Source organism: Malus domestica, chromosome 12 (genome assembly GCF_042453785.1).
Source record: "Malus domestica chromosome 12, GDT2T_hap1".
Taxonomy (NCBI): Eukaryota; Viridiplantae; Streptophyta; class Magnoliopsida; order Rosales; family Rosaceae; genus Malus; species Malus domestica.
In genome coordinates this window covers 22,245,280-22,317,368 of record NC_091672.1, presented here as the reverse complement: position 1 = coordinate 22,317,368, position 72,089 = coordinate 22,245,280, and the positions used below count along the sequence as shown (strand labels likewise).

General features: G+C 37.5%; 3 protein-coding genes and 1 non-coding gene across 4 annotated transcripts; 2 read left to right on the top strand and 2 right to left on the bottom strand.

Moving 5' to 3' along the window:
* Window positions 1-752: 752 nt before the first annotated feature.
* Window positions 753-4,033, top strand: LOC114820015 (receptor-like protein 33). Its single transcript, XM_070809131.1, has 5 exons — window positions 753-780; window positions 1,210-1,519; window positions 1,850-2,089; window positions 2,256-2,271; window positions 3,446-4,033. Exons 1-5 carry the CDS (start codon window positions 753-755, stop codon window positions 4,031-4,033), a joined length of 1,182 nt encoding a protein of 393 aa, XP_070665232.1.
* A 25,124-nt stretch (window positions 4,034-29,157) lies between these two features.
* On the top strand, window positions 29,158-29,252 carry MIR2111A (microRNA MIR2111a). The gene has a single exon (NR_120969.1). It is a non-coding gene; the product is annotated as a microRNA MIR2111a (primary transcript).
* Window positions 29,253-41,525: 12,273 nt separating this feature from the next.
* Window positions 41,526-42,341, bottom strand: LOC103413837 (protein MIZU-KUSSEI 1-like). Its single transcript, XM_008352278.4, has one exon. It carries the CDS (start codon window positions 42,294-42,296, stop codon window positions 41,526-41,528), a length of 771 nt encoding a protein of 256 aa, XP_008350500.1. The 5' UTR covers window positions 42,297-42,341.
* Window positions 42,342-61,202: 18,861 nt separating this feature from the next.
* On the bottom strand, window positions 61,203-70,353 carry LOC139189877 (protein NRT1/ PTR FAMILY 2.8-like). The gene is made up of 4 exons (XM_070809128.1): window positions 70,254-70,353; window positions 69,949-70,166; window positions 69,631-69,860; window positions 61,203-61,356 (listed from the first exon to the last, which is right to left on the bottom strand). The coding sequence occupies exons 1-4, from the start codon at window positions 70,351-70,353 to the stop codon at window positions 61,203-61,205; spliced, it is 702 nt and encodes a 233-aa protein (XP_070665229.1).
* Window positions 70,354-72,089: the final 1,736 nt, after the last annotated feature.

The following is a 72,089-nucleotide window of genomic DNA, read 5'->3' as shown; positions in this document are numbered from 1 at the left end:
ATTGCAATAAAATAGTTTGAGTTTGCTAGTAAATCAGTTGTGGTTTCACTAAGTATACTTTGGAACTGTTTAGTGTACTGTTCTGTTTTGAATGGTTCTTGTCATTAAGGCTGAGATTGAGACTATGATTGAGTTGAAATTGGCTTAAATGAGTGGGAGTAATGAGTATTGGCATTACTGTAATTGTTTTCGTATAATTGCAAAATGCAGATTTGGATATGTGGTGATTCTTGGATAAGGTCTGAGATTGTGCAGATAGAGTCCGAGAGTTCCATATTTTGATATGCATGGGCAAGTTTGAATGCGAAGATGAAAGCTTTATTCTGGACTTGGTGATCACTTCCATGATTCATTTGTTAATCATTGTGTCTTCATACTCAAGTGGGAGAATGTTAGATTGTGAGTATGAAGCATGTTAGAGGATTAGCTATTGGATGAATTCTTGAATGGAAAAGTCTTGATAAGGTGTTCGTATGAATCCTATTTCTTGTAGGATTATGAGTGCTTTTAGTGTTCCTTTATGAAAAGGTTTTGGATCCTACACTAATTGATCTTGTACACTCATTGTGTGAAAAGGTTTTGTTATAGAGTTCAACACTAATTCTAATAGGAGAATGAGTTGGATTAATGTTGTATATAACCTCAATCACTGCTCTTGCAAAGTCACGACTCATCTTGTATTGAATACCTATTATTCAGAGAGCTCTCTAGTTTTGCTAAAGAGGAGAAGATTGTTTGGTTGTGAAGCTGCTATGGCTTCTTCGAGTTCAAGTTCTGCAGGTATGTTTTTCATTGGTTTTATATTCGAGTTTATAGTTTTGTCATTCAGTTCGATTGTTGGAGTATTGGTAACTTATTGGCATATCTATGATCTGTGATATAGTTCTTACACAAACAACTTCAGTGGATCCTTTCCACTTAATGAACTTCAACAACTAAAAAATCTTTGGAGTCTTGATCTGTCATACAACAGCTTGTTGATTACTTATGCCGATACTAATTCCTCTCATTCTTCCTTTCCTCAACTTACGACATTGAAATTGTCTTTTGGAAAGTTGAGAACATTTCCAGATTTCTTGAGAAGTCAATCAAAATTAAGCACTTTGGACCTTTCCTCAAACCAGATTCATGGTGAAATACCCAACTGGATTTGGAAGTTGAGTAGTCTTAGTCAACTTAATCTTTCTTGCAACTCTCTGGTAACTCTAGAAGGTCCTTTCCTCAATATCACTTCTAATTTGTCTGCGTTTGACCTTCATTCCAACCAGCTTAAGGGACCAATTCCAATGTTTCCACGATTGGCCACTTATCTGGATTACTCAAGAAATAATTTCAGCTCTAGCATTCCGGCTGACATTGGTGATTTCCTTATGTACACTGTGTTCTTCTCTCTTGAAAGCAATCACTTCCACGGGATCATTCCAGCATCAGTATGTCGTGCAACATATCTTCAAGTTCTTGATTTGTCCAATAATTTGTTAAGTGGCATGATTCCCCAGTGCTTCACTACAAGGAACAGGTATCTTGCAGTACTTAGAGGTGGTTTGGGAGTGAGGTGCTTAAAAAAAAAGCACCAATGAAAAAAAGCTGTGAGGGGTTTAGGTGTTTGGTAAACTGAAAAAAAATGGCTTATTTTGGAAGCTGCTGTGAGAATAAGCTGAAATCAAAGGAAAAACCTGAAGCTGCTATTTGTAGCTTTGGAAAACTGGCTTTTTTTCAAAGCACACGGAGTTACAGTGCTCATTTAATGAAAAGACCCACTAACAGACTTTTTTTTTTCAAAAACACTTTTACAAAAAAGTTTACCAAACACTCTGCTGATTTTTTTCACAGCCGCTTATTCTCACAGCACAGCTGCTTATTCTCATAGCAGCTTTTTTTCAAAGCACATCAATACCAAACCAGCCCTTAATTTAAGGGGAAACAAACTTTCTGGCACTCTTCCTGATAATTTTCCTGAGCGATGTAGTCTACGAAGTCTAGACCTCAATGGCAATGTGATCGGTGGTCAGTTCCCAAAGTCTCTAGTCAATTGCAGAATGTTAGAGGTGTTAAACTTGGGAAACAATCAGATAACAGATGTCTTTCCGTGCTTATTGAAAAGCATATCCAGCTTGCGTGTGCTTATCTTGCAACAACAACAACAACAACAACAACAAAGCCTTTTCCCACTAAGTGGGGTCGGCTATATGAATCCTAGAACGCCATTGCGCTTGGTTTTGTGTCACGTCCTCCGTTAGATCCAAGTACTCAAGTCTTTTCTTAGGGTCTCTTCCAAAGTTTTCCTAGGTCTTCCTCTACCCCTTCGGCCCTGAACCTCTGTCCCGTAGTCACATTTTCGAACCGGAGCGTCAGTAGGCCTTTTTTGCACATGTCCAAACCACCGGAACCGATTTTCTCTCATATTTCCTTCAATTTTGGCTACTCCTACTTTACCTCGGATAACCTCATTCCCAATCTTATCCTTTCTCGTGTGCCCATACATCCCACGAAGCATCCTCATCTCCGCTACACCCATTTTGTGTACGTTGATGCTTCACTGCCCAACATTCTGTGCCATACAACATCGCTGGCCTTATTGCCGTCCTATAAAATTTTCCCTTGAGCTTCAGTGGCCTACGACGGTCACACAACACGCCGGATGCACTCTTACACTTCATCCATCCAGCTTGTATTCTATGGTTGAGATCTCCATCTAATTCTCCGTTCTCTTGCAAGATAGATCCTAGGTCGCGAAAACGGTCACTTTTTGTGATCTTCGCTAGATTGCTCCGGTCATTAGTGTGGATAAGTATATAAATGGATAGAGATAGGAAAGCAAACACAAGATGTACGTGGTTCACCCAGATTGGCTACGTCCACGGAATAGAGGAGTTCTCATTAATTGTGAAGGGTTTACACAAAAGCAAACACAAGATGTACGTGGTTCACCCAGATTGGCTACGTCCACGGAATAGAGGAGTTCTCATTAATTGTGAAGGGTTTACACAAGTACATAGGTTCAAGCTTTCCTTTAGTGAGTACAAGTGAATGATTTAGTACAAATGACATTAGGAAATATTGTGGGAGAATGATCTCGTAGCCACGAAACTTCTAAGTACCGGAGTGTGGTATCGTCTTGACTTGCCTTATCTGTCTCATAGGTAGATGTGGCATCTTCTCTGGAAGTACTCTTCCTCCATCCAGGGGTGGTATCTGTAACTGGCCAAAGCTTATCTTGCGTTCCAACAAATTTTATGGTGGTGTTGATTGCAACAGCTTCAAGCCCAATGCTTCCTGGCCAAAGCTTCCAATTTTTGACGTAGCTGACAACAATTTCACTGGCAAATTACCATCATTTGGTTTGAAAACCATGAAAGCACTGATGGATGAAGAAGATGATGCCGTGTCAAAGATGACTCACCTTTGATTTCAAGTTCAAAAGTTAGATCAGGTATATTATCAGGATTCTATAATGATTATCAATAAAGGTCTGGAAATGGAATTGGTAAAGATTCTAACTGTTTACAGCTGCTACCTTGACATCTCATGCAACAAGTTTAGTGGATCAATACCTGAGGAATTGGTAGTGCTGAAATCACTCTTTAGCCTCAACTTTTCCAACAATGCTTTCACAGGCGCAATCCCATCATGCGTAGGCAACCTACGACATCTTGAGTCCTTAGACCTTTCGAACAACAGATTGAGCGGAACAATTCCATCAGAGTTATCCAAACTTAATTTCCTCTCATTCCTGAATCTCTCTAACAATCGACTAGTCGGGAAGATTCCAACCGGCACTCAGATTCAATCTTTTTCAGCAGATTCTTTCGCAGGCAATGAAGGATTATATGGGCCACCATTATCGCTAGGTAACATAGATGACGGATCAGCAAGGTTGTCACCAACATTAGAAGGAAAACATTCAAATTCTGCACACGGAATTGATTGGGATCTGATTAGTGCTGAAGTTGGATTTGTTGGCTTTGGAACTGCTACTGGATCACTTGTGTTGTGCAAGAGATGGAGTAAATGGTATTACAAAACTATGTAGAAAATCCTTGTTAAGATATTCCCTCAGCTGGAGGAAAGATTTGGTCCTCATCGAAGACATGTTCACATACACCAAAGGTGAACGCATTGAAATGATTTCGAAGAATAATACACCGTGCTCAGCAGTCACATTTTCTCTTTGAAATGTTTTGTATTATGAGGGTGTGAAGTTCCAGCAGATGGGATAGAACCTTCATAAGCCTCCTCTGCTAGAGCCTACTTGTCGTTTCTTCCTTACTTGGCTACTTGTTGACAGTATATTTCGTCTGTGTTTATTAAGTGTTTGTGCTATTTTACCAAAGAAATATCTCAAAAACTTAGCTCTCATACCTTCAACCATATTATATAATAATGATCTATAATTTCAACCTTTTTACTTAGTATTATTTAATAATTTAATTACGATGTTCTTTCGTATGTTTAATCTTTACTGTTGCCTTGTTGGTAAAGAAATCAACATTCTTAATGTGAGATTTATATCTTATGTACAATTAATTTAAAAACAGAACGGTCCTGGGTTTGAGAGTTTTGATGAGAACAAGAAAATTTGCCCACGCTTTGCTGTGGGTTTTGAAACCATTACCCACAATTGACTTGTGAAACAAACAACGTGGTGGCTTAGGTGCATGGAAGCCTTATAAAAGCGGGAGACTGACATGAAACATAAACACTAAGGAATCACGCGTTGCCTCATGTGTTACCTTTTACCACATGGCATTGCATGATAAGTTTCGAATCGCGCCACCTTAATGTTTCAGTTTCATGTGAGTCGGCCAGTCGGGTTTGGGGTTTTTCTGGAATTGCTGACCGTGCTTATCTAAGTTCACTTCAGTAAATAAAGGTGGATGTTCGGTAACATTTTCATGGTCCTAGCAAAATGCTGAATATATGCATATAAAACTCCCTACATATCATCACCAAAGAGTTTGAAGGAAGCTCCTATCATAAGTTGCGGTTTCAGATTCTTGTACAAAAAGGTGACCAATTTAGCACCTTCTGTCAACTTTCAGGAGGGACCTTGACCGTGACTTGCTAACAATTTTAGCCTTACTTTTGGCCTAAGGTATGGTCCATCCATTTCCAGTCAGGCAATTTGCAGGCAACTGAGCCAGATAAAAACTAATATTACTAACGTTTGTATTTAATCCAGCTATGACAGCAGATATGAAATTGATAATTATTCATACAAAACGTACATACGTGTTAATGAAGTTTTAAACAGTATCAATACATAAAAGGACAAATATCCCGCACAGTGAAAGTAGTGTTGATTATTGACTCAAACAAAGTAGTCTAAAACCAACAATTGATTTCGGCTACTTTTGTGGTCAAAATTGTTGGTTGGCATGCTACATGTGGGAAACAAAAATTACATGCAATTGTGCCTAACTCTTTTGACTTGATGGTAGGCCTTTGGCCATTGATGTCTTTGAGAAGCTTTTCTTTGGCTATAAAAGGGGAGCAAGGTGCAGCCCATAAGCATTGTAGAGGAGAACAAGGAAGAGAGAAAAATAGCAAGAAGCTATTCGGCATAGAGAAGAATTTTCTCAAATTGTCTTGCTTTGTATTTTTGGTTTTCTCTTCCTATTGTAAGTGTGAGAGCTTGGGTTATTCGGGTCTTTGGGAAATTGAGTGATAAACACTATTGTATGTTCTCATTGATTATAGTGGAATACTCCGTCGTCTCCAAACTGGATGTAGGCATTGCCGAACCAGTATAAATCTTGGTGTTCTTGTTGATAGTGGTTTTATTCTGTTCTGTTTAACTATTCACTTACAGTTGAATGCCGTTTCCGCACAATAAGTGGTATTAGAGCCCAGTTCCGTGAATAGTGTTGGCGCTACAGTTCCGTGAACAGTGAACTGCTACAGTATCTGTGAACAGTATTGTACCTGTGAACAGTGCCGTATTTGTGAATAGTGCCGAGTAGATGGCTGGAGATAAAGATGAATCTGTAAAGAAGGGGTCAGCATCGTCTTCGTCCAATAGACATCCAACCACTACTACAAGGTTAGAGGTTGATAAATTCAATGGCTCTAATAATTTTGGTATGTGGCAATGTGAAGTTATGGATGTGTTGTATCAACAAGAGTTGGATATGGTTCTGGAAGATAAACCAGAAGATATTGATGACAAGCAGTGGACGCGAATTAATCTTCATGCTTGTGCTGCTATTCGATCGTTCCTTGATAAGGAGTTGAAATACCCGTATATGAAGGAAACTTCTGCTAAGGAGTTATGGACGAAATTGGAGGAGAAGTATATGACCAAGAGCGCAGAAAATCGCCTCTTCTTGAAGAAGCGACTCTTCCGATTTCAGTATCGTCCAGGTATCTCTATGCACGAACACCTCAATGATTATAATAAAATACTTGCTGATTTAGCAAACCTTGATGTGAAAATTCCTGACGAGGACAAGGCACTATGTTTGTTAAATTCATTGCCTGATGATTATGATCATTTGACAACTACTCTGTTGTATGGAAAATCCGAGGTGAAACTTGATGAGGTGTCTGCGGCATTGGTGAATCATGAGTGTCGTAAGAAGGAACTGAAGACTCACAATTCACAAACCGAGGCATTTGTTGCAAGGGGTCGAACAGAGGAAAGAAAATCTGGGAAGCGGGGAAAATCTCATTCAAAGTCACGAGGGAAGTTTCCTGCTAAAGATGAATGTGCTTTTTGTCGCCAAAAGGGTCATTGGAAGAAAGACTGCCCCAAATTGAAGAACAAAGAGAATGAGAAAGCAGGTTATGAAGCAAATATTGCAAAATCTGGAGATGATGATTTTGAGTTTGCTTTGGCTAGTTCATATGCTGATGGTCACTCAAATGAGTGGATTTTGGATTCAGGTTGCACCTATCATATGTGTCCCATTCGGGAATGGTTTTCTAATTTCGAGGAGCTGGATGGTGGAGTTGTTTTGATGGGTAATAATAATGCCTGCAAAACACAAGGGATAGGCAAAATCTGTTTGAAGATGCATGATGGAACAGTCAGAGAATTAAGTGATGTTCGGTATGTACCGGATATGAAGAAAAATCTCATCTCACTGGGTGCATTGGAATCCAAGGGTCTCAAGATCACCATGGAGGGTGGAGTTCTTAAAGCTGTGTACGGGGCACTGGTGGTGATGAAAGGTATAAGACGAAATAACTTGTATTTCTTGCAGGGGAGTACAATTATTGGTGGAGCAGCTGTCACCGAAGCTGCTGACGCAGATAGCACAGACACCACGAGGTTATGGCATATGCGTCTTGGGCATGCTGGTGAAAAAGCGTTGCAAGGATTGGTGAAGCAAGGCTTATTGAAAGGTGCAAAGGCATGCAAATTGGAATTCTGTGAGCATTGTGTGTTGGGTAAGCAAACTAGAGTAAAATTTGGCACTGCTATTCACCACACTAAAGGCATTCTTGATTATGTTCACACTGATGTTTGGGGACCTTCCAAGAATGCATCTTGGGGAGGTAGCCATTATTTTGTCTCCTTTGTTGATGACTTCTCTAGAAGAATATGGGTGTACACCATGAAGCGTAAAGATGAAGTCTTGAAGATATTCCTGAAGTGGAAAAAGATGATTGAAACGCAAAGCGGTCGAAAGATCAAGACTCTCAGATCAGACAATGGGGGTGAATATAAGTCTGATCCTTTCTTGAAAGTTTGTCAAGATGAGGGTATTGTGAGGCACTTCACGGTTAGGGAGACACCGCAACAGAATGGGGTGGCGGAGCGCATGAACCGTACTTTACTTGAGAAAGTTCGGTGTATGTTGTCTAATGCTGGATTAGGCAAGGCATTTTGGGCTGAGGCAATTACTTATGCAAGCCATCTCATTAATCGATTGCCAGCTGTTGCGAACGAGGGCAAAACGCCCATGGAGGTATGGTCTGGTAAACCTTGTACTGATTACAAGTTTTTACACATATTTGGTTGTCCTGCTTACTATCATGTCAGAGAAGGCAAGTTGGATCCAAGAGCAAAGAAAGCTCTATTTATGGGCTTTAGCACTGGCGTGAAGGGATACCGACTTTGGTGTCCAGATGAGAAGAAATTTGTTGTAAGCAGAGATGTGACTTTTGATGAGGCTGCTATGGTTAATAAGAACAAGCATGAAGGCGAAACTGAAGCGACCAAAACCATGAGGAGCTCAAAGCAGGTGGAGTTACTGAAGACTCCAGTTGTTCCAGTAAGGTCTGATGTTTCAAACACTACTCCTACAGTTAATTCTGATGATGAGGACGAGGATGATGAAGAGGAGGCACCTACCCAAGAGCCTCCACAGCAACAAGACTATATTGCAACCAGAAGATCGAGAAGGGAAATCCGAAAGCCTGCTCGATTTACTGATATTGTGGCATATGCACTTCCCGTTATTGAAGATGATATTCCATCCGCCTACAAAGAAGCTGTCGTGAGTTCAGAGTGCGAGTTGTGGAAGAAATCTATGGATGAGGAGATGAAATCTCTTCATAAAAATAAGACTTGGAAGCTGGTTCAGTTACCAAAGGGGAAGAAAGCAATTGGTTGTAAATGGGTGTATGCCAAAAAGATGGAATCTTTGGGAAAAGACAATGTAAGATTCAAAGCCAGATTGGTAGCTAAAGGCTACGCTCAGAAGGAAGGCATTGACTACAATGAGGTATTTTCTCCTGTAGTAAAACATTCTTCTATTCGTATTTTGTTGGCTTTGGTTGTGCAGTTTGACCTTGAGTTGGCCCAACTTGATGTCAAGACTGCGTTCTTACATGGTGATTTGGAGGAAGAGATTTATATGTCTCAACCAGAAGGTTTTAAGGTTGCTGGAAAGGAAAATTGGGTTTGCAAATTGGAAAAATCATTGTATGGCTTGAAGCAGTCTCCAAGACAATGGTACAAGCGATTTGATCGATTTATGATCGGGCAGGAGTACACAAGAAGTCACTATGACCATTGTGTATACTTTCGCAAACTACAAGATGGAACCTTCATTTATCTGCTTTTATATGTTGATGATATGCTTATAGCATGTAAGAGCAAAGTGGAGATTACAAGGTTGAAGACTCAACTAAGTAATGAATTTGAGATGAAGGACTTGGGAGAAGCTCGGAAGATACTAGGTATGGAAATTGAAAGAGATAGAGCGAAGGGCAAGATTAGTCTGTGTCAGAAGCAGTATTTGAAGAAGGTACTACAACGTTTCAGGATGAATGAAAATTTAAAACCGGTTAGTACACCTCTTGCCTCTCATTTCAAACTTAGCGCTTCTATGTCTCCTAAAACTGTTGAAGAGAGTCAGTACATGGCTCAAATTCCTTATGCAAATGTTGTTGGTAGTTTGATGTATGCTATGGTGTGTACTAGGCCTGATATTTCACAAGATGTTAGTATTGTCAGTAGATATATGCATAATCCAGGAAAAGGGCATTGGCAAGCTGTGAAATGGATTCTACAGTATATTCTGGGTACTGTGGATGTTGGTTTATTATTCCAGCAGGATAAAGTTACTGGTAAATGTGTTGTTGGATATGTGGATTCTGATTACGCAGGTGATTTGGACAAGCGTAGGTCCACTACTGGTTTTGTATTCACTATTGCTGGAGGTCCAGTAAGTTGGAGGTCGATTCTGCAATCTACAGTTGCTTTGTCGACTACTGAGGCAGAATACATGGCTGTAACAGAAGCTATAAAGGAAGCCATCTGGCTTCAAGGGTTGCTTGATGACTTAGGGGTTCAACAAGACCATGTGGATGTTCATTGCGACAGTCAGAGTGCTATTCATTTAGCAAAGAATCAAGTTCATCATGCACGTACGAAACACATTGACGTGAGGTTCCATTTTGTTCGTGAGATTATTGACAAGGGAGATATTCTTCTTCAGAAGATTGGGACCGCTGACAATCCTGCGGATATGTTAACAAAGCCAGTTTCATTGCACAAGTTTAAGCACTGCTTAGACTTGATTGGCATTTGTAAAATTTGTTGATTGCCCCATGGGGGATTGGGAGACGACTATTAGGAGTTCTACTTAGAGGGTTTGAGCCAAGGTGGAGATTGTTGATTATTGACTCAAACAAAGTAGTCTAAAACCAACAATTGATTTCGGCTACTTTTGTGGTCAAAATTGTTGGTTGGCATGCTACATGTGGGAAACAAAAATTACATGCAATTGTGCCTAACTCTTTTGACTTGATGGTAGGCCTTTGGCCATTGATGTCTTTGAGAAGCTTTTCTTTGGCTATAAAAGGGGAGCAAGGTGCAGCCCATAAGCATTGTAGAGGAGAACAAGGAAGAGAGAAAAATAGCAAGAAGCCATTCGGCATAGAGAAGAATTTTCTCAAATTGTCTTGCTTTGTAAGTGTGAGAGCTTGGGTTATTCGGGTCTTTGGGAAATTGAGTGATAAACACTATTGTATGTTCTCATTGATTATAGTGGAATACTCCGTCGTCTCCAAACTGGATGTAGGCATTGCCGAACCAGTATAAATCTTGGTGTTCTTGTTGATAGTGGTTTTATTCTGTTCTGTTTAACTATTCACTTACAGTTGAATGCCGCTTCCGCACAACAAGTAGGCCATACTTAGTAATCTAGCCAAGATTTAAAAGATAAAGGGCACATTTAATATTTGCTGGGGGATAATAAGGCACATTTCAGTAGCTAAAGGAATAATATTTGCTGCTGCCAAAAGCTGATTGAGACCTTGAAATCTGCTGCAACATGTATGTAAATGTGGCACTGCTTTTCTTTTCGTTTCATCGGCCTTGAAGGAGAGGGCTAGCTAAGGAATACTCATGATGAGTTGGTGTAAAGTGTAAGCGAAAAGTTTTTGGAAATTAGAACCATAAGATGCATGCCTTGGCGTAGCAAGTTGGGTCGAGCAGTATGCTTCACTATCTGCACCTAAGTTCGAATTCCCCTCCCTGTAGTTTAGATTAGACTAGAATATCACTCGAATACTGTAATACTGTAATACTTCACCACTTTTGGGTTTCTATTCCCTAAGTTGATAAAAATCTGAAAAAAGAAAAAAATGTTGAGAATCTTTTATAAAGACCCTCTAATCCTCCTGAAAAAGCAGTCAAGGAAGAAACATCATTTTCTTTGAAAGGTTATAATTTCTTATAGAAGATCATCTTTTTATAAGGTCCTATCATGGAGCTCCATTGCCTATTTTAACCTATAAATATACTTGCAGAATATATATCTGCTCACTTTAAGAACCATTATAAATACAGAACTCCATCATGCAGAGTAGCCTCACACCTCCTTGCTACCAACCAGCTTCTCCTTTGAACTACATTTACTTTCTTCTCCGTGTTCTTCCCTAGAGTCAATACTCGATATCGGGTTAGGATTGGGTAATCTGCATCCTGAGGTTTAGATCAGCAAACATATATTTGTTGTATCTAGTCCTTGGGATGCAGAAGACCTTGTCCTCGCCGGCAATGCAAGAAGACTTGTTAAGCTCATGAGTCGTGAGGCTACTACTTAATGCATATTTTGATTCTTTTGAGTTCTTGGTCTTTTTGTCTATTTTCAGGTCATATTCCTTACAATATTGCTCAGATGATTCTTTTATGTTCTCTGGAATTGGACTGAGCTGGAACTCCAAAACATCTATCATTTGCCCCGCCGAGGTGCTTCTAGCTTACCGCAGAGGACAGATTGCTGTGTTGATCAACTTTTCTGTTTGCGGCAAGTATCAAATGATGAGATTTTTGTGGAATCGGGTAACTTGACCAACAGTAATTATCTAATAAGAATAATAAGAACATGAACATTCTCTTATGCTTTTTAGAGAATTACTCCTTGGACCAAACAATTTTTTAGCTATTTGCAAACAATTTCAGTGACTTATAGATCTTGAAATTGTATGATATAACCATTTTCAAGTGATGGAGCATCCTTGAAGACTATGGTTCAAACTATATACTATTGCCAGACGAAGAACTTTTCTGTATACTTTGTTGACAGGCAGCTTTCGAATTCTATCAGGAGCTTTTTAGGCTGCTGGTTTGCAAAAGCCTGGTTTGGTTCTTTCTGGTTTGCAATCGGACTGGAGATACAAGGATATGGACCGAACTGTCTCACAACGTTCTGAACCCAGCTCACGTGAGTTAGTGAAAGCGTGGCAAGAGAGCGGGTTCGAAGTTTGACAATAATCTCTTTTATCGAGTTGTAAATCTATATCGTTACGGGAAGAACTGGTTTTCCCTTGTTGAAGCTGCTTGGAGTGGTATCAAGAAACATGAGCAGAATCTCCCAGTGTGAAGTGCATACTTGACATTTATGACATCAAAATATGCTTGAAATATTGGTAATATCTACGGTCTCTAGACGAAAAGGAATCGCGGTCATAACAATTTTTCAATCAAATTTCTGTTAAGGTAACATAACGGAATTATTTTCCTGATTCTTATCTTAAGAGGGAATGCTCACAAATTGTACAATTTTTTGTACCTTAGTTTGGACTTTGCATTTAAGTTCAATTTAACAGGATGTTTTGGCTAAATAAAGTTTCTGAATCCATAAATTGAAAATAAATAAATAAATAGAATGGCAAACGGCAAGGCATGAAACTGACTATTGTTGATTTGTGTTGGAATATAAGTGCTTGTGCTATTAGCATAACCTTTAGTATTTCAGATTTAAATGTGAGCCATTGGATTATATTCCAATTGAACAACTAAGATGTAATCTAAGTAATAGTAGTGTGTGTTGCCACTTATAGCTATCTTATAGGGTAGATTACATGAATGGTGGAGATTGAACTTTGTAAGAGAGAATCTCTCTCTCTCCTCCCAACGGTTTTATTCTCGCACATGCCTTGTGTGCTGAGTGTGACTGAATGAAGCAATTTTTTGTTCTGTGTGAATATCCTCTCTGCAACTCTCTGAGATTTTCCAGAAACCTTTCATCTCCATTTTCGCTTCATTCCTTACAATAGAGATCATAGTCTCTATATAGATTCTAACATGGCCTTAGAGCCTGGTTTGGTCGCTTAACACTGGGCGATTGAATCTGTGAAGGAAACGAGTTGAAATTTGAAGAAATTGCTTGTGAGATCTTTGTCTAACATGGCAGGGTCTGGAGGTGGTGAGATAAGAGCGCCGATCTTCAACGGTTTTATGAATTCTGGAGCATAAGGATGAAGACTATATTCAAATCTTATGGGTTATGGGAGTTTGTTGAAAAAGGAGTAGAGTGCTCAAATTCGAAGGGAGCTGATGAATCTAATGAAAAGAAGAAGGAGAATGAGGGGTCAAGTGATGCTGCATCTCTCTCGGATAAGCTCATGAAAGATGCCAAGGTGTTGGGGCTGATTCAAGGAGCAGTTTCTGATGAGATTTTCCCTCGGATCTCTCACGAAGAAACCTCTAAGGGAGCTTGGGATATCTTGATGCAAGAATTTCATGGTGACAAACAGGTTAGAAGTGTCAAATTACAAAGTCTTCGTAGAGAATTTGAATATACCAGAATGAGAGATGATGAGTCTTTGCCTGCTTATCTTGCAAAATTGTTTGATCTGATAAATCAAATGAGAAGTTATGGAGAGGAATTGTCTAGAGAGAGAATTGTGCAGAAAATGTTGATTAGTTTACCTTCCGTGTATGATCCTATATGTTCTGTAATTGAACACTCAAAGGATATAGATGTGATTGAGGTCCAAGAGGTAGTTGCCTCGTTGAAAAGTTTTGCACAGAGATTGGAAGACATAATGAGAATAAGACTGAGAGAGCATTTGCAAGTCTTAGTGTGAACCCCAAACCTGTCAATGCTTATGGGAATCTAGGGAATCGATACCAGAAGAATTGGAAACCAAAATTTAAAAAGTGGGATCAAAAGCCTATCTACCAATCTGGGAAGCAAATTGCAGCTGCAGAAGGTGGTAGAAACCCTTACAGGCACTGTGATAAGTATCATTATGGATAATATTTTCTTAAAGGTAAACCTAAGTGTCACTGTTGGGGAAAAATAGGGCATATTGCAAGGGACTGCAACAACAAGAAAAATGTTCAGCAGCTGAATTATGCAACTTAGGTTCTTCCTACACCAACCATGTTCTATGTTAATAATGCAGTTGATAAGAAGTCCATGGAAGATGTATGGTATGTGGACAGTGGCTGTAGTAAACATATGACTGGCAGAGAAGATGTGATAGTTGATATTGATAGAAGCATAACTGCAAAAGTAGAAATGGGGACAAGACAATTGGTTGATGTTATTGGAAAATGAAGTTTGGTGGTTGACACTAAGATGAGAACGAGGTATATTAAAGAAGTAATGCTAGTCTCTGGTCTTAAGGAGAATTTACTTAGTGTGGGACAGATGATGGAACATGGATACTTTCTGATTTTTGGAGATAATAAGGCTGAGATTTATGATGACTGCTATCTCTCTAATCTGGTTGCTAAGGTGCCAATGAGAGGAAACATAAGTTTTCCTTTGAAACTTCAAACAAATTTTCATTTTGCATTAAGAACAAGTGTGAGTAAGTCAACTTTGATTTGGCATAGAAGAATGGGGCATCTGAATGTCAATAGTTTGAGGCTACTACAGGAGAAAGAAATGGTGCTTGGATTGCCAGAAATCAAGAACACCAATGAAGTGTGTGAGGGGTGTACTCTTGGGAAACATTGCAGAGATTCTTTTCCAAGAGAGACAACAAGTCGAGCCACTATTCCACTGGAATTGGTACACACTAATGTTTGTGGACCAATGCAAACTGTTACAAAGGCTGGAAATAGGTACTTCCTCACTTTTATAGATGATTGTACTCGGATGCGTTAGGTTTACTTTCTAGATACAAATCTGAAGTGTTCAATGTCTTTAAGAAGTTTAAGGGTACTGTTGAATTGCAAAATGGTTATCAGTTGAAGAAATTGAGAAGTGACAGAGGAGGAGAGCATACATCCATTGAGTTCAATAGGTTCTGTGAAGAAATGGGAATGGAAAGGAAACCCACTGTGGCATACTCACCACAGCAGAATAGAGTGGCTGAAAGGAAGAACAAGACCATTGTGGAGATGGTTAAGTGTATGATGTTTGAGAAGAAGATACCACTGGAGTTTTGGGCCGAGGTAGTTAACACTGCAGTGTATGTCCTAAATAGGTGCCCAACTAAGGCTTTGGACAAGAAAACTCCATTCGAAGCCTATAGTGGAAGAAAGCCAGGAATTAAGCATTTATGGGTGTTTGGTTCTCTGTGCTATGCACATGTTCCAGAACAACAAAGACAGAAGCTTGATTTGGCCGCACAGAAAGGGTGGAGACTATTTCAATTAGATGTGAAGTCAGCATTTTTTAATGGAGTATTACATGAAGAGGTATATGTTGATCACCCCCCCTGGATTTGTGATTAAGAACAAGGAAGATGAAGTTTACAGACTTAAGAAGGCATTATATGGTCTTAAGCAAGCACCAAGAGCTTGGTATGAAGAAATCAACTCCTATTTCACTAAGGCTGGTTTTCAAAGAAGTCCCAGTAAAGCAACATTATATGTGAAGACTGCTGAAAGTGGAATACTCATTGTTTCTCTATATGTGGATGATATCATCTACACCGGTGATAGGAGCATATTTATGCGACTTAGTTAACATATTTTCTTGCATTTACTTAGCTAGTTATTGCTTATAAGAGTGTTTTAAGCTATTTTCGTGTGTTTGTAGGTCCTAATAACAAAGTTGGCAAGAAAGTGCATTTTGGAGCAATTTTGGACTAAAATGGATTGCATGCATATGGAGCAAGTTGGATGGACGTTTTTGGGGTTTTAAAAAGGGTTTCAACACATGCAAAAATTTGAATAATGAAGTTGAAGTGTGGAAGTGTGCAGATACATACACTTAAGGAACAATTTGAAAGGAAAAGAAGTGAAAGATGTCATTTGTTGGATTGCTATACAAGTTGTAACATAATTGCAAGCTGAAATGATGCATATCATGTGTGTAGAGGTGTAAAGTGGCCAAAAGTTGATGTTGCAAGATAAAATGATGCAAAACATGTGTGTGAAAGTTGTCTAACATATAGTACATGTGGAAAGGGGATGGAATACAAGGCAAATGCATCAGAAATTGAAGAATGAAGGCACATGGACAGCTACAAAGGAGTTGAATTGGCAAGAGAGGAATGATTGCCTTTTGTTAAAGGCAAGACATAATGATAAAAGAGCATGTAAACTTGCCGTTTTTGCATCATTTTGGTCTTTGTTTGTATTGTTTATTGAAGCCACTTGAGTGATTCTTTGCTTTGGAGCTTCTATAAATAGGGAGTGAAGGGAAGAACACTACACACTACACTACATCACAAACACATTTTCAACCATCTTTCTCCCTTTTGCCGTGACCTCCATCCAACCTAAATACATTCATGACCCTTCCATATATCCATACACATCATTAGACACTTGTGCCACAACAAGGTGGTGAAGAAGAAGGTCATTGGCGTTTCAAGCTTGAAGATTGGAGCGTTTTAGGTGTACTTCATTCTTGCTTTCAATGTTTACTTTGTTATTTTCTGATTTTGTTGCAACTATGAGTGGCTAAACCCCTAGATTTGATAAGTTGTGATTGCAATTCAATTATCTATTTTCTTCATAACTAACTCTTGTATGTTTATTAAGGATGCATACTTAGTTTTCATGCATGAATTAGATGCTAGAATATAAATGAGTTTCACCTAATCGTTACAAGTTTATATTCATGAGTAGTGAAGGTGTCTTGTCACAATCGCGTTAATTAAATTCTTGGCAAAGGTATCATGCATTCATAGTTACAATTGCCTCGTCAACACTTATGATTTTCATGGAACGTAATGATCTTTGATTGTATCTCTATTATGCATTCATATAGGGGACTTTTAGAGAATGATTTGGGTTGTCGTATGCATTCATCAAATTCAATGAGTAAAGGAAAATCTAAGGGTTAATTTGTGCATCACGGTTAATCTGGGGTGTTGAGCATCATAGTTTATTGAAAAGCAATTGGAAATCGATTCATGTACAAGTGTGTCATGTGTGAAGAACGGACCTCTAACTAATACATCCATCATTTTATTTCTCAAATTCGTTTTATAATCCGCCTAGTTTTATAACCTGCTTGTTTGTTTCAAATTCATCCAAAACAAAACCCCCCCTTTTACTTTCTTATTTCAAAGTGTTCCAAATCAGCCCAATTTGTGTTTTTGGGCAGTTTTGAGTGTTTTTAAGTTGTTTTGAGTCTTTTGAACTTGTTTTGAGTTCCTTGAGTCTTTTCAAACGTTTTTACCTTTGATTTTATGTTTTTGAAGTCAGTTTAGAGGTTTTAGCAAGCCCTCCTAATCCCCGGTTTAGAACGATCCCTACTTATACAAATACTACAATTGTCAAAAGAGGGTTTAATTTGAGTACTTAACTTTCATCGCATCAACTGGAAGTTCAAACAAATTGATGATGGAGTTCAAAACTGAGATGATTAGGCAGTATGAAATGACTGATCTTGGGTTGTTGCATCACTTCTTGGGTTTAGGTGTGATAAAAACTGATTCTTACATCTTCTTGCACCATAAGAAGTATGCAAAGGCATTGCTGGATAAGTTTGGTTTCAAAGATTGTAAATCAATTGCTACCCCTCTTGCAGTGAATGAAAAACTATCTAAGATGGATGGAAGTGAACAAGCTGATGAAAGTCTATATAGATAGATAGTTGGGAGTTTGCTATATTTGACTGCAACAAGGCCAGACATCATGTTTGCAGCAAGTCTGTTAGCTAGATTTATGCATGGTCATACCAGAAAACATATGGGAACTGCCAAGAAAGTACTTAGGTACATTCAAGGCACTCTTGATTATGGTATAACATATGAGAAGGGGAAGGAAGCAATGCTTATTGGCTACTGTGATAGTGATTGGTCAGGGAGTGATGATGATATGAAAAGCACATCTGGATAAGCATTTAACCTTGGTTCAGGTGTATTTTCGTGGGCATCAATCAAGCAAAGCAGTGTTGCACTATCCACTGCAGAGGCTAAATATGTCAGTGCAGCAGAAGCCACTGCACAAGCAATCTGGTTGAGATTTGTTCTCTCAGATTTTGGTGAAGAACAGGTTGAGCCTACAACAATTCTATGTGATAATACATCTGTTATAGCCATAACCAAGAATCCTGTGCGTCATCATAAGACAAGGCACATAAACAGACGATTTCACTTCATTCGAGATGCATTACAAGATGGGGAGATTGATTTACTGTACTGCAAGACTGAGGAGCAAGTTGCAGATATCCTTACCAAGGCATTGACCAGAGATCAGTTCGAATACCTGAGAAAGAAGCTTGGAGTAATCTCAGCACAACACTTAGAAGGGAGTGTTGGAAAATAAGTGTTTGTGCTAGAGAAATATTAGCATAACCTTTAGTATTTCAGATTTAAATGTGAGCAATTGGATTATATTCCAATTGGACAACTGAGATGTAATCTTAGTAATAGTAGTGTGTGTTGCCACTTTGTAGCTATCTTGTAGGATAGATTACATGAATGGTGGAGATTGAACTTTGTAAGAGAGAATCTCTCTCTCCTCCCAACGGTTTTATTCTTGCACATGCCTTGTATGAGTGTGAATGAATGAAGCAATTTTTTGCTCTGTGTGAATATCCTCTCTGAGATTTTCCAGAAACTTTTCATCTCCATTTTCGCTTCATTCCTTACAATAGAGATCATAGTCTCTATAGATTCTAACAATTTGGACTTGTGTGAAGTTACCCTAGTTCGATAAGATTTGATTTCGTTCTTGAATCGAAAAACAACTAGCATTTGCGGAGTTCCTGGTACCAGTTGATTTTACGCATCAGTTTCTGGGCTTTCAATATGCAATCCTTGAATACGAGGAAATTCCTCGTCTCCACATGGAAGAAAATAAAACTTCCACTCAAATGTGTGACGCAGGACCCAAAATTTTTGTCCACCACACAGTGCCAGGCAGTGCCATATGCTTCATCAAATTTCTGTTTAGCAAAACCAAGTGTTATAAGCTAGAATTTACAAATAATGTAGCAGATAAGATAAAAACCCAGTTCCCTTAGTAGAGTGAACATTTTATATCCAACGGTGAAAGTGAATGTTAATGCAGTTAACTTTGGGTTTGCCACTTCAACTTACGAGGAAAACTTCGGTAGGCTGCCTGATTATGACAACTCTCACACCAAGTGTGACCATTGTATGTGGGCTGAAGGGATTAAAATGTCAAAGACCACATGTTTTTGTAAAAGCCACCAACAAGTAACGTGGTCGGAGTTCCTTGATACATCCTAACCGCATAATTGGGGAAGTGTAACAAAGTAGAAGGGGGAATATATGCTTTAGTATTCACAAGTGAGATTTAGTCTAAAGCTAAACCTTATACCCTATACAAAGCAGAAAACAAATAGAAAAATAATAGCACACCAAACCTATAGTCTCCCAAAACCTTTTTAATATTTTTTTTGAACAAACGCTATTATAAGGAAGGGTGTGGGTTAAGCCTCACAATGGGCTAGCAATAATTTGGTTTAAATTCGTTTTTGCGAGAATTGAACCAAAGACCTCTAACTTAAAAGTGAACAAAAATACTACTAGACCGTAGTACTAAGTGGCTTAATTAATTAACTTAACTAAAAACATCAAGCTTTTTCTCCAAACAGAAAGAAAGTTATACCCCCTTAAGATGCTATTTGGACCCAAAAGTGGTAGATGAGATCGGCTACTTTTGAAAATATTATCCAAGTATGTTGTATTAAATTGTGGTTTAAGCTCCTTTTGGAATAATCACTGCCATTATACCTTGCTGCAAAAGTTAGCGTTTGGATCCTAATTAATCTCGGTCGTCTTGTGACAATAATTTAATCACATAATTTGATATGATACAATCAAAAAACCACTTTTGCAATCCTTGTTTTCTGCCGTTGAAGAATAGTATCTTACATAAACAAGAAGTGAAGATTATTTAATTAGGAAAACTAATAAAAAAGACTTGAAAATTTTGAGTTTTAACGATAAATACAAAATAAAGGGTAAAGTGAATAGTACCAGGTTTGACTTTTTAGTGTAAAAATATGGTTTTTCATTAAAGTAAACAGTACCCCGGGCTTTTCGTTAAAACTCCCTATTTAATTTTGCGGTGCAGACCCGGGCTTAAGAGCAATGGACTCATCTCTTATGCACCCAAGTTCTCCTCTCCGTAGTTTGGTCTATATTAAATTAAAATGTAACTCGAATAGAAAGTTTTGCGGATGAATGATACGACGAATTTGATTGGGAAGTACCATGGCAAAACGAAGGATATTCATTGGCTCGTTATCTAGTCCAAATTGATGAAATGATGGAATCATAAAAATTATTCATCAGGCCCCGAAAGGATTTCAAGGGGGACACTACGAGAATTTAGAAATATGATACTTTGAAACATCAGCTAATCAATCGTATCATGTAGCATTGGAAATAATATTTTATATTGGATTTCTTATTGCTTTTGCTGTCAAATCATCAGTCATACCCTTACATACATGGTTACTAGACACTTATGGAGAGGCACACCGAATATGGACCGAACTGTCTCAAAACGTTCTTAACCCAGCTCACGTACCACTTTAAAGGGCGAACAGCCCAACCCTTGGAACATACTACAGCCCCAGGTGGCAAAGAGCTGACATCAATGTGCCAAACCTTTCTGTCTGACTTGCATGTGTTAAGCATGCCGCCAGCGTTTATCCTGAGCCAGGATCGAACTCTCCATGAGATTCATAGTTGCATTAGTTATAAGAATATATGAACAAATGCCTGAACCAAAATATGTTATTGCTATGGGAGCATGCACAATTACAGGGAGGAATGTTCATTACCGATTCTTATAGTACTGTTCGGGAAGTTGATAAGCTAATTCTTGTAGATGTCTATTTGCCGGGCTGGTTTGTCTGCTTGGTTAGTCAAACATGGATTAGTTCATAGATCTTTGGGCTTCGATTACCAAGGAATACAAACTTTACAAATAAAACCATAATTGAATCTGTTTGATATAGTGAGCAACGGATCGGAAATCAGAAACTTCATAGAGATCAAGAGCCTTGTAAGGCAACTCAATGGCATAGCTGGTTGATTTGAGGTTGAATTTCTTGAGTCAGGTCTATTGTCCCTCTATTTATTGAGTGGTAATATTGTAGTTTTTATTTCTTTTGACATCAGGCCCAATGATTCGACTGTTATGGTCAGTCTTGCTTGCGGCAGTCTTTCAGGCATTACCTCATCAACAGGTTAGTGATCTTTGACAGTCGGTTTGATTCGTTTGAAGCATAAATAGATGGAACACTAAATTAGAAATATTATGGCATGATGGACAGTGGAGAATATTTTTGCATCAGTAGATTCAGTATCAAATTTTTATATACCATTGTGGTTTATGAACAATACTCCATGTACGATGCCTTCAAAACCTATATAAATTTCTGAATAGATAGAAGATTATATGTTAGGACTTTCCAATTAGTTTTCTAGAATCCAGCAATAAGATTTCAGATTCATTCTTCTTCTAAATGATTATCTTTTGCTCTTGTTTCAGCTACATTCCCTCTGGATCTTGTAAGGCGAAGAATGCAGTTGGAGGGGGCTGGTGGTCGAGTCCGCGTCTATAATACGGGCTGACTTGGGACTTAACGCGGACTGAAGGCCTGCGGGGCTTGTACAGAGGGATAATGCCAGAATATTACAAGGTCGTTCCAAGTGTAGGCATTGTCTTCATGACTTACGAGACCTTGAAAATGCTTTTTGCCCGCATCCAATCAAGTGATTAGTTGCCTCTAAATTTCCCGTTTTCAGCCATCTGGCAAGCGACTCAAGCCAATGGAATTTCTCGAGCTCAGTGGGGTCTCCCAACGTATGAAATTAGCGGAGAGGATAAAGTTGGTTAAACACAACTTAGGTAGAACAATAGTTGTGGTAGTTGCGAAATATTATGGTGGTAAATTTTGCTGTTGCTGCCCATATATTTATTCTTGTATAGGTTAGTTTAGCTGCATGAGTCGCAACATACTCTCATTTTGACATAAGAAGGTAGCAACCTTTTACATATTCGTTGGTGGTCACCGTAACAATTTTGTTGTTGAAGATCTTTTGTCTTCGCCTAGTTTTTTTTTTTTTTTTTTTTCGTACTTTGTTGGAAGTTTGAGAGTCAAATGATAGGTTAATGAGGAATCACATTTCAATGTTATTATTGAAGTGTTGTTTGAGAATGACTGGAATTGCTATCATGCTTTTATTCACATGCCAATAAAAGATATGCTATGAGAGAAAATTTGTAATTCTTCTTCGGTGGTCTAGTAAATGAACAGCAAAGATTCACTCTAAGAAATTGAACGGCTAACTCTAAGAAATTGAGAAGTGAAGATCGTTTAAAAAGTCGGAATACTTGGGACAACCGAAGACAAATCCGAAAATTTGAGTAAAAAGTACATAAATGGTAACCAAGAGCTGAAAGACGAGGATTAGAAATTTGGAACAGAGAGATGCTATTGGCAAAGGACCTTTAAGATTGATTCCTATGCTTTGCATGATCCTATACACAACATAAGACTAGCCCCACATTGAACACCAAGTGTAAAGTATGGGAGACTCTCCGGCACATAGGATGCCACAAATGCAGTATTTCTAGCCAATTATACTCTACTATGTCTCATTATTCATTTAAATATTTTTTATTTATTCACATAATAATGCACAACTGACTCAAGAAACAAACAACATGGTGGCTCAAGTGCATGGGAGCCTTACGAAAAACGAGCGACTGACATGAAACATGAACACTAAGATATCACGTGTTGCCTCATGTGTTACCTTTACCACATGGCATCGCACAATAAGTTCTGAATGCCGCCACCTTAATGTTCCTATTTCATGTGAGTTGGCCAGTCGGGTTTGGGGTCTTTCTGGAATTGCTGACCAAAGCTTCTTAAGTTCACTTCAGTGAATAAAGGTGGATGTTAGGTATCATTTTCAGGGTCCTAGCAAAATACCGAATATATGCAATATAAAACTCCGTACATATCACCATCAATGAGTTTGGATGGACCATGCAGTTGCAGGTTCTTGTGGAAAAAGGTGACCAATTTAGCACCTATTCTTCTGTCAATTTTCAGGAGGGACCTTGATCATGACTGGCTAACAATTTTAGCCTTGGTTTTGGCGTAAGGCATGGTCCATCCATTTCCAGTCCAGCAATTTGCCTGCAATTGAGCCAGATGAACACTCATAGCCAGATGAACACTAATAAAACGGGTGTTGCTGTTTATTAAATAAAGTATAGACAGTAGATATGAAATTGATAATTATTTATACAAAATGTACATACATGTTATCAATGCAGTTTAAACAGTATTGATACATAAAAGAACGAACATCCTGCACAATAAAGATAGTGTTAGTTTATAAGCGTATATGCTGAAATGTAATAAGAAATCAGTTTTAAATGTCAGCCTTTGGATCATAGTCCAAGTGTGCAGCTAAGATGTAATCTTAGAGTAAGTGATAGTTTATGCCATGTGTCATTACCTTATAGGGTAAATGAATGAAGGGCTAGATTTAGATGATGTGATGAAGGAATATTCTATTCCTAATTGCTACATGTGCTCAATGTGCATGTGAATGAAGAGATCATCTCAGTTTTGCTTCTTCTTCAAGCTCTAGCTTTCTCTCTCTAAAATTTCCACTTTCTCTTAAAACTCTTAATCTCCAGTATTCATAGATTGTTGATTGAAAGAAACTTACATACAAGATAATAGTCTATATGCTAACATGGCCTCAGAGCCTAGCTTGATCAATTGATACTGGGCGTTTGGATATGTGAAGGGTGCTACCCAGCAATCGAGTCGATTGTGATCTGAGTCTAACATGGTAGGATCGGGTAGTAGTGAGGTGAGAGCATCGATTTTCAATGGCGATAATTATGAGTTCTGGAGCATTAAGAAGAAGACAATTTTCAAATCTCACAGGCTGTGGGATCTGGTTGAGAAAGGATTCGAAAGTTTAGATTCGAAGGATGATGGTGAATCTGATGGAAAGAAGAAAGAAAAAAAGGGATCGAGTAGTATTGAGAAGATAACCCTAGCCGAGAGACTGATGAAAGATGCTAAAGCTCTGGGTCTGATTCAAGGAGTTGTTTCATACGAGATATTTCCCAGAATCTCTCATGAAGAAACCTCAAAAGGTACATGGGATATTCTGCAGCAAGAGTACGATGGTGATAAACAGGTTAGAAGTGTTAAATTGCAAGGTCTTCATAAGGAATTTGAATATACAAGAATGAGAGATGATGAATCACTTTTTGTTTATCTTACAAAATTATTTGATCTGATAAATCAAATGCGGAGTTATGGAGAGGAGTTATCTCAAGAGAGAGTTGTTCAAAAGTTATTGATTAGTTTGCCATCAGCTTATGATTCTATATGTTCTGTTATTGAGCATTCGAAGGATTTGGATGTGATTGAGGTACAAGAAGTAGTAGCCTCTTTGAAGAGTTTTGAGTTACGACTAGATAGACATTTTGAACACAAAACTGAGAAAGCATTTGCTAGTCTTAATGTGAATCCCAAACCAGCAAAATTCACTGGAAATCAAAGTGCAAAGTACCATAAGAATTGGAAGGCAAAAGGGAAGAAGTGGGATAACAAACCCACAGATGGTGCTAGAAATCCTTGTAAACATTGTGACAAGTTGCATTTTGGTGAGTGTCGATTCAAAGGTAAACCAAAGTGTTATAACTGTGATAAGTTTGGTCATCTTGCAAGGGAGTGCAATAACAAGAAACCAGTGCAACAGCTCAATTATGCAAATAAGGTAGAATTTACACCCACCATGTTTTATGCTAGTAATCAAACTAATACTAGTGTAAAGGGTTGTGATGATGTATGGTATGTAGATAGTGGGTGTAGTAATCATATGACTGGAATGGAGGATTTACTTGTGGATATTGATAAGAATGTAACTACAAAAGTTGAAATGGGTACTGGACAGCTTGTTGATGTAACTGGTAAAGGAAGTCTTGTAGTTGAAACTAAAATAGGCAAGAGATATATCAATGAGGTTATGCTTGTGCCTGGACTGAAAGAAAATTTGCTCAGTGTGGGTCAAATGATGGAGCACGGTTATTACTTGGTGTTTGGAGGTCACAAGGTGGAAATCTATGATGACAGTTCATATTCCAACATGGTTGCTAGAGTACCAATGAAGGGAATTTGAAGTTTTCCAATGAAATTACAGTCTGGAATACATATTGCTTTCAAGGAAAATGTATGTTTCTCTACTGCTATGTGGCATAAAAGATTGGGACACTTAAACATGAGCAGTTTGAAATTGATGCAGGAACAAGAAATGGTAGTAGGGTTACCAGAAATCAAAGTAGTTAAAGGAGTATGTGAAGGTTGTGTTCTTGGTAAACAATGTAGAGAAGCATTTCCAAGGGAAGCTACTACTAGAGCATCAATTCCTTTAGAGCTTGTGCATAGTGACATTTGTGGCCCAATGCTGACAACTATAAAAGCTAGAAATAGATATTTTCTCACTTTCATAAATGACTGCACCAGGATGTGTTGGGTTTATTTTTTAAGGCATAAATCTGAAGTTCTCAGTGTGTTTAAAAAGTTCAAAGCTACTGTGGAGTTGGAGAGTGGATATAAGCTAAAGCAGCTTAGGAGTGATCGAGGAGGTGAATACACCTCAATGGAGTTTAACAGGTTTGTTGAAGATGTAGGCATGGAAAGACAACTTACCACTCCATACACACCACAGCAAAATGGTGTGGCAGAGCGAAAGAACATATCCATTGTGGAAATGGCTAAGTGTCTCATGTTAGAGAAGGAAATTCCATTTGAATTTTGGGCTGAGGCAGTCAATACCTCAATGCATATCCTGAATAGATGTCCAACCAAAGCTTTAAATAAGAAAACACCTTTTGAAGCTTACAGTGGGAGAAAACCTGGAATTAAGCATCTAAAGGTGTTTGGTTCATTGTGTTATGCTCATGTGCCAAGTCAACAGAGACAAAAATTAGATTTGGCAAGCAAGAGGTGTATTTTCTTGGGGTATGGTAGTTGTGAGAAGGGATAGAGGCTCTATAACATTGAATCTGGAAAGGTAACTATTTCTAGAGATGTTGTGTTTGATGAAGAGGCATGTTGGGATTGGAATGCACAGAAGGAAAGAATGGTGAGTATCCAGATTACTGAGATGTCAGAAGGAGAACAAAGCTATGAAGGAAATGCTTGTGATTCTGAAACACAATGTGAAGCTAGTGAGGAGAATGTTGTGCCAAGCTCAGTTACTGAAATATGTGATCAAGAAAGAATGACAGGTCTACAGGATATTGATCACACTCCTCTCAAGTATAGAAGTATTGCAGAAATATATGAGAAGTGTAATCTGTGCATTATAGAACCAGAATGTTTTGAAAAAGCTGCCAAGGATGAATCATGGCAGAAGGCTATGGAAGATGAAATTTCTATGATTGAGAAGAACAATACTTGGGATCTTGTTGATAGACCATTTGATAAACCAATCATTGGAGTCAAAGGGGTTTATAAAACGAAATTAAATCTGGATGGTTCTGTGCAGAAAAACAAAGCAAGGTTGGTTGCAAAGGGTTATTCCAGAAGCCTGGAATCGATTTTAATGAAACTTTTGCACCAGTGGCAAGACTTGACACTGTGAGAACTTTGGTGGCCCTTGCTGCACAGAAAGGATGGAAATTATTTCAGTTAGATGTAAAGTCTGCATTTCTAAATGGAGTGCTGAATGAAGAGGTGTATGTGGATCAACCATCTGGTTTTGTTATACAAGGCAAGGAAGACAAAGTGTACAGGCTCAGGAAAGCTTTATATGGCTTGAAACAAGCTCCAAGAGCTTGGTATGAGAAATAAATTCCTATTTTTCAAAGGCTGGATTCCACAGAAGTCCGAGTGAAGCTACACTTTATATCAAGACATCTCACAATGGCATTCTCATTGTGTAACTATATGTAGATGATATTATCTACACAGGAAGTTCAAATGAGATGATGGCTAAGTTCAAAAGTGAGATGATGAGACAATATGAGATAACTGATCTAGGATTACTTCATCATTTCCTTGGTCTTGGAGTACTGCAGACAGATAATTACATTTTCTTGCATCAAAAGAAATATGCAAAAATTTTGCTTGAGAAATTTGGACTTAGGGATTGCAAGCCTGTTGCAACACCATTAGCTATGAATGAAAAGCTTTCAAAAATAGATGGAAGTGATCTGGCAGATGAGACTTTGTATAGGCAAATGGTGGGAAGTTTGCTATATTTGACAGCAAGAAGGCCAGATATCATGTTTGCAGCAAGCCTATTGGCTAGGTTTATGCACAATCCTACCAAGAAGAATATGGGGATAGCTAAGAGAGTTTTGAGATACATACAAGGCACTATGAACTATGAAGTTGTTTATGAGAATGGAAAATGAGTAGTGTTGGTTGGTTACTGTGATAGTAATTGGAGTGGAAGTGAAGATGACATGAGGAGTACATCTGGCTATGCATTTAATCTTGGTTCGGGTGTGTTCTCTTGGGCCTCAATCAAACAAAGCAGTGTTGCTCTTTCAACCGTAGAGGCAGAATACATCAGTGCAGCAGAAGCCACTACACAGGCCATTTGGCTAAGATTTGTACTCTTTGATTTCAGGGAAGAACAAGCAGAACCAACTCAGTTGTTGTGTGATAATACTTCAGCAATTGCAATATCAAAGAATCCAGTTCATCATCACAAAACCAGACACATTAATCGAAAATTTCATTTCATCTGAGATGCACTTCAAGATGGTGAGATTGATCTGGTATACTGCAAGACTGAAGAACAAGTTGCAGATATATTCACTAAAGCTTTGGCAAGGGATCGATTTGAATTTTTGAGGACAGCTTTGGGAGTGATTTCAGCACATCACTTAGAAAGGAGTGTTAGTTTATAAGTGTATATGCTGAAATGTAATAAGAAATCAGTTTTAAATGTCAGCCTTTGCATCATAGTCCAAGTGTGCAGCTAAGATGTAATCTTAGAGTAAGTGATAGTTTATGCCATGTGTCATTACCTTATAGGGTAAATGAATGAAGGGCTAGATTTAGCTGATGTGATGAAGGAATATTCTATTCCTAATTCCTTCATGTGCTCAGTGTGCATGTGAATGAAGAGATCATCTCAGTTTTGCTTCTTCTTCAAGCTCTAGCTTTCTCTCTCTAAAATTTCCACTTTCTGTCTCTTAAAACTCTTAATCTCCAGTATTCATAGATTGTTGATTGAAAGAAACTTACATACAAGATAATAGTCTGTATGCTAACAGGTAGGCCATATATATTTATTACTCTAGCCAAGATAAAAGAAGTTGTAGCTATCTTTCTCAAATTTCTGCAACTGAACAAGCTCTGAGTTGGGGATAAAAAGGCACATTTCAGTAGCTAAAGGAATCAAATTTGCTGCTGCCAAAAGCTGATTGAGACCTTGAAATCTGCTGCAACATGTATATAATTGTGGCACTACTTTCCTTTCCGTTTCATCAACCTTGAAAGAGAGAGCTAGCTAGGGAATACTCATGATGAGATGGTGTAAAGTGTAAGCGAAAAGTTTTGGAAATTAAAACCATAAGACGCTTACCTTGGCGTAGAAAGTTTGGTTTAAGCAAGTTGGGTTGAGCAGTATGCTTCACCATCTGCACCTAAGTTTGAATCCCCCTCTCCGTTGTCCAGAGTAGACTACAATATCGCTCTAATACTGTAATACTTCACCACTTTTATGTTTCTATTCCCAAAGTTGATAAAAATCTAAAAAAGAAAAAATGTTGAGAATCTTTTAAAAAGATATCTCTAATCCTCCTGAAAAAGCAGTCAAGGAAGAAACATCATTTTCTTTGGTTATAATTGCTTATAGAAGAACATCTTTTTACAAGGCCCTATCATGCAGCAAATTGCATATTTTAACCTATAAATATACTTTCGGAATACATATCTGCTCACTTTAAGAACCACTATAAATACAGAACTCCATCATGCAGATTGGCCTCACACCTCCTTGCTACCAACCAGCTTCTCCTTTAACTACATTTACTTTCTTCTCCGTCTTCTTCATATAGTCAATGACTCGATATTGGGTTAGGATTGGGTAATCTGCATCCTGAGGTTTAGATCAGCACACACGTATTTGTTGTATCTAGTCCTTGGGATGCAGATTACCTTGTCCTTGCCGCCAATGCAAGAAGACTTGTTAAGCTCATGAGTCATGAGGCTACTACTTAATGCATGTTTTTATTCTTTTATGTTCTTGGTCTTTTTGTGTATTTTCAGGTTATATTCCTTACAATATTGCTCAGATGATTCTTTTATGTTCTCTGCAATTGGACTGAGCAGGAGCTCCAAAACATCTATCATTTTACCCGCCGAGGTGCTTCTAGCTTACTGCAGAGGTAGGATTGCTGTGCTGATCAACTTTTCTGTTTGTGGCACGTATCAAATGATGGGATTTTTTGTGGAATGGGGTAATTTTCTAAACAGTAATTCTCTAATGAGAATAATAAGAACATGAACATTCTGTTATGTTTTTTAGAGAACTACTCCTTGCACCAAACAATTTTTTAGCTATTTGCAAACAATTTCAGTAACTTACAGATCTTGAAATTTTATGATATAACCATTTTCAAGTGATGGAGCATCCTTGAAGATTACGATTCAAACTATATACTATTGCCGGACGGAGAAATTTGCTGTATACTTTGTTGACAGGCTGCTTTGGAATTCTGTCAGGAGCTTTATAGGCAGCTGGTTTCCAAAAGCCTGTTTTTTTTCTCTCTCGGTTGCTATCGGACCGCAGATACAAGGATATAGACCGAACTGTCTCACGATGTTCTGAACCCAGCTCACGTGAGTGAGTGGCATGGCAAGAGGGCGAGTTCGAAGTTTGACAGTAATATTTTTTATCGATGTTGTAACTCTATATCGTTACAGGAAAACCTTGTTTTCCCTTGTTGAAGCTGCTTGGAGTGGTATCAAGAAACATGAGCAGAATCTCCCAGTGTGAAGTGCATACTTGACATTTATGACATCAAAACATGCTTAAACTATTGGTCATATCTACGGTCTGGACGAAAAGGAATCGCCGTCATAACAAATTTTCAATCAAATTTCTGTTAAGGTAACAGAACGGAATTATTTTCCTGATTAGTGCTCACAAATTGTATAATTCTTGTATCTTAGTTTGGTCTTAGGATTGAATTCAAATGAACAGGATGTTTTGGCTAATATAAAGTTTCTGAATCCATAAATTGAAAAATAAATAAATAAACAAATAGAATGGCAACTGGCAAGGCATGATTGATTCGTCCTGTCGGCAGTAGCTGAACACTAAAATAGTTGAGGCATGAAACTGACCATTGTTGATTTGGATTTATGTGAAATTACCCTAGTTCAATAAGATTTGATTTCGTTCAAGAATCGAAAAGCAACTAGCATTTGCCGAGTTCCAACTTGTCTTGGTACTAGTTGACCTTATCACTTTCTGGGCTTTCAATCTGCAGTACTCCCAGCTTCTTCCCTGCTTAGAGTTTTTGCAATCCTTGAACACGAGGAACTCTTTCGTCTCTACATGGAGGCAAATGAAACTTCCACTAAAATGTGTGATGCTGGACCCAAAGTTTTTGCCCACCACACAGTGCCAGGCAGTGCCATAAGCTTCATCAACTTTCTGTTTAGCAGAACGAAGCGTTATAAGCTAGAATTCACAAATAATGTAGCAGATAAGGTAAAAACTCAGTTCTCTTAGCAAACTCGGTTCTCTTAGCAGAGTAAACCTTACATCCAACGGTGAAAGTGAATGTTAATGCAGTTGACTTTGGGTTTGCCACTTCAACTCACGAGGAAAACTTTGGTAGGTTGCCTGACTTTGACAGCTCTCACACCAGGTGTGACTATCGTGTGTAGTTAGAAGGGATTAAAATGTCGAAGACCACATATTTTTGTAAAAGCCACCAACAAATAACGTGGTCGGAGTTCCTTGATACATACTAACCGCACAATTGGGGAAGTGTAACAAAGTAGAAGGGGGAATATATGCTTTAGTATTCACAAGTGAGATTCAGTCTAAAGCAAAACCTTATACCCTATACAAACCAGAAAACAAATAGGAAAATAATAGCACACCAAACCTATAGCATCCCAAGACCTTTTTAATTAATTAACTTAACTAAAAACATTAAGCTTTTTCTCTTAACAGAAAGGAAGTGGTACCCCTTTAAAGATGCTATTTGGACCCAAAAGTGGTAGCTGAGATCGGCTACTTTTGAAAATATTATCCAAATATATTGTATTAAATTGGGGTTTAAGCTAAATCACTGCCATTACACCTTGCTGAAAAAGTTAGCGTTTGGATCCTAATTAATCTCGGTCGTCTTGTGACAATAATTTAATCACATAATTAGATGTGATGACAATCAAAAAACCACTTTTGCAATCCTTGTTTTCTGCTGTTGAAGAATAATATCTTACATAAACAAGAAGTAAAGATTATTTAATTTTGCGGTGCAGTCCTGTGCTTAAGAGCAATGGACTCATCCCTTCTGCACCCAAGTTCTCCTCTCCGTAGTTTGGTCTATATTAAATTAAAATATAACTCGAATAGACAAGTTTTTCGGATAAAAATAATTGAAGCTGTTTGATATAATGAGCAACGGATCGGAAATCAGAAACTTCATAGAGATCAAGAGCGTTGTAAGCCAACTCAATGGCATGGCTCTGCATGTCATCTGGCATATCTGTTTCCCGCACCTCAGCGTTTCCTTCCAGCATCTTTGTCAGCAATGGCAGTGAAGATATTTCTCTGCAGAAGCTTCTAACTATCAAATATATAGTGTAAACAGTAAAGAAAAAAAGGATTGGATTAAGTGGAGGAGGTTTAAAGTTCGTTGAAAATGATTAAGTTCGTTTTGCTCAATCACCTTTTATCACGTTAGTTTGTGAAGGATGAAAACCACCTATGTAGCATCCTACTTCGAGAATTTAAGTATTATATACGTCATTGGTGTAAGATCCCACATCACCTAGGGGTGAGGATTATGTAAGCCTTATATGTATATTTCTATCTCTACCTAGCACAAGGCCTTTTGGGAGCTCACTGGCTTCGGGTTCCATCGGAACTCCGAAGTTAAGCGAGTTCGCACGAGAACAATCTCATGATGGGTGACCCATTGGGAAGTTCTGCTCACGTGAGTTTCCAAAAACAAAACCGTGAGGGCGTGGTTGAGGCCCAAAGCGGACAATATCATGCTACGGCTGAGTCGAGCTCGGGATATGGTGTGAGCCTGGGCCAAGATGTGACAACTGGTTTTATCCAAGGTTTTAAAAAACGCTAGGCGCTAGTCGGGCGATGGGTTGGGGCCTAGCGCCTAGGCCGCTAGGCGGATTTAAGTAAATCTATTGTATTTCATGTAAATAAGTGTCTGTTTATCATGAAGTATTGGAACATAATAAAAATATGGGGAGCAAACATATAACGTGTGTTTATTTAAGTGTTAAATAAGTTTCTTACTGACATGTTTAAAAAAACTAGTGAAGACTCTTGAAATATAGTTAAAGTTTTGATCTCTATATATAAATCTTCCAAATAATTACACAATATATTATTTAATAGTGAAGTGGGTAATTGTTTTTATTATAATTTATAACTTATAAGCCCAATTAGTAATTACATAATATATTATTTAATAGTGAAGTGGGTAATTATTTTTATTATAATTTATAACTTGTGGAAATCAATTAGATAAGATAAGGGGAGTTGGTAGTGGAAATCAATCAGATAAGGGGACATTGGTTTTGACGCCTTGGAAATCAGGAGGCTTTTCCCATTTCCTCTTCCAATCCTCCTCTACTTCTTTGATTGCTCCGCCTATTTCTCCATCGTCTTCTCCGCCTAATTCCCCATCTTCTTGCGTTGCAAGATTGCCCAAAACCTAGTCTAGCGCAGCAAAGATCCTCGAAAACGTTACCGGCTTCGGTGAAGAAATCCGAAGAGTCCAGGTCAAATTTTTCGTTTTTCTTTTCAAGCAATTGCACTGTTTTTCCTTCTATTGGTCTCTCTCTCGCTTTCTTTTCCCTCACTCTCTCTCGCTCTCTCTGTCTCTTTCAGATTTTATGTTGTCGGCCTCTTCTTCTACGCTGTGTAGTGAAACACCGACGTGTAATTTTTTGACAGAACTGCCAAGTTCGCTGCCGAGACCGCCTAGCCCGCCCAGTCAGCCACCTAGACACCGCCTAATACCCTTGCCGATTTATTGAACGTTTTTGGAAAAATCGCGGCGGCGGTCCGACGTCCAGTGCCTAAGCGCCACTTAGGCGACCGCCTTAACTGCGTTTTAGAACACTGGTCTTATCCTTGTAAGAATTACCCATAATAACGAAGTCATACTATAATAGTGACCCAACATGAGCGTAGTAAATGGGTTGCATATGTAAACTCAAGAATCGAAAAGCCGGAATCCACTAGTTTAGAGAGAAAAGTTTAAAGGTTTTTATTTATTAATTAATGATCTTGAATAATGTTGATTACAATAGAAATCATCAGGTTTAAATACACTTAATTCGACCATTGGGAAGTTGAGAGGAGTCTTAGGAAATGTATAAGAAGTAAAACATACGTAATTGACCCAAATCTTATCCTACATTAGACTCCTCCACTTGAAAAGAACTCGTGTCATACCCCGATCCCGATATACGTTCAGAATCAACGCGTGACGTCACCAACTATCCGTAAATCTAACATACATCGCCTTTGGGATATGTACAAAGCATAGCTCAAGATTCGAATCTCATAGTATTTTGCGTACACTTTATGGCTGCATCTAACCTCCTCGTTAAATTGCATACGTACCCTCAATAGGGATCAAGTCATTCATAGTTCACCTTACACTACACTCGAACAATCATCACATAATTTACTTTATTTTCAACATGATACCTCCATCCATCGCATGTAACATATCAAATAACCAACGAGGCACTGTATTATTCTCAAGCCACATTGATCAACCAAAAGAATCATAATAATAACAATCATATCCAACGTCATTCCACAATCCTATCAATTAATCAATTCATGTATCAAAGATGCACAATTTTGACTTTTAACTATGTTAGTCCATCAATGAGATAACATATCATTTCATGAATTTAATTAAAGAGCTATATATAATTCCCTACTTGAATTTTGAGTAGTAACATGGTATATAAATTCACAAGGTCTATTGTGGGTAATTCCCATTCACTTGAATCTAGGGTTCTAGACTAACCTTATGGAAATGAGCAACAACAAGGATTCTGGATCACTCAACGAAATCCAACAACATTCCAGACCACTCAATGGAACCAAAATATCAAGTAGTTTCTTGTAATCTACCCAGACTTGTCACATGTAAAATCAATGCCTACATCATGGGAATGGTATACTGGGCAAATCAGACACTTGGATAAGCTGTAAAGCTCAGGTGAGTGACAATAATACAAGTATGTGATATTCAATAAAAACATGCCATCGATCACAATCTATAAACATCAAGTATAGAATGATGCTTTATGAAATCATAATCAAGTCGCTGAAAACATCGAAGGAGTCACCCAAACATCCAACGGCTTTTCTAATTCAAACCATAAGATTCTCAAAAATCATCATTCATATGTACATTAGAAACTAGGACTAGAGGGACGCAGTTCGGCCGAAGCCTATATAAGTAACCAAACAGGAAATGGCCCCCGAAAACGGATTAACCAAGCAAAGCCACCCTTGAGAAAGTAACCAAGCAAAGCCATACTTGACCAATCCCGAAACTACTGAGCACCGGTCAACGTTATACCGTCAAGGACTCAGAAGAGTTTCCCTCTAACCAGGAGGCCAATCACAGCGCGACACGTGTCGACATCAGAAGCCAATAATAGCGCGACACATGTCAACATCATAAGTCAATCACAACACGACACGTGTCAATGTCAGAATGAAACTAGAAACTCTCTTCTATAAATAGAGATCATTCTCTCACAATATTTCCTAATGTCATTTATACTAAATCATTCACTAGTACTCACTAATTGAGAGCTTGAACCTATGTACTTGTGTAAACCCTTCACAATTAATGAGAACTCCTCTACTCCGTGGACGTAGCCAATCTTGGTGAACCACGTACATCTTGTGTTTGCTTCCCTATCCCTATCCATTTACATATTTATCCACACTAGTGACCAGAGCAATCTAGCGAAGGTCACAAACTTGACACTTTCTGTTGTACCAAAGTCCTCACCGATTTTGTGCATCAACACGGATTAACCAAGCAGAGTCACTCTTAAATACGTTAGGAAGTGATCACCCAACACGGATTAACCAAACATGATCACTCTCTAAGTATATATGGCCATAAGGATTGCCCAGCGCGGATTAACCAAGCACGATTCATAAATAGTATAGTCCCCCAATGCGGATTAACCATGCAAGACCACTAGTGACCTCCCAACGCGGATTAATCAAGTAGAGTTACAGCTACAGAACTGTTAGGCAATGATCACCCAAAACGGATTAACCAAGCATGATCACCCCTAAGTATAAATGGCCATAAGGATCACCCTACGCGGATTAACCAAGCACAATCCATAAATAGTATGGTCCCCCAACACGGATTAACCAAGCAGGACTATCCATGTACGGCTACATGGTGTAGACTCGGTGTCACTTAACCTTGTGACATTAGGGTAACGGTCCCCTACTAGCCCTCAGTTTAATAAGCATTTCAATATGCACTTCAAATCACTTTTTCACAAATATTTCCAATCCATGAATCAAATCACATTTGATAAAAATAGATCGATGGCCAATTATAAAAATCACATTTTAATAGAAAACACATTTATAAAACCAAGCCATATCCACAAAAGATGCTAATATAAGAAAACAGGGTATAACCATATCACACATATATTAAAATCACTCATTGAGACAAGTCCGCAAAGCCTCACTGAGTCTCTAGTAATACAAAAGGTTTAAGACCTATTGACCAAAAGTCAACTCTCAGTCAATGGTGGGGTCCACACCCTAGCAATTTAATCTGAAAGATCCGCACATAATATTCCGGATCCATGACTTCCTAAGGTCTGCATACTAAAATTTAATTACGATCCAACGGTTGGATCTCCGCCAATCACAAATTCAAGTGGCGATCAACGTTTTATTTTATGAACTTACAAATCCAATTCAGGAATATTCGTATGTCAGATTCTCGATCCGTAAGTTTCTATAGTCCTCAAATATTACGTGCTATTACGCATTAGATTTTGGTGATGATCCAACGGTTGGATCATCGATTCATATAATGTCCAAGTGGCGGTCTCTATCAAAACTATAGTCATACAACGAGATTTTGTCAATCGAATGTCACATATGGAATCAGGGTATCCAAAATAGTCTATGAGGGGTAGGTGAGGTCTTGGCCCACACGCCGCTGCATGTGGTGGCCAACCATCCTGACTTGCCAGAAAATTCAACTATTTCCAAAAATTACAAAATTTTACAAGCATGTAGATCTCAGTGAGGGGAGCAATTTTCCTCAAACTCGCCGGAACCCTAGAAAAGGGTGTGCTTCGATTCGACTTCCATACGAACTCCTACACCTCCACCAATGCTTGGGCTTTGTTCCTGGGGTTGAGAGGAACCTTTTTGTGGTAGTGGTGGTGGTCAGGACCTTCAGAATTGGTGTCTCGCCAGAACACCCATGGACCCAATGGGTTCCGTTCCTCCCAAAATCGGGCCTAATCAAAGTGGTTTTTGGGTGGGAATGAAAGAGAGAAGGCTAGGGAGTTGTTAGGTAGGAGTGGAAGGTTGTTAATCACCAAAAAAATGGACGGAAAACCCGTCGGAAATGTCTACCCGAACCGAGTCGGGTTGTTGTGTAACGGGTCAAGAGGAAAAGCCTTGGTTGGATGCCACTCACCTCTCTCCTTTCCCTCCATGATCTCTCCCCTCATTGGTTCCCCTATTCCCTCCTTTCTCTCCCGCAAGAGAGATTTTTCATTGTGACTGGTACACGGAATGGTACACCACGTGTCATTATACAAATTGTGGGATATGTGCGCTAAAAAGTTAATAGCTTAAAAAATAAAATTTCCCACCACACCTATTAAAACACGTGGTGTACCACTTGTGTTCCCATCACAACTAAAAATTTCTCCTCCCGCAACCCCTTCTTTTTCCTCTTTCTTCCCTTTTTTTTCCTTCCTCCCCCCCGTTGGTCTATCCTCCTCCTCCTCTGTTTATTTTTCCTTGCTGCCATTTGGCAGCTCCCCTCCTCCTTTTTTATTTTTATTTTTTTTAGGAAACTTCTAACATCCATAACGTTTCCTTTCTTATTCTGGTTCACAAACAGCCTTCGCCTATGCGTTCGTGGGTCGAAATCTATTTGAAAACATTAATTGTGATCTCGAAAGGTCAACGAATTTTAAAGATTAATTACGAAAATTCAAACCCGATAACTATTCGATTTAATTCCCAAAATTTACGGAATTAAAATTAACTAATAAAAATAACGTAAACATGAGATACGAATTTGAATTACGAGATACGTAATGAATAGTGAAATTTCGGGGAGGGATTTCACAACTCAACCATGAGTTCTCCTTGAAATGATCTTGATAGCTAATAGACAACACCCTTGTTAAGCAAATAAAAATTTCAACTCGAGAAGCCCGACTTTTAGGCCTTGTTTGGCACATCGTATAAGACATTGGATAGTACAAATAATATGGTGTACGGTGTTTGGACTAAATAGGCACCGGATTAATTAATCCAGGCCTACCTTTTTTACACGGTGTTTACCCGCTTGCTTATACCGTCCAAATTCACGGTATAACTTAGTCGGGCTCGCTCTCGCTTCCTCTCTAGAGGCACTCTTCCGCTCCATGCGCTCTCTTTTCCTCTCCAGAGGCACTCTTGCTCTCATCCCAGGTTCATCTTTTCAGTTTTCTTCTTCTGGGATTCCACCCCTCCCTCTATTCTTCCCCCTCCTATTTTTCTTTCAATTTTTTTTTTCAATTGATTGAATCTAGTTATTATTTTCTCTCTAATTATGCAATTGATTATGTAATTTTGTGTTTTAATTAGAATTTTTGAATTTTAGGGTTTGCTATTGGGGTCGAATTTAGAGTTTGTAGTTGGTGTTGAACTTTAATTAGAATTTTAATGATTGGGTAGAGTGGGAGTGTGCAGGTTCACTTACGTAAACAAAACTTTGTCTCTGTCTCAGCTCCCGTTTCACTTGCTGTCTCGCAGCTGCAACATAACCATACAGACAACTGGGTAAGCCAATTTCTCTTCGCTCTTGTTCTCTCTCTCTCCATCACCGTCTATGCCCTGAAAATTAGATCCCAATAAAATGCTGTTCTTCTCAGTTTTTGCATCACTCCCTCTCAGCTTTTATCCATTTTTTAATTTTTATGTGAATTTTACTTTTTATCTGGATATATATATATATATGTGTGTGTGTGTGTATGTGTGTGTGTGTGTGTGTGTGTGTGTGAATAATTTCGGACTAGGGTTGTTGAATTGTTGATTGGCATTTATTCCACTTTGTAAAGTAATTGCCTTTTAGAAAAAAAGAGAGTGTGAGTGAGAAATAGAGAAGAAGGGAGAGTTGCTGCTCTTCTGATGTTTCGGCTTAATTTTGATGCAACATGACACTCAATTTTGATGCAACAAGAGGTTATGAACTTGCATTTGTATATTTTATGAACTTGGATATGTGGTTGGATTATATAACGTAACAATTGTAGTTGTTTTTTTGTGAACCTTCTTTTATGTTATTGGAAAATATTTTGAATTTGATGTATGGAATTTACTATTTTTCTTTGTTATTTGAAAATTTGTGTGGTTTTCAATAGGTATAAATATGAGAAAAATTCAACAAACAAAGAAAGATTTGTTAAATTTTTTTTTCTTCTTTTGTCCTATCTGGTTTAGTACCAAACACAGTATAAATAATACGGTCATTAATCCGATACTGCACCAAACGCCCGACTAATTTAGTCAGTATTATCCGGTGGCTATTTATCCTATCCGACAGAAATAGTCAGTACAGTCCAAACTGCCAAACAAGGCCTTAGTGTACTCAAGTGAAATAATCATCAAATTAATTCCATAAAAAATATTGAAATATGTCAATCGATGATAAAAAATTTCTCTCTCCAATTTTCTTGTTTGGTCAAGCATGGAGTTAAACTCCAACTTATTAAATTGTTGATTATCCAAAGTTATAACTATTTCAGTTACCTATATTTTCAATTTCTTGAGTCTCAACTTTTGGGTTGTCAAGGGAGATCTTCTTCAACAAGATTCTCAACAAGCAAAATTACTTGTTTTTTCTCTTCTATCTTGACCTCCACCGTTTCTTGGCATAATGAATTATCAGTGTCCATCACTTTAGCTTCTTTTCTAATGATTGCTTGACTCCTTTCCAAATACAATTTCTATAAATCGGAAGAAAGAATTGCTTAACAATAAGTCGGTTCAACCGACACCAGAAAGCCTTCAATGCAATCATTTTCCAGAAAAATAAGAATATCTTCAAGATCAACTTGATGAGGTCAGGGCCGGGCCAGGCCCAGTGCAAGCAGGGCAACCGTCCGGGGCCCAAAAAAATTAGGGGCACCAAAATTATTAGGGTGGTATATTTATATATGTTTTTATAAAAGTATATATTTATAAAATTTGGTTCAAAGATATAGAAATTTAATTAGAAGTGGCGGTTTGTCATTTGAAAATAATGAGGAGGTATTGGGTTCAAAACACCATGTGTGTTTATTTACTTTCCATTTTTTACAAATTTCTTTTCATAAGAGTATAAATTTATAAAATTTGGTTAAAGGATCAAGAAGTTTAATTTTAAACAATGATTTTTTATGTTTAAAATTAACAAGAGGTCCTAAGTTCGAAATGCTATGTGCATGTTTATTCTTTTCAATTTTTATAAATTTTTGTTTGGTTGTTAATTTATTTTTAGTTACTATCTAGTAGCTATGTGGGTTGTTATTTTTAAATATTCGTTTTAATTCAAGTCTAATCTTCAACAAAGAATAATACGTAGACCAAATTTGCAAATTATATGACGTGTTATCAAAATGTTTAATTTAGTACCCATTCATTGATAATACATATCAATTAAAGACTCGACAACATCATTATTTTTTAGTCCCATATTGACAAGGTTAGTAAATAAGAAAAAAAACACCTCACGATTTATTCAAAAACACATTCAAAGTTCAGATGGAAAACAAAACTCATCATCTATCTACTTGTAAGCCCGAAGTTTTTTTGTTTCCATCTCTCAATACAAAATAAAGTAGTCTTTTTGTGTTTCTAAATTATTGAGTTTGAAGTGTTTTTCTAAATATAATTTTATCGATATCTTACGTGTGAAAATAAATAATTTTCTTACATGAAGTTAGGGCACTTTTTTTTACGTCTCCCCGGGCCTAAAAAATCTCTGGACTGGCCCTGGATGAGGTTGGCTATGGGCGAATCCATAATGTGTTCCCCTTCAATATTTGGTACTCCCTTACGAACAACGTGGCTTAGGATTTTGCTTCTCCCATGATCGATTGCCATTCGTTAAAGACAAATCCATGTTCTGATACCAATTGACTCGTCACAAGAGTAGTCAATGGGATACAAACGTAAACCCAAGAATTAGAAGGCTGAAATCCACCAGTTTAAAGAGAAAATCTCAAAGGTTTTTATTTTTTTATTAATTCATGAATGATGATTATATAGAAGCCATAAGCCTTACATAGACTTAATCCAACCCTGAAATGTTTTTTTTTTAATTTTATTAATTCATGAGTGATGATTATATAGAAGCCGTAAGCCTTACATAGACTCAATCCAACCCTAGAAAAGTTGAGGAGAGTATTAGGGAATGGAAAATAAGTAAATCAAACGTAAAACAAAAAGTCCGATTTTTATTACAAACTTCAAAATGCAATTTTCGAAGTCTAAACCATCGTTTTTGGCTTTAAACATGATGGGCTTGTTCTGCTTGCAATTCTCTTCAAAACAACATATTATACACTCAATTCTGGCATCAAAATATTATTGCTACATTTTTTTGCCGCGGTATCAATTTAATCTAATATTCCCAACTTTAATTCTTTTGTTCCAGAATCTGAGAAATGATCTGAAATTCATCACGATTAATCTGTTGATCACCTCTGAGATGATACACATTGTACAGTTGATACTGTCGGATTCGGCTAAGCTAGCCCTAAACAAAAACTAATCAATCTGCACAAAAACATAATTATTATCCCCCTCTAAAGAAAACACCTAGTTTTCAAGTTCCCACTTCAGCAGTTGATTCAAATTTCAAAAGAAAGAAAACTGTGGTATTTGAATCTTTGCTCACGGAGTTAAATACAACTGTGTTCTTTGAGTCTTTGCTCACAGATTCAAGAGTGCCTGGACCGGAGCAGGAAGACACTGAGTTCTTGACTCGGACACTGATCCGGGTTAATCAGATGAAACGACTCCGAGTCAGCGCTTCCCACCACGTGATCGTAATTCGCCCTCATGTACATCACCTCCTGATGCGACTCCGCCTCCGACCCAAGCGCGAACCCAGCCGGCATTACCCCGGCTCCGACCGTCATCGACTGCATCAGCTTCAGCATCAATTTCACCTTCTCGCTCGCTTTTCTTCTCGCCGCGAACCCGAATTTGCGGCCGTTGATGTGAACGGTCCAAATGGGAACGGTCAGGAGCGAGCAATCAATGAGCTGGGGCCGGTCCGACTCGTTGCACTCGAGTGTCACGCGGACGAGCCCCAATTGCATCTCGTTGACGAGCTGGTGGGTCGAGACCGAGAGCTCGAGGAGGAGGGTGGGTTTGGTGGAGCGGCGGTCGTGCTGGATGCACAACCACACGTGCCCGCGGCGGTGGCCGAAGATTGTGCCGATGACCATGGATTTCGAGGGGCGGGGCTGCTGGGGCAGAACCACCGAGACGACTTCGTTTTGGGGGGTGGGCGAGGTGGAAGATTGGGAATCTTGGTCCTGGGGATCTAGGGCTTTGGCGGCGGCGGCGTTGATGTCGTCCAGGTCGTTGCGCAAGGAGGTGCTGAGGCGTTTCTTGGGGGCGGCGGTGGCGGAGCGGGTGGATTTCGCGGAGGTAGGGGAGAAGCAGGGGAGAAGAAATCGATGGAGGGCGTTGATCTTGGTCATGGTTTTTGGATAATTCGATCGGATTCTTGCGAGTTGGGGCTTTAGGGTTTCGAATTCCAAACGTTGAGAGGTTGATTCTTTTGGGTTTTAGGAATTTGAGAGGAAGGGGTCTCCGAGAGGTTTTGGGAGTCTGGTGGTTTACGGTGGGTGCAGAGAGAGATATATTTATATACGGAGACTGCGCGGGAAAAGTATAGAAGTGCTAATAGCCGTTGCAAGCGAAGCCTTGCAGAAACATGACACGTAGCCTAGCCAGCCTTTCGCCTCTTGTAACTAAGGAAATATGTGCCGTCAAGTTCAGTTGGTTAGGGTAGTGTACAACTTCCATTGCACTCGATTCTGGATTTACGTCTTTGTGCATTGGAACAATTAGATGTCGTATTGCCACAAATGTTAAGGTTTCGACATTTTTGGTTGGGGATTTAATTTTTAACAACTGGATCTTTGTTTGTAATTTCATTATTAACTTTTTTGACGAAAATGTCACGAGCGGCATGTGCGTCCGACAATTTTATTTGGAGGAACAATAATTTTCATTGGTTTAATCAGGTCTCGTAGTTTGACTTGGATTTTAATTTATTCTCCATAATTTCATTGTTTCAATTAGGTCTCATAGTAACAATTAGTTGCAACTTTTTATTTAATATAAGTGATAGTAGAAGAGGGCGAAATCCAACCCGAGACATCAAATACAAAAATTATATTTTTTTGGATGAACTGCCAATTTAGTCATTGAATTATCATCTTAGTGAAAATTAGGTTTTTAAATAATTTTGTTTTGAAAAAAAATCAGTCCTTGAATTGTAAAAATCTGTCAAATTACATCCCTAATATTATATTTGAAGCTACTACATTAAATTTTCCGTCAAGTTAAGTCTCGTTACTTGCATGTGATACACATTGGAGGGTAGATTGATAGTTTTTCATAAAGAAATAGTGTATGGAGTTAACATTAGAGGGTAAATTAGACGTTAGATTCGCAACCTATATGAAATGTTAAGGGCTTAAGTTGATGAAAAATTGGAGGCGAGAAAATAACGATATTACACTCTATAAGTTGACAAAAAATTAGATAAAATAGCTTTGGACATAATAGTAAGGATGAAATTAGTATTTTTTTTAATGAATTTAGGGACTTATTTTACTAAAAAAATAATTCAGGGACCTAATTATCACTGAAATGATAGTTCAGGAACTAAATCGGCACTTCATCCTATATTTTTAACTAATTGACCTACACGATTCTTAGAGCATTTTCATAAGGATTCAACGTGATCATGGAGTGCCGGCTGTCGACTACCTGACGCCCTCCCCCTCCTCCTTTATCCGGGCTTGGGACCGGCCATGTAAGACATAGGCGGAGTTAATTGACCTACACGATTCTTAGAGCATTTTCATAAGGATTCGACGACGATTCTTAGAGCATCTCCAAAGAAAATGTCAATTTTAAATTTGACATCTTTAAAAGTGTAGTTAAATTAGTATAATAGTTTAGGTAACTATTATGAATAGTTTTAATAAATAAACATAAATCAAGAGAATGCATTTTAATCAGGGCCGATCCAGAGATTTTTGAGGCCCGGGGCAATGCCAAAAAATGTGCCCTAACTTCATATAAGAAAATTATTTATTTCACGCGTAAGACATCGATAAATTTATACTTAGAAAAACAGTTCAAACTCAATAATTTAGAAACACAGAAAGACTAATTAATTTTGAATCGAGAGAAGGAAACCAAAAAATTCCGAGCATACAAGTAGACAGACGATACCGTGGCAGTCATCGTTTGCCTCGCAGTTATACCTTGTGTTACACTCAATAGGGTTGGTCCAGAGAATTTTGAGGCCGGCGTGACGCCAAAAAATGTGCCCTAACTTCATATAAAAAAATTATTTATTTTCACATGTAAGACATCGATAAAATTATACTTAGAAAAGCAATTCAAACTCAATAATAAACACAGAAAGACTAATTTATTTTGTATCCAGAGAAGGAAACAAAAAAACTCCGAGCTTACATGTAGATAGACAATGAGTTTTGTTTTCCATCTGAACTTTTAAAGTGTTTTTGTATAAATCGTGAGGTGTTTTTTCCTTTTTACTAAACCTTGTCAATATGAGACTAAAAAGATAATGATGTTTTTGAGTCTTTAATTAATATGTATAATTAATGAATTGGCACTAAATTAAACATTTTGATGACACGTCATATGATTTGCAAATTTGCTCTACGTATTACTCTTTATAGAAGATTAGACTTGAATTCAAACGAATATTTAAAAATAGCAACCCACATAGCTAATAGCTAGTAACTAAAAATAAATTATCCAAACAAATATTCATAAAAATTGAAAAGAATAAACATGCATATAGCATTTCGAACTTAGGAAATCTTGTTTGTCACACCCCGGGCACAATGGCGAAAGAGTGTTAGAAGGCCCAGAGATTGTGGATGAGACTACTCAAAATATTCAGGTGATTAAGTCTAACCTGAAAGCGGCCCACGATCGGGGCGTGTCATTGTTAATTTTAAACAACAAAAACCATTGCTTCTAATTAAACTTCTTGATCATTTAACCAACTTTGATAAATTTATACTCTTATGAAAAGAAATCTGTAAAAAATTAAAAATAAATATGCACATGTAGTGTTTTGAATCCAAGACCTCTTCATTATTATCAAATGACAAGACCACCACTTCTGATTAAATTTCTTTGTCATTAAACCAAATTTTATAAATTTATACTCTTATAAAAACATATATAAATATACCACCCTAATAATTTTGGTGCCCTGAATTTTTTTGGGCCCTGGACAGTTGCCCTGCCTGCATTAGGCATGGGTCGGGCCTGATTTTAATAATCAATTAGTAAAATACTAGCAAAAATTGCCCGCGCGATGCTGCAGGTTCCAAATGCAACCAATTCTTGCAATCAGTAAATATGGTTGAGAAGTTGTCAATAGTAAAAAAAACATGTTGGCCAGAATAGTCAAATTTTATTAATTTACTCCAACTGATTTCAACTTCTCTAAAAGGTTTGTTTCTAGACTCTTACATATCACCCAATACTTTTTTTTGTTAAATGGCCCTAAACTCTGTAAAAAAAATTAGGCAACTCTAATTAACAATTGCTAATCAAACTGTAAAAACAACATAGTGAGCTTCAACTGTTTTAAAAAATCTGAATCAATAGATTCAAAGGTCTTGATATGCATTATTGTTCAAACATCTGAATCAATAGATTCAAAGGTCTTTGATATGCATTATTAACCAAAGGCATCCATTACATTTTAATAAATATTTCCCTAATGGACTGCAATGCAGATACAATTTGAAAGATCAAATTCAAACATTGGAGCACTCAAGCACTCAAGCAATTTAGATAATGCTTGAAAGGTGAAATTCACACACTAAAACCACTTTGCAACAGATTCACATGAGTCGCAGTAGGAACTTACTAACCAAAACTTTACCACAGCCAACCGCTAGGTCCTCTCCATTAGTTAGGTAGATTTTACGTAGCTGCATTGACAATGAAATAAGGGAAATAAATCAGTAATCTTAATTTTTTTAAGGAACTCAAAACTATTTCCCAACTTGCTTGTTTTCCTTGCATTAAAAATTATAAGCACAGAGGGGAATGGATATGTCCCAACAAATAATGCAAAAATCAACAATAAAGATTTTTAAATAAATTTTGTGGTTAATGTGTATAGCAAATGCATTAGAAAATCAAATCTTGAATATAATACAGCGAACATGGCTCTATGAGTAGCCCACCTCAAGCACGATGGAACTCTGATGTGATTGTCGCATCATGCCACCCATAGAAAATACCAATTGATAAAGAGTCAATATTTGAGAAGTTTATCTCACAATTATTTGATTTAAACCGATTCTTTTCATATGGTTCATCACATAAGGGGTTTCTGAGTAATCCAAGCAATTAAGCTACTGGCAGGATTTGGAGATAAATCTCAAAACGGTTTGCAATTCAATGACAACTGAAGGGGCTTAAAGGGAAGTAGTGGTACTGGTGATATTAGGATACAATAATAAAAAAAAGCATTGAAATGCTTAGCTTTTTGTTTAACACACTTTTTTTCTTTAGAGAAGAGAGGCAGGGGAAATCAATAGGAACAGTCTGATAGGTTCTAAGTTTTAAACATACATACATACATACATATATATATATATATATATATATATTATATACACACACACACACACACACACACACACATACCGATATTCATTGACCATAAAGTATTACATGCAACTCAAAAACTAAAATAAGAGACTTGGTGGAAAACCCGAAATCCCTCACCCAAAAAACTCAATGCGCAATTAGATCATCAAGCTTCATGTCATATTGTTTTTCGTTTAAGAAAACCTTTTTCCAGTTCAAGTAATACCAATTTAAGTTTAAATACCTTAAATATTCACAATACATAATTTGGAAATAGAAAAAACATAAACATAATCATACCTGGAGAGTGATGGCAAAAGTATTACATCAGCCAGAAAAACCTTGCAAAGAACAAAAATTCCACAAAATCAGTATATTAGCACTTCCTGCAAAACCTCAAAATCAAAAATTAGAAAAATCAAATTTGATAACATAATACGAATTCGTATCTGTTAGAGTAGACTCCATTTAAATTAGAATAATTAGGTTTAGGATAAATACCCAAACAGTTCTACTTGATTTGGTCCTTGCTGCAAAAATGTAGGCATGGTGTTATGCGTAGTAGACTTTTTCTTGCCGGTCCAGCAACGACCACTAACACAGCAGGCACAATTAAAAGGTCCACCATTTCTCCAATAAAAAACCTACTTTACACAAATTTTTTGAATTATAATCAAAATAATTAGATTAAATGCAAAATTAAAACTCATATGAGAAAATGAAATTGAAATTAACCGAAACCCTAATTGAATTGAAGCCCTTGTTAAAAAAAGCCTCATTGATATTGAAATTAAACAAAACCCTCTCTGATTTTGAAACCTCAGACTTAGAGTCTCATACCTTAAATTTGAGCATCGAACCTGAGATACAAAGCCATGAAGATTGGTAATAACGGCGTGGTCCATTTCGCTTGCATCCGGCAAGAAACAGTTCGCCGGAATTCCAACACCCAAAAACCTGGCTGCTTGATACTTGAAATCGAGTTTTTGATTCGAGGGTTTAGATTAAGTGTGAGAGATTGTGGAATTAAATTTGCTGGTTTGAGGGTTTGAGGGCTTGAGGGGTTTTGTGGTGGCTGTGAACGAGAGAGAAAGGAAGCGAGGGTTGATGGCAGTGAAAAGGTAAACGAAATAGAGAGATGAGGAGAGGAGAGAAGAGAAGACCGCAGAGAGAGAAATGGAAACGGAAGGAAATATTTGGAAGAAAGTCTGAGCAGAGACTTCGGGTGGTTTGAGAGTGAGGGCTTAAAAAAAAACATCCATGAAAAAAAGCTGTAAGGGTTTTAGGTATTTGGTAAATTGAAAAAAAAAAGGCTTATTTTAAAAGTTGCTGTGAGAATAAGCTGAAATCAAAGAAAAAAGCTGAAGCTGCTATTTGCAGCTTTGGAAAACTGGTTTTTTTTTCAAAGCACACGGAGCTACAGTGCTCCTTTAATGAAAAGACCCACTATCAGACTGCTTTTTTTTTTTCCAAAAGCACTTTTACAAAAAAGTTTATCAAACACTCTGCTGATTTATTTCACAACCGCTTATTCTCACAGCACAGCCGCTTATTCTCACAGCAGCTTTTTTTCAAAGCACATCAATACCAAACCAGCCCTTCGACGATCATCGATGCGTGGCCAAGAAAGAAAGAAGCGGAAGCCGAAAGAAACATCGAGAAAATGAAACAAAAACAGAGGGTTAAACTATGAGTGACCTGTGGTAAAAAAGGGCAAAATCAAAATTTTGCTGTACCAAGCAAACAACAAAACGTGGGAGTGAGAAGAAAACAAAGGGCATTTCCGTCACTTCATTGTTCACGAACAGTGAAAAACAGTGATTGTGGGAACTGGGTTTTAGTATATGTATAATTTGAAGGAAATTGGCAGCAAGGTTAAGGGTTGCCAATTTTGGCAGAAAGGGTGAGGGTTGCTAATTCATGTCATTGCCACATCAGATTTTTCTTTTCAATTGGAAAACATTATTACTGATTTTTTTTATTGTTAGTGCTGATTTTGACACTTTAACATCTCCTTTAAAAATACTGTCAACAAATTGTTGATTACAATTAATAAAGTAAAAGAAATTCATGGAATCTTGTAGGCCTCACTCCAAAGGATGCAAGCCCATGCAAGCCCGGGATTATAGCTAGTACTGCAGCCTTACACAGTTACACTGGTTGGACCAGGCAGAACATGGGGCCGTATCTCAATGAAGTGCAGGCCCATCCTCACGGAGATGAGTTGTTCCTACGGTGGCAGCCTAGGTAGCTAAAGCCACTCTGATTTCTAGGACCCCCGTAATTTCATACAAAAGTTTATAACGGTTAATTACAGTAGCGGTCCTGATCATGTTTTCGTGCTCCATTTTGGTCATTCAGTTCAATTTTACAATTTCTAGGTAGTCTAATTGTGTCACATATTTCACGTTAGTCCTTTTATCACACGTCAAACATGTTACACATTCTTCAATATTGGAGCATCAAAAACATACTAAAGGCTAAGCTCGTGTCTGGCAATTTGGTAAGAAAACCTACAGCCCTTTTCATTGTATAGAGTATAGTACAATTTCTGTTGTCTACAAGACTACAACCCTTATCTGTCGTCTGAGGATTCGGAGTTGGACGGCTTTTCGGAGTGTTGATCAACGTCATTGGACAGGTAATGGCGCGCGAAGAAATGGAAATACACCAAATTTAAGACCCCGAAGGCAGCTATGGTGTAATAGTAGTAATCAAGCCTGTTTTTGTTAAGGTCATTACCTCCCAACCATGATGAATTTCCGTTCAGTCCGCTCAATTTTTTGACCACGTTAATAAGAATGGTGGTTAGGTAGTTTGCAATGGACAAGCTGAGGAAGAAAACCGCTCTGGCAAAAGTCCTCATGCTCTGAGTGTAAGACATATTCTGAAATCACAACAACAAGACATTAGGATCACGAATAAATCAAATCAATATGAAATAGAGATCGACTAATTATATTGAACTTATCTGTAGAATTCGGAAGACATGGTTATGAAGGTGAAGCCATTGATCCTTACGAACAAAGTAGAAGTAGTCTTCTACTTCCAGTACCTCTCAATGAACTCTACTATCGAAATAGGCTTATAGTTTCCGTGAGTTTCTATCGGTATGGAAGCAGGGACTGCTCCTAGGTTATATAGCTAGGGTTTCAATCAATTCCTCCCTATTATCGGAAAGGATATCAACCCAAATCATATCTCATCAATTATAGTCCCATCATGACTCTTATTCCTTGTATTTACTTAATAAAGGCCCTTAATTGATTGCATGTAATTAGGACTCCAATATGTTTATTTCCTTAAGGCACCGAGAGTCCTAGAGATTTCATTAACTTGATTGCCAAGTCAATATTCCCTCAATTATTCTCGGCATAATCATTGTCATTCACAAAATGGTTTTACATTCTCCCACTTGAATGTCAATGAGAATACCTTAACGAGATAAATATATATGGTGATCACTTGAGTCCACTAAAGTATGCAATCATACCTTTCAAGTAACTTGTCACTTTGAGACTAAGTGCAAAACCAAGGAAAACAAGGCACACATTGGACAGTTCCTTGCACTCCATGATTACATGCACACTCAACTCAAAGCACTATGTTACTAACAAAGTCATGATATCAAGAGCTAATAGTCAAAACATTAGCTCACAATAGTCGAACTGAAAATATGAAAAATATATTTCAGTACAAAAGTAGTTCACAAAAGAACTCAACAACGTTGGTAACAAAATCCAACTTTTCTGTCAATTTAGAATATAATAAGAGAACAAGTAAAATACGACATACTGTTTACAAAATCAGGATCCCTTATTAAAACTTATGAACAAATTTTAAACCAAATTTACTCTTAAAGTATCAGCCACTAAGACTTCAAATTTTCAATACAAAAGGTAATCTTTACTCCCACTGATTAAAAGAGACAAAATTATATTACTCCCACTGATTAAAAGAGTAAAAGAAAAAAAACTTTATAAATGTCTACAAAACGAAACAGATACCTTTCACATACTCCCATTAGCAAAACATTAGTCATGGGATCTAGAACATAAAATTTGTGAGCTCAACATCTTTATTTTAGATATCTGTAGGGAAATGATTCTCATGACTGAAAAACTATACAAAATTATTTGGTCAGTTTTGTTCATCTAACAATTGACAGAAATAGAAAACTTTAACTGAATGTTTTCTTATTGCATCAAAAGCATATAATTCCAGAATCATCTTTGGACAGAAACTAATTATATTAGGTTTGCATAGCTAAAACACAAAATACAAGGGCAAACGTATATAGCTTCAACACTTTTGAGCAGATGAAGTATATGCAATCTTGTCAATTTCATGTTTCACTATACATTGATTTATATTTGTACTGAATAAGAAAACACTTTTGAGCAGATTAATTATTCATCAATAACATATAAATCACAAGTCCAATTTCTTGAACAACATATAAGAATTAATAAGTAAAACACCTTTGAGCAGAATATACTCATTAACCCTTCTTGAATTTCCTACAAGATTAGTTGCATATGTAACAAATAAAATATAAACAAGTATGATAATGTAAGTTTTATCTACCAAAACTATGATCATTAAAAACATGCAAAATTGATGAGTGTGAAGCCCATAATACATTATTTCTCCCACTTGGGCAAACACTCAAAATTGCAAGATTAAACACTAGAGAAAGTGGTTTTCATATAACAAAATATAGGCTAGTTGAATCAATAAAGATAGAGTACACAATCCATTATATAATATAACATGGCAAATTTTTACAAAGTTTGGAGTTAGAAAAACTATCAAAATTGTAATCAAATAGGACACGTTGCAAGGTATGCAAAACTCCATTAGTATTTCCCAAGCTCCACCAAAATTTCAAATTTAATCATAATTTAAATAAAACCAATTTCCAATCTTTAATATGCTCAAAACACAAAAATTTCTTAAATAAATTTGTTGAGTCACAAAATAGTTGGTTTGGACATAATAAACCAATCTATATGTATCAAAATTAGGATTATATAAGGAACAATATCTCAACACCATTAATCGATCTAAAAGTGACAAGTGATTATATCAACCAATGGCTACAAAATTTATTTTAGTGTATGAGAGAAGACCCACATATGTGTTAAATATTAGATCAAAAATTAAAATGAAACCTAATAAGAGAATCCAAACTCAAAATTTATGTTTTAATTCTAAAACAAAGTAGAATTAAAGTAAACACATAGATATCTCAACAACATCAAATTTTAACAATAATTTTAATCCAATTTAGAACTCACAGAAAATTAAGGCAAAAGATTGACAAATTTACCTACTCATTCTTGATTCTGCAAGATTCATCATGGAAGTAGTCGAGTTGTGGTGGATCGAACCAACTTCAAATTGCATGATTGTTACACCTTTGGGCAGAAACTCATCATGCAAAGAAAATACCTGCATAGCTAGCCAAAACATAAAATACACAAAATACATATAGCTTCAACAGCTTTGGCCAGATGAAAATACGTTAGAAGGACTTTATGATTTGCTATAATACTAATTTATAATTGGTGAGTGATTTCCTAAAATTCCCATTGGGACAAAAGTATTCACCATATAAATTAGAATTCTGATTTTTTTTTCTTTTCAAAATAATCCTTTAGAATAGTATTAAATAACCGTTTAGTTGGATATTCAATGATTCTCAAAAGATTCAATCAGACACAAAAGTATGTCGTTATTGCCATTGAACAATAGAGTTCTGGAAAGAGAAAACATGGTTATTCAGTTATTCGATAGCGACCAAAATGATCAATTAGTAAACTGATGCCACTTTCCAATTTTCTCTCAAAAGACAATCATCATAATCAGAATTGATGACCAAACAAAACATTGGTTTAAGCAAAACAAACCAATACATCTTTAAATCAAAATTCAATCAATGTTGTCTATATAAAATTCATTAGTATTGAGAATTTGCATATAATAAGGACATATTGGAACCATAAACTTGTACAATAATTGGTACCAATAGATGTACACAAATCAGTTAAACAATATCACATAACAAAACTAGTTTGAAGTACCAAAATTCAGCAGTACTACTTTAGTTTGCAAATTCACTAAAAACTCAATTCTCTTTAGATTGTCATGAAAATTTTCAAGTATGAACTAGACATATATGACTACTATTTTCCAAAATTTCATGATTTTTAAAATCTTATAAGCGAGCCAAAAATGAATTTGAAAAGAGAGGTGCTGCAGAAACAGCAGAAAATGTTCAGTACATACCTGAGATTACAAATTCACTAAATATTCATTGTTCATCCGATATGCATCAAACTTTTGAGACATAAAGTAAACATAAAAGGTTTTTATTTCCCAAAATTTCATAATTTTTGAGACTTTACAAGTGTACTAAAAGAAAATTATAAATGGAATATGCTGCAGAAACGGCAAAAATTCTGCAGCACATACCGGAGACTAAATAATTCACCAAAAATTTAATTTTTCTCCAATATGCATGAAATTTTTTAGAAATGAAGTAGACATATAAATTTACTGTCACCCAAAGTTCCATTCTTTTTGCAATCTTAAAAGTGGGCTAAAATTAAAATCGAAATGAAATGTGCTGCAGAAGCTGAGTAAATCTGCAGTACAGTCCCAAGATTAAAAATTCACCAGTAACTCATTTTCAGACCAATGCTGGTGAAAATTTCCATACTTCAAATAAACATCTCAATGTATATCATACTAAAATCTCAAGAATTTATGAGTTACATTGATATATCAAAATAATATCACAAACAGACTATTCTGCAGAAGTCTGCAGAATTCCAGCAACATAGTATCACACTTAAAAATTTACCATAAATCCATTTCTTGTCCAGAAAACTTGAAAAAATACCAGTGTCTACAATCCATTTAATATTACGAAATGACCGAATTTCATAATATTTGGAGTTATGGAAGTCTATCAAGCCCAGGTTATTGAAATGAATGGGTTTCCCTTTAATGAGACTTTAATGGAGTCATACCACTATAATGTAGCACGATTAATTTTGACAAAAGTTTAGGCAATAAATAATTCACACCACAATTGAATCAATTTATTAAAAAATTGAAAACCTAATACGAACCGTCTGAAAGCAATTCATAATAATGTAATTAACCACACATCAAAATTATGACAGCAAGCAATCCTTCATAATACAATAATTTGTTCATATATACGTAAGTTGCCAAATAGTTTCACCATTATCGGTTCATCAGAAAACAAACAAATTGGGAATGCCTTTTAGAACATGTTAATTAACAAGGCTAAATCCAAATTTTAAATCATGAAAGCATGAAATCCAATACAATATTCATCCAGAAAACTCACATCTGAAAGGGTTAATTTAATAATTTGACATAATCGTAACAGAGAACAGCCCAAAATACAAGCAAACTTTTTTTTTTTTTTTTTTTAAAGCTAGATTTTGCAACGTAATAAGCGGAAGCATAAATTCTCAACTTAATCAATTTTGAGATGGAAAAATAAATAAGAAAATAAAGGTTGATTGCCCAGAATCAACAATATCTTGATCAATTTAGTTGAAACCAAAAGCTTAATTTTAACTCAACCAAATTAGGTAGATTAAATTGTACGATTTCATACCTTTCCGGAGAGAATTCTTACCGGAAAACACCAAATAGATCCAAAAGCCGCTATTGAGCTGTTTTGCAAGAGAGCTAAAGACTTCACACGCAAGGGAGAAGACCCCGTACTGTTTCAACGGCCTATCTCACCTTTTTTTTTTTTTTTAATTTTTAATAATAATGAAATCGAATTATCGCAACTAAATCGATAATAAGAGGATTATATAATAAATCCAAATATCATCCAACATTAGGTTTGGTCAAACGCCATCAAAACCTGCACTTAGTTTACAAAATTCATGCAATTCGAAAAGAAACCATTTCATATTGCAATTCGAAAAGAAGTTTTCTTTTAACGGTGAAGTACTAGAACAATAGTGACTTTGATTATATATATATATATATATAAATATATACTTTTATTTTTCCGTAAAATATAAACATAATAAACTTACGAAAATTTAATTGATACAGAATTCAGAATCGTGGAAGCATGTTAACTGATTTCATAGGATAGAATGATAGAAATCAGCCAACCAAAACAATATTTTGTAATCAAATAATTACCTTTAATCCGAACCCTAAGCTTGTTGTGTGGCTCTGATACCACATGTAAGACATATTCTGAAATCACAACAACAAGACATTAGGATCACGAATAAATCAAATCAATATGAAATAGAGATCGACTAATTATATTGAACTTATCTGTAGAATTCGGAAGACATGGTTATGAAGGTGAAGCCATTGATCCTTACGAACAAAGTAGAAGTAGTCTTCTACTTCCAGTACCTCTCAATGAACTCTACTATCGAAATAGGCTTATAGTTTCCGTGAGTTTCTATCGGTATGGAAGCAGGGACTGCTCCTAGGTTATATAGCTAGGGTTTCAATCAATTCCTCCCTATTATCGGAAAGGATATCAACCCAAATCATATCTCATCAATTATAGTCCCATCATGACTCTTATTCCTTGTATTTACTTAATAAAGGCCCTTAATTGATTGCATGTAATTAGGACTCCAATATGTTTATTTCCTTAAGGCACCGAGAGTCCTAGAGATTTCATTAACTTGATTGCCAAGTCAATATTCCCTCAATTATTCTCGGCATAATCATTGTCATTGACAAAATGGTTTTACACTGAGGCCATTGAGTGGTGAGCAGCTCCATCAAGGCAATTGCAGCAAAGGCTTCAAGGCGAATTGCGGCACAAGCAATGCAACGGTTAATTGTGACTCAAGAGTCCCGTGTGCCAAAGCTGAGTCACGGCGCTTCATTTCTGTAAGTCCACCCACAACCGTGCACATAACTGACATCACAATTCCAATCTTAAACCTCTGCTCCATTGTCAATCTTTCGGTTTCGTTCTTGCTCTTTTTCTGCATTTGAGGAATGTAGATGATCTCGTAGATTATGATCCATATGGAAAGTGCAATCATCGGTGTTAGGCCCATCCAGGCCTGTGGAATTTGGGACCAGTCGATTTGTTCATTTGAATCGCTTGAAAAATCCCGAATGAATTCATTTGCTGCATGCCTAAGAAACAAACAATTCCAGTCATCCAAACGGGCAAAATCCTCACCACAGATTTTAGTTGCTCCACTTGTTGCACACTGCATAATTTCCAACTATTTTTAGGCTTCCCTTGGCTGTCCAATTCGCTTGGGTCTATGATCATAGCAGCTTATCGAAGAACTTGAGTTTGTATGTGCGCACTATTGTTGCCGTCTCTGACTCTGGTCCAACTGGAGGATCATAGTATTGTTAGGATATAGACACGTGTAATAAATGTATTGGAGGATCATAGAGGTAGTTAAATGTGTGTTGTATTTACAAGTCAACTGGGTCACAATTGTAAGGTAATGAAAAACTGAAAGTTTCCCTCCTCTTTCTCTCTCTAAGTTTGTTCTCTCTCTTCGATGCTTTTCTCCTTCATTGTTCTCTGCATTGCATACATTAGTTTTGTTATCATGGTATCATCGCCGACAATGGCTGACGTCATTGTTTGACGATCACGGTGATCGGTGCTTCCGCTTTTCTTTGTTCTGGTGGCGTTCTGGTGTTTGCTCGAAGTCGGATGTTCTCTGGTCGAAGTCGGTTGTTTACTCAAACCCTAGAATTTGGGGATTTTTGGGTAAAGTTGCAGCTCATCGTGTCGATTGAAGGTATCTGTTGTGTTCTTTGCTCTCTTGCTTTTGGTTGTTCGTATTCTTGTGAATTGAAGTGTTGATCGGTTGTTGCTACTTGTCGATTGTTGGTTTCTTGCGAATTATTGGTGTATCTGTTGATTGCTTGTGGATTGTTAAAGATTGTTGATTGTTAAGGATTGTTGATTTCTTCGATATGGTGACTGCTGCTCAATTAGCTCTCACTCAATCGCCTATCTCTTCCTTGATACCAAGTGTTGGTACTACTGTGACAGTAAAGTTAGATGATGCTAACTATGTTACTTGGAACTTTCAAATTGAATTACTCTTAGAGGGCAATGGTATTATGGGGCTTCTTGATGATTATATACCTTGTCTTGCAAAACATACTACAATTGAAACTGATGATGGTACTGTGGTTGATAATTCTTCTGTCACTGATGCATACAAAGTCTGGAAAATTCGTGATAAAGCCTTAATGACCCTTATCACTGCCACCTTGTCTTCTGCTGTGTTATCTTGTGTCATTGGGTGTCAAAGTTCCAAGGAAATGTGGAATAATTTGAAAGAGAGATTTTCTAGTAGGACCAAAACAAACATTGTTCAGATGAAAATTGATTTACAGAACATTAAGAAAAGGGCAGAATTTGTTGATCTTTATCTACAATGATCAAAGATTGCAGAGATCAGTTAGCTGTCGTGGGTGTAGTCATTTATGATGTAGACATTGTTATTGTTGCTCTTCGAGGTTTACCACCTGAATATAATACTATTAAGGCTGTTATTTGAGGAATAGAAAATATGGTCTCATTGAAATAACTCATGTCTCAGTTAAAAGCTGAAGAAGCAACACTTGAGGAAGGTTTTAAATAGCCATTGATGACTGTAATGTATGTTAATGGCTCCGGCTCTATGTATGAGTTAGGAGGACCATCTGGTGCCAAACCTTCTTCTGAAGTCTTTCCTCATGGTTCCTCATCCTGTCAGTTTTCTCCAGGTCCTCAAATGGTGTAAGGTGTTCAGATGTCCAATTTAGTTCACATGCCTCATACTACACAAATGGGTCAAATGCCTCAGTATACACAGTTTCAGCAGTTGCCTTTTTCTCCCCCAACTGGTCCATATGCCTTTGTTTCTCAAACAGGATCTGGTACATACAACAATTTCAGGGGGAATAATTTCAAGGATAAAGGCAAGGGGAAGAAATTTCATTCTAGATTTCAGGGGCCTCATCCTCAGTCTCAGTCTTAGACCAATTTTCAGAACTTCAATCCTCAAATGTCACCAGTGTCGCCTTATAACCCTATGTTTCTTTGTCAGATTTGTGACAAAAATGGTCACTCTGCACTACATTGTTTTCAATATGGATGTCAAATCTGTAATCGAGTTAGGCACACTACAGCCACATGTTTTGACAGGGGTAATTCCAATGCTTCCGTGTCTATGTACTCATCACAGCCGATGTACTCATCACAGTTTCAGGCTTCTGGTCTACAGGTTCAACGTCCTGGTTCAAATATGACTTCACAGTGCATTTCTAATTCCTCTGTGGCACAACAAGCTCACTCTCCTGTGGCTTTTCCTGCAAGGACCAATCTCTTACCATCTGCCCCACAACAAGAGTTCTGGCTGCTTGACTATGGTGCCACCAATCATATGACCTCTGATTTCTCGAACTTGAAAGCTACTACACCATATCCATCCAATGAAACTGTTACTGGAGCTAATGGTGAAGGTTTATTCATCTCTCATATCGGATAGTCTTGTCTTACAACTCCTTCCAATAAGCGTCAATTAAACAAAGTGTTATAGTTCCATAACTATCTCAACGTTTACTTTCCATGTATCAGTTATGTAAAGACAATAATTGTCGATGCATTGTTGATGAGTTTTCTGTGTGTATACAGGACAAAGTCACCAACAAGGTACTCTTCCAAGGACCGAGTAATAATGTTGTTTACCCTTTTTCATTGTTCAAACAACCACAACTAAACCCTGCAGCATATCTTGGACAGAAAGTGAATGTTTCCCTTTGGATTGCATATTGGGTCACCCAACCAATTCTGTAGTTCAATTAGCTCTTAGTAAGTCAGCTATTTCATTTCCTTGTAATTTCATACCCCAAACATGTATTCCTTGCTTGCAAGGCAAGTTTACCAAGTTACCATTCCCATTAGTAGTTGCCAAATCCACTGTACCCTTTGAAGTCATTCACACTGATGTGTGGGGACCTGCACCTGTCATGTCTATAGAAGGTCATTGATACTATGTGTCTTTTATAGATGAATGTACACGGTATACGTGGATTTTTCCCTTGATAAATAAAGCTGCAGTTTGTGACATCTTCATTAAATTTCATACTTTTATCCACAATTTCTTTTCTGCTAATATCAAAGTGTTACAAAGTGATGGTGGTGGAGAGTTTGTTGGGTCGGTTTTTCAAAACTTTCTCAAAACCAAAGGTATTTTACATCAAATGTCTTGTCCCTACACTCCTGAGTAGAATGAGTTGGCTGAGAGAAAAAATAGATACATTGTTGAGACTGCACTCACTTTACTCTACAAAGCATCTTTCCCTTCCAAATTTTGGTTTCATGCTTGTGCCACAACCACTTATCTCATTAATCGAATGCCAACATCTGTCTTAAATATACAGTCTTTTTTTGAAGTGTTGTATCATTCTACACCTCGACTTAATCATCTACGGGTGTTTGGGTGTGCTTGTTATCCCACTTTGAAACCCTATAGATAGAATAAGTTAGCCTTAAAAACCACACAGTGCATCTTTCTAGGGTATGCAGCTCAATATAAGAATATATTTGTTATGCTATTAGAGATCACAAGCTCATTGTCTCTAGGCACGTTGTCTTTTATGAGGATTTATTTCCCAGTATATCAGTGCATTCATCTCCCTCATCATCCATTATGTCATCATCTCAGGTTCCTCATCCTAATACTTTTCTGCATCCTTCTATTGTTCCTATTTCACTTCCTCCCCTCGATTCCTCTGCACTTCATCTTGTTACTCAGTCCTCCCCTACAACACCTGGTGATCTTGTCTCTGATCAGAGTTCTACATCCGTGGATATAGTTCAACAATCATTAGACTGTTCTGACATACATCGTGATGTCTCCATGTCTCAAGTTCCAGAACTACAACATATTGTTGTCTCTCAGATTAATACACATATGATGCAAACCAAATCCAAGTCTGGTATTTTCAAGAAAAAATGCTCTTTTTGCTCAGGTTCCCACCTCTTCTATCAAATAACCACAATCTTACACAACTGCTGCTAAGTCTGCTGAGTGGAGGAAAGCTATAAAGGAGGAAATGGCAGCTTTAGTTAAACAGAAGACATGGAAGTTGGTCTCCCTTCCACCTCACAAGAATTTGGTTGGTTGTAAATGAATTTTTAAGCTCAAACATAATCCATGTCGGTCCATTGCTCGACACAAGGCTCGGTTGGTGGCCAAAGGGTTTTCTTAAGAAGTAGGCCTTAATTATTATGAAACATTCAGTCATATGGTTAAGCCAACCACAGTACGTCTTCTGCTATCTTTAGCTGCAACCAAATGATGGAAGTTAAAGCAGCTCGATGTCAAAAATGTTTTTCTCCATGGTTTTTTGGATGAAGAGGTGTATATGTGTTAGCCCCAAGGTTTTTTTAATCCCGATCACCCTGAGTTTGTGTGCAAGTTGGAAAGATCACACTATGGACTCAAACAGGCTCCTCGAGCTTGGAATGATCGTTTTACCAGGTTCCTTCTCACTATGGGCTTTAAATCTTCCTATGCTGATCCTTCTTTATTTGTGAAATATGATGGTCAATCTGTGGTTGTGTTATTACAATATAATGATGATATCATCCTCAGTGGTGATAGTGAGTTTCAAGTTCAAACTGTGATTGATCAATTAACAATTGAGTTTGATATTAAAGATTTAGGACTTCTACATTAGTTTCTTGGTCTGCAAATTGAGTATCAGCCTCAAGGTTTCCTTGTGCATCAGTCCAAATATGTTTCTAATCTACTCACTAAGACCAACATGATGGAAAGCAAGCCTTTTACTACTCATTGTCATCCACATCAGAAATTACTCAATCATGGCAGTTCTTCATTTCATGATCCAAGTTTGTATAGGAGTATTGTTGGGGCTCTTCAATATTTGACATTTACACGACCATATATTGCTTATTCATTTCATTTCAGTTCATGCAATCTCCTCTGGAAAGTCACTTTGTTGCTGTCAAACGCATTTTGAGATATCTCAAAGGAACCATGACTCTTGGGTTATGTTTTAAATCGAGTTCATTCAATCTTAAAGCTTACACATATGCTGATTGGGCTGGTAATCCCAATGACAGAAGGTCAACCACAGGTTTTGTAGTGTTTCTGGGATGTAATCCCATCTCTTGGAGTTCTAAGAAACAACACACAGTTAGTAGGTCCTCCACTGAAGCTGAATACCGAGCTATTGTAAGAATCCTATGTGGACTCAACTAGTTAGGATAAAGGAGAAGTAATAGGTTGGTAATACAAATCAAATAGAGTTTGAATACGTGTAAAGCTACATCCTATAATTGAGGAATACACTTCCAACGTGCGTTTGAAAATAAGCACTAATCATAACTGCTCCATACACGATTGGGATTGGGTGCAACGGGTGAATAACCAACCCTCCACGATAGATGGAAGTTGGCTACCATTGCATCTATATAAAATGAATTCCCTGCTCACAGAGAAAGTGTTCTACATTCAAGGGGTCTATCACCATTAGAATATAAAGGTCTCTAAGTGAGTAGAAGAGTTATTTGACAACCACAATGGCTTCGACAGTTATGCTGCACAAAATGCGTTCTCTTGAAACTACTGATATGGTACTGCTATGGCTGCTTCGACAGGTTTGTCTTCGACCCTTACGTCTTCTTATGGTCTAGGGTTAAATGTTAAAATGGGATTTGTTCCAACATTTGGTATCAGAGCCAACTTAACATGCCCTAGATCCATTGTATAGTTATACTGCATGATTCTGATGGATAAACATTCCGCCCTCCACATTCGTGTACAACCACTTTCGTATCTGAGATGGATTGATCAGTAGTAACATCAAAAGAATAGGATTTACCATAACCATCAATAAGATATATAGAACATGCCTTCAAATTGAACAACTTTTGGTCCCGTGGATGACAGGGTTCTCAAAACCCAAATAAATTTGGGAAGACATCAACGAATTTGTGGGTCTTTATAAGGATTTTTAATCATTGTCAATGGGTATCGAACTGTATCACTAATAAATCCAGATCATTGGGGTTGTAGTGATAGCGCAAAGGGTGTGTATGTCCTTTGCAGTCAAACGCTATGACTTGCAAACAAGGATAAATTATTTTAGCGACTCCAATCTCTCCGCAACTAAATTAATGCTTTCTAGGCAACGCAGCCCAATCTCGATCCGTAGATTCCCTTGGCAATAGGATAGGAGTTGCTCTTATGGTTTTATTTGACATGGTACTAAATTACTTTAGTTATTGCTGGGTTCTCATTTCTTGATAACTATATCACTTTGAGTTTTATCTTTTCTGCTCCTATACTAACAGTTTGGTTTGCAGTAAATGTTAAGAACAATTAAGAGCATTGTTCGATTACAGTAAAGGAATAATATTCGTAGTTAAAACTCATGAAATGTTCATATTATTTTCCAAAGAAGGGGATGTATAAATTGTTGGTAGTTTTAATCAGTGTATGGCATCATGTAGCCATATTCTTGTCTAAAGGCTTGTAATAATTGCATGATAAGATCCTTGAATGATCGCTATACAATGAAGGTCAATGGCAGTTTATATCTCTTGCCCAAAGGTGTGATATAAACATGCATTTAACAATTACTAATGGTTGTTTCAAGTTTTTCATGTCTTCGACAGCCAAAATTTTTATTCACGAAAGGAAAAGGAAAGACAAAGGCTCTTTTTGATGGGTGTAAAGGTCGAGTACATCTGAGCGCACAAGATGATGCCATACCCGCTCCCGCATTCGCTCCATTTCCCGTTCTCGATCTCCAGACTGTTGGTATTTGAGTTTACAAACTAATACCAAATATGTGGGTGATACTTTATTTGATTTGTTATTATTGTCACTGATAGTGTTAATTAGTGAGTCATAGATTTTGATATATTTGTGAGTCATTTAATTTGATTGGCATCTGAATTTTGATGGAATCAACCTATCACTATTTTGGTTTAATCTGATCCAAAACCCCTTAGTTTTCTTGTTATCAAGTTATCAATTGCTCAAAAAGTTGTGTCCGGACGAGTAATTTAAAGGAAAATAGAAATACTTGATATTGGTTTGCAGTGCATGTAATTGATTCATCTATGAGACTAAGAACCATTCATGTTATTTCTATATGTGATCGGTGCCTGACAAAACCCTTACAAAGTAGTCAGGTTGCCTTCGGTTTTGAATGTCAATCCTGGAAAGAATCAGAAATTATGCTTAATTTCTTTTTACCTGTTGTGTTGATCTTACTGTGAAATAAAGCATTACGTTTATAAGCAATGGGTCTTCACTTTTCACGTGTGTCTTCAATTATCGGTTGCCCAATGCCTAATACTTAATCAAGGATTGTAATGGGTCGCTGATATGACTTTTATTTTGTTTAAGTTGTGGAATATTGCTATCCCAATCAATCCAAGCTTGTTAATTATGTTATAAGGTACACAATCCAAAAGAACCACCCATGTGGTTTAATAAACAAAAGACAAGTTGAATACCTTGCAAAACACATGGAGGAGTTTTGCCTTTTGATATGCCACTGATCCTTAAATCAAATCAGGTGGTGAAGAAACATTGTATGTGCAATAGTATTGTTTGAGATTTTCCAGTGATTGGATTTAAGTCATTTTGAACTTGAACTTTGGTGACTATGATTTTCCTCGTATTTGATTTCCTGCTTTTGTTGTTACAAAATAGTGTTTATCATTTAGTTTGAGTCCAAGTGATATAAGTCTTGGCAATCATCTTTCTCAAAAGTAAAGCTACTGTGAGCGATATTTTCTCTTACAGCTGTATAAGAGTCTACCTTAACACCATAGTTAGGGGTCCCTAGCAACATTATAACTTCCTCTAGGCTTGTAGACTCTGAGTACATAGATGAGTGGTGGTGTCACAGTAGAGGGAACCACTGTGAGATTTCGATGGTCCTTGTTTCTTTCATGTGATTATAATTGTTTGCGATTATAACTGTTCACATTAATGCTTTTCTTGATAAGTCTTATTCAGGAATGATGCCAACGGAAAATAACTATAAGGCTGTAACATCTGGAACAAATAATCAAGTTCCTTTAACCATAGACAAATGTTTATTAAATCTTCACCAAAGTGAGATTTTATAGAAATTTTGGTCTGGGTGCTGTTCTCTGTTTGGCAGCATATGGGATGGCATTCAGGAAGAGATGAAGCTAAGTGGTGCTCTAGGCCATAAAAAATGGTATCTTCAATTTTCTCCTTTAGTCAACATGTTTATGCATCTATAAGCATATGAACAAGTGTGTGTGTGCGTGTGTATATATATATATGTATGTATGTATGTATGATCGGATCATGTAGTCAAATGGGTTCTGGGTTCTGGGTTCTCTTATGCAAATTATAGTTTAAAACTTTTGATACATTTATGTGAGTATTGAGGTTTTGGATATAGATGCATGAATTTATTAAAGTCTTAGATGAGGTGCATTTTACGTGTGAGTTAATTGGCATCTAATCCAAAAGTAAATGAAAACCTGCGGATGAAAATTCATGGTTTATGACGAGAAAAATGATATATGTATGTGTGTGTGTATATGTATGTCTATTAAAAAAAGGATGAGGTTAAGTGGAATTTCCTTGAAAAATAATGTTTTGTTTATATTTAGGTAACTGAACTTGAATTGGGTTTAAAATGACAAATATTTGAATGGTTTGAGATGTTTCAAGTGTATAATTTTATTTTTGAAGAGAATTAAGTTGACTGTTTTCTTGTCCAAAGACTTGAAGTCTTGGTTGTTTTCGTAATCTCTTACATGATTGTTATATAATAAGGTTATACAATTCATTATCAAATGGTGGTTGTTTATGTTTCTTGCCCAAAGGCGTAACATAAACATGCATGAATGATGGACATGAAAGATTTGTCTGTGAAAGAAGTGAGAAAATGGTCGGTGTTGATTGAGCACATTGATACGAAACTGATGTTAGCTGATCCTTTGACAAAGCCATTGATTTTGGGAATTTTCAAGGAACATATCGCAAATATAGGTGTGCATGATGATTTTGGTTTTGAGTAATTAGTATTATTTATGTTGATTACATGACTAGAAAAGTATACCTATGTCAAGGTCCTCTTCAAAGCCTTGTCCATTTACAAGTGGGGCGAGCTAGTTCTATTTCTTATTAGGTGGTAAAGTTTTGACCGTGAACCATTATGTAGAAATAGAATCCATGGTGTTGGATGCTGCTTTTCTCTTTTGCTTGTTCACAAAATGGAAGTTTTAGGGCACAACTGTAATGCTTATTGGAGTGAATCTATTCCTAAGAATGGATTAGGTGGTGCCTTGACCAGTAGAAGAAAAACTCCTTGGCCAAACAAATGCTTGTTTCATTGTGTCTCAGAGAAATTTATTCCTAAAGTGGAACCTGTTGGTTTGTTGAAATGTGGGAGTAGAGGAAACCAATGCTTGTTTTCACTATGTCTTGTGTAACTACAAGATTTTAGTTTATTTTCTTTCAAGCTTATATTTGACAATGTTTATGTTAATTCAGAATTTGTGGTGTGCAATTAAATGACTAATCATTGTTCCAAAGAGCATATTGGTTAAGTCTGTTATGCAGGGAGCTTGAAAGGTTAATGTCCAATGGTTGAACATGAAAACTTGGAAGTTCAATCTATGAAGGTACACTGGGTAAATGTAGTATCATTACGGTATGATTTTGAGAATTGTGATTCCAGGGTGCATGCAGTATCATTACATGCATTGTTTTTTGGAGTTTAAGTCTCAAACGATTACTGGTAGATGTGTATAAGATGTTGGTTGCGTAAGAAACTCAAGGTGATCACTAAGGAATGATTTGTCATGGACATGTTGCTTCATACCATAACTAGTTAACGTCCATGTGGGAGAATGTAAGAATCCTATGTAGACTCAACTAGTTAGGATAAAGGAGAAGTAATAGGTTGGTAATACAAATCAAATAGAGTTTGAATACGTGTAAAGCTACATCCTATAATTGAGGAATACACTTCCAACGTGTGTTTGAAAATAAGCACTAATCACAACTGCTCCATACACGGTTGAGATTGGGTGCAACGGGTGAATAACCAACCTTCCACGATAGATGGAAGTTGGCTACCATTGCATCTATATAAAATGAATTCCCTGCTCATAGAGAAAGTGTTCTACGTTCAAGGGGTCTATCACCATTAGAATATAAAGGTCTCTAAGTGAGTAGAAGAGTTCTTTGACAACCACAATGGCTTCGACAATTATGCTGCACAAAATGCGTTCTCTTGAAACTACTGATATGGTACTGCTATGGCTGCTTCGACGGGTTTGTCTTCGACCCTTATGTCTTCTTGTGGTCTAGGGTTAAATGTTAAAATGGGATTTGTTCCAACAACTATGGCTACTACAATTGCAGAAGTTGTATGGTTGCAACAATTGCTCAAGGATTTACATCTTCCATGCACTGACATTCCACTCCTTCACTGTGACGACATATATGCTATGGCCTTAGCCACCAATCCAGTATTACATTCCAAAGCTAAACACATCGAAATCGATTGTCACTTTGTTCGAGAACATGTTCAGCAAGGTTCCATTGTCCTGCAGTTTGTCACTTATGCTGAGCAACATGCTGATATACTTACTAAGGGACTGTGTTTTCCTTTGTTTAGCACTCATTATAACAATCTTATGCTTGGTTGTTCCTCACATAAGCTTGAGGGGGAATGTTAGGATATAGACACGTGTAATAAATGTATTGGAGGATCTTAGAGGTAGTTATATGTGTGCTGTATTTATAAGTCAAGTCGGTCATAATTGTAAGGTAATGAAAAACTGAAAGTTTCCCTCCTCTTTCTCTCTCTAAGTTTGTTCTCTCTCTTCGATGATTTTCTCCTTCATTGTTCTCTGCATTACATACATTAGTTTTGTTATCAAGTATGACTACTCTGAAGTTTGTCCAACATTGGATTTCGAACCACATTTTCTGCAGGCGGCTACTAGAACCTTGAGAATGTAGGTGAAGATGCTTCCATGGGGCTTTAAGCGCACATACAACTTAGTTCAACAACAAAGCCTTTTCCCACTAAGTGGGGTCGGTTATGTGAATCCTAGAACGCCATTGCACTCGGTTTTGTGTCATGTCCTCCGTTAGATCCAAGTACTCTAAGTCTTTTCTTAGGGTCTCTTCCAAAGTTTTCCTAGGTTTTCCTAAGTCTTTTCTCGTAGTCACATCTTCGAACTGGAGTGTCAGTAGGCATTCTTTGCACATGTCCAACCCACTCATTCCTAATCTTATCCTTTCTCGTGAGCCCATACCTCTGACGAAGCATCCTCATCTCCGTTACACCCATTTTGTGTACGTTTTGATGCTTCACCGCCCAACATTCTATGCCATACAGCATTGCCGACCTTATTGCCGTCCTATAAAATTTTCCCTTAAGCTTCAGTGGCATACGACGGTCACACAACACGCCAGATGCACTCTTCCACTTCATCCATCTCGCTTGTATTCCATATATTCTGTCTTTGATCGGCTTAGGCGAAGACCTTTAGATTCCAACACTTTTCTCCAAAGGTTAAGCTTCGCATTTACCCCTTCCTGAGTTTCATCTATCAACCCTATATCATCTGCGAAAAGCATACACCAAGGAATAACATCTTGAATATGTCCTGTTAACTCATCCATTACCAATGCAAAAAGGTAAGGACTTAAGGATTGTTGATGCACAAAATCAGTGAGGACTTTGGTACAATAGAAAGTATTAAGTTTGTGACCTTCGCTAGATTGCTCCGGTCATTAGTGTGGATAAGTATGTAAAAGGATAGAGACAGGAGAGCAAACACAAGATGTACGTGGTTCACCCAGATTGGCTACGTCCACGGAGTAGAGGAGTTCTTATTAATTGTGAAGGGTTTACACAAGCACATAGGTTCAAGCTCTCCTTTAGTGGGTACAAGTGAATGATTTAGTACAAATGGCATTAGGAAATATTTTGGGAGAATGATCTCCTTTTATAGAAGAGAGTTTCTAACCTTGTTCTGACATTGACACGTGTCGTGTTGTGATTGGCTTCCGATGTTGACACGTGTCGCGCTATGAATGTCGACACGTGTCGCTCTGTGATTGGCATCATGGTTGGAGGGGAAGCTCCTCGGTTGGGGACTTACAAGATCCAAGCCGCTGAGTAATCACGAAACTTCTAAGTACCGAAGTGTGGTATCGTCTTCACTTGCCTTATCTGTCTCATAGGTAGATGTAGCATCTTCTCTAGAAGTACTCTTCCTCCATCCATGGGTGGTATCTTTAACTGGTGGAGATGCACAAGGTAATGTATCAATTTCACTTGAAGCTTACTTGTAGTTTCAAGCTTGGTCAAGCGCGATACAAACCATGTAGTAGGAGTCCCCCAAGTCGCCGAGCTAGGGGATCTGCTGAAAGAGGTGACAGACAAGGTAAGCAATCAGAGCTCCAAGCAATGTATCAATTTCGAGTTCCGACTGATTGTTCTCATTCTCCTTATCTTGTAGGCAGCATGAAGGTTAAAGAGAAGAAAATGAGAAGAGATGATATGAGATACTTTTGATTTTGAAGAAGTAACTTTCCATATGCTTATTCTTGAACTGGGCTGGAGGGTTTTCTGGTTACCTCCAGAGTATAAGGCCGACTGAAGAATTTGAGGGTCAAAACAAGTCCATCAAATCTAGAGTACGTTTGACCCTGCTGATATGGGATACTTTTGCTGTTGACAAAGTAGTGGAAGTATCAGCACGAGTTCTGTTACGCTTGTCTCCATATGCTTCCTTGTATCCTTCTCACTTGCCCTATCTGTTCCTCAGGCAGATGTGGTATCTTCTCTGGAAGCATAAGATGTTGAAGATGAGTACTCGAGAGTAATGTCAGGTAAGTAATCAGGTAAGGGGTTCCAGGCAGTCAGTTCCTGACTGGAAGCTTGATTTCAAGCACTGACTGATTGCTCTCTTTCTCCTTATCTTGCAGGTAAGAACAAGGCCAAAGGAAAAGACAGGGAAAAAGCATGTTATGGGATACTCTTGCTTTTAACCCTGATGATATGCGATATTCTTGCTCTGGTGTAGCTTGTTTGCAGAGGTATTATCGGGGGGAAAGAAAGCTGAGTATTTCGAGAGGCTTCGTTGGGAGTGCCCTCTCAAATATGAGGAAGGGTTGAGCATTTTTACAGGTCTGCCTGTCCGTTGAGGATGAAGGTCAACATATATAGGAGTCTCCTTAACAACAAATAGTAATGCTATTCTTTTACCCTTCTTGGTCATATCACTGTAGTAGGAGCTGCCAGCTTCACATGTTTTAACTCTGTCAGAGCACTTTGAAAAAGTGGTCTGTGGTATCTGGAAAGCTGATGTTACGTGTGAAGATTATAGACAAGCTTTATCCAAGGAGATCTGGCTCTCGAAGTTGAGAAAGCGATGCCTCTTCGGTTTTCGAATAAGCGATCCTGTCGGGGATCTGGCTTTCGAGATTCGGAGAACGGTGCCTCTTCGATTTTTAAGAAAGCAATCCTGCTGGGAGTTTGGCTTTTGAAATTCGGAGAATGGTGTCTCTTCGATTTTTGAGAAAGTAATCCTGTTGGGAGTCTGGCTCTCGAGATTCGGAGGGCGGTGCCTCTTTGATTTTGAAGCAAGCAATCTTGTTGGGAGTGTTTTCTCGAATGTGAGTAAAGGTTGGGCATTTTTGCTAGTCTACCTTGCCACAGAGCACAGAGGTTGACACACAGGGACTTTCCAATTATCCAGCAGTGGTGCTATTCCTTTACCCTTGTGGGTAATAATATGGTAGCTAAACCTTCAAAATTTATGTGTCTAAACTTTGTTAGTGCTGTTTCTTTGCTATTCTTTTACCCTTCTTGGTCATAGCGATGTAGTGGGAGTTGCAAGCTTCACGTGTCTAAACTTTGTCAGAGATCTTTGGCAAAGTTATCTGTGGTACCCATGAGCTGATGTTGCGTGTGGAAAGTGGATGATTGAACAGTAAGATTCCCGTGCTTTCTACGTCACCAGAAATCTTCGACAGATTGCTCGTAATTTCCGCAAAGATGAGTGTGCATGTGACAGGTGCTGACAAGGCTGAGAAAGCAGGTGCCTCTTCTCTTCCCTTCTCCGTTGTGGTGTCAAACTGATCAGCTCCAAAGGCAATGTTGCATGGTCTAAGGCCTCCGAATCCAACAACAAGCAATCCGAGACCCGAATACAGGATCGCTATCTGCCAAGTACTCGGCTGTTGGCATTGCGCAGCGCAGGCAAACGGAGTTAATTTATGTATGCATGCAGTTAAGGTCAGGGTCCCCATTCCCTGTCAAATTGAAACAAGATGTGTTCATAGAATGGCTATAAAAATTTACTCAACGATAATTCTTGTGAGCTAATTTACAGATTCTTACCAGAAGTGATGCTATCGAGCTGAAAAGAAGAGTATAAGACTTTCCCAAATAAGTATCAGCAAGAAAAGCACCAAACAATGGTGCAATGTTGCATGAGCCAGACCATATATTAAACACATTAGCTGAAACCACGTTGTCCAAGTGGTACTTTGTGTGCAGATACACCACCAGATTAGCAATCAAACTCATGGAAGCCAACTTCTCAAAAGTCTCGTTCCCTTCGGACAAAAAACAACACAAATCAAAACACATCAGAATTGACCTAATCCACCAAATTGATAAGAAAATTGAGATCATGAACATACCGAGAATGTATCTGACGGCTCTCCATCCTCTAACCGGTCTTTGCGGAGGAAGGAATTGACTCTCTAGCCCTTCAGATGAAGACTCTGCTGCATGCTCCATCGCTTTCCGGTGTCCCGTCCTCCTTCTCCCTTTGTCTTGCTACGTCTCGCTCTCAATGTTTGCTGCATATATTGTGGTGGTCTCTGTAAGTTATGGTTTGTTCGACTAACAACTCACCTCAACACTTGTATGTTGCTACCTGCGAATCCTGCAGGTAATAACTTTTCTATTTATAACTGATTTGTTCATGAAATAAAGGAAAATGCACATACCATGTAAGTGATGACTTGTCTTAACAAATTTCTCCTCCAAGAGTAAACCTGCAACAATAACACTCACACCGTCACACGTAACAAATGAAACCGTACCATGTTACTATTTCCCTCTTGTTTTTCTCTTTTAACTCTAAGCTCAAGTCGTTAACAACTGTTGATGAAGGATGGTGGAGGAGATGTAAAAGAAATGTATACACAAAATAAAAAATATAAACTAAAAACCGAAAAACGAAAAACTAAAAATTATTTTAAATTGTTTTCACTTTTAAGATTTTGTTTACTTTCACTCTCATTTCTTCCCCTCCCTCCCATCACATTTCTTTATCCTTACTTTACCTCATATACTCTTCCATAGCAGAAAAAGTAAAAACAAAAAACAAAATGGTTATCGAATGTCATTAATCTTTTGGACGAAGTGCCACGATGACGTAAACTCATTTCATGTAAGTCTTTCTCCTAAGAGTAGAGTTGTTTATCCCATATTCTTTCATTCTCGACTCATGATTTCTCAAATCCAAGCAAGTAAAACATGTCTAACTTGCACCTGATCTCCTGTCATGTATGATAAATTTGGATGTGGTACCTATGGGTTACGTACCAAATGATAATGTACATTAAATTAGGGAATATTGCAAAAATGTGACAAAACTTTGTCACTCAAACTCCAAACATTTTGACAATATGTGACATTCGTCCAATTTTCATCCACACTTTCATTAAGTTTTGGTATTCTACTTTGCACTAATACGTGACCTTAGTGAGCACATTGGCTCTAGCTTATATTGGGAGATCGAAACACCGGAAGCTAAAAGCAAAGAAAGGCAACAACCCTAAAATATTCAAGTTTAACTCACTATTAGTCACCACTGATATTAATTAATGATGAATAATATTACTTAGACACACAAAAGTAACATCATTGATGACACTCTTAATACAAGTGACCGAAAACGATACATAGAACCAATAAAATTAAATTAAAAAATGTGTGTTTGAAAGTGAATTATGTAACAAAATCCAGTAATTGGGCAAAAGACTAAGTGCCATTTCAAAGTAGCTTTTGCATATGTTACAGATTGGCAACCAAAATCGAAAAATACTCTGGATGTTGTAGTATAAATTTAGGGAGGAGGGAGAGACCATACATTGGTCAATTCGTTCCTGGGCCTTGTACACACCGCACATCACACTATGGGAGCTGGCCATGCCCAAAGTCGTCGGATTTCACTAGACTGTTTATGGCTCCATTGTATGTGCTCGGGGTAAAAGTTTTGTATAAATGTATCGCCAAAGAAGAAAAGAGGCTTGAGGAATTCTATTATTGATATTCCTCATCCTTATGTCTTCTGTCTTTATTTATACTAGTAAGAAAGAAATTAACTTTCCCTCCAAGTAACACAAACACTATTAGGAAAGATCTTCTAAATCTCATAGGATTTCAATACATGAAACAAGTATTTTTGCAGAGCAGCCTTATCAGGCAGCAGCATTAACAAAACTAAACGATCATAATTGTTGGAT

Excerpts from the sequence above, each read along its gene's own strand:
- LOC114820015 (XM_070809131.1), top strand. The coding sequence starts at position 753 with ATGGCTTCTTCGAGTTCAAGTTCTGCAG. Across the intron at positions 781-1,209 it reads TTCGAGTTCAAGTTCTGCAG|AAGGTCCTTTCCTCAATATC; the intron begins GTATGTTTTTCA and ends TGGTAACTCTAG. Across the intron at positions 1,520-1,849 it reads TGCTTCACTACAAGGAACAG|CACAGCTGCTTATTCTCATA; the intron begins GTATCTTGCAGT and ends TTATTCTCACAG.
- LOC139189877 (XM_070809128.1), bottom strand. The coding sequence starts at position 70,353 with ATGGAGCATGCAGCAGAGTCTTCATCTGAAGGGCTAGAGAGTCAATTC. Across the intron at positions 70,167-70,253 it reads AGCCGTCAGATACATTCTCG|GGAACGAGACTTTTGAGAAG; the intron begins GTATGTTCATGA and ends TTTTGTCCGAAG. Across the intron at positions 61,357-69,630 it reads GCACCTGCTTTCTCAGCCTT|ATACGAAAGTGGTTGTACAC; the intron begins GTCAGCACCTGT and ends AATCCATCTCAG.
- LOC103413837 (XM_008352278.4), bottom strand. The coding sequence starts at position 42,296 with ATGACCAAGATCAACGCCCTCCATCGATTTCTTCTCCCCTGCTTCTCC.